This window comes from Anolis sagrei, chromosome 2 (genome assembly GCF_037176765.1).
Source record: "Anolis sagrei isolate rAnoSag1 chromosome 2, rAnoSag1.mat, whole genome shotgun sequence".
Taxonomy (NCBI): Eukaryota; Metazoa; Chordata; class Lepidosauria; order Squamata; family Dactyloidae; genus Anolis; species Anolis sagrei.
This window is the reverse complement of record NC_090022.1, coordinates 136,754,542-136,826,630: the sequence shown is the minus strand read 5'-3', so window position 1 is coordinate 136,826,630 and position 72,089 is coordinate 136,754,542. Positions and strand designations below refer to the sequence as shown.

Genomic DNA, 72,089 nt, shown 5'->3' with positions numbered 1-72,089 from the left:
ACCAAAGATGTACTACTACTCCAATTAATTTTGCTTTGGCCATGGGAATAATGTTACTGGGGAGGGATTGCTCAGCTGCCTATATTTCTAGAAAGCAGCAAACAGCTACTTTTACAGAATGGTCAGTACAGGGATGCACAACTTGTATTCCCAGTTTCTCTGTCAGTTCACATATTTTCCATAGCTTGAGAGAGGATTTGGTGGGCAAAACTTTTCACAACCGCTTTCCTCTGGGCATGGATGTTAGGAAATATGGTTTTTTTTTTTGTCAGCTTTCATTATTCTGGTTTTTCCTAGGCTATGCCTACAGTACAGCCAGTTTAGCATCTTCTCCACATTGACTTGAGAATGATAAACACATTATATTTCAGGCACTCTAGTCTAGACAGTCTTCCATCATACAAAGGTGCATTAGACTTACGACCTCACCATTCGGGTCTAAAATCAGTGATATATGCCGATCTAGCCCTGGTCACCCATGGAGCTAGTTGGCTCTCATCAGATGACATTGTGCCGGCTCGTGGGTGAAGGCGGGCAGAACCGGCGCACTTCTTCCTGTGTTGCCATCTATTTATGGGGAAGCTGCATGCACCATACACACTCATGCTTCTCCCTATATGATTGCCCTCCTGGCGATGCAGGTGCCAGATTTCCCCACACCCTGAGGAAAGGCTAGAAGAGGAGGCTCATGAGTACTTGAAGTTTGCTTGTTACTGCCTTTTACAGTAATACATATCCTCTGAAGATGCCAGCCACAGATGCAGGAAAAATGTCAGGAGAAAATGCATCTAGAACATGGCCATACAGCCACAGAACATACCAATGCACATCTCCTTTTAAAGTTGCATAGGTGAAGCCATGTACCATGGGTCTGCTGTATTTCCTTACACTGGATACACTACATACATCTATGTATGTGTTAATGAAGGAAGTGAAAATTACTCTGCTATTTGGCTGTACATTGGCACACCATCTTGGGTTCTTCTGAATGTCGGGTTGCCTTCTTTTTTCTCTCCATAGAAGAGCTCTGATCCTTATAGGCTGCCTCCATCCTTGCTCCGGCGATTGTACGATGGCCAAGGGATTTCCTATGAGGCACTGCTCAGACTCTCAGGCAAGGAAGAAATTGGTACGTTCCCCCACCTCACCACATTTCTGGCTATCAAGCACTTTCATAACAGTCAGAAAGGTAAAATTGCTGTACAAATACAAAAGCTGCCTATACAAAATTACCTTGTGATGTCTGTGATGGTTCACATTCAGAGTGCACAAAATACGAGGATTTTTTTTTTAATTAAAAGACTGCAGTGCTTTTCATGGAAGCTGGGGCGGGGCTACAAATCATGGGTGAATAAAGAAAAAAATCCAAGCGGGCAGCTTAGTTTGTTTTGTTTATATTTAAATTCAGGAAGAAGCTCAGCATTCCCCCATACATAGACATATGCACAAATACACAAAAATCACAAAAACCCACCCCATTATTTATTTATTTATTTCATATATTTATATCCCGCCCTTCTCCCCACAAGGGGGACTCAGTGCGGCCTCACATGAGCTTCAGAGGATGCTAACAACATAAATACAATAAAAACTACAACTTACAATAAAATAATTTTAAAATATTGCACACATTTACACACTATTTCTTTCTTCTTCTGCACTACTCGCAGTTTCAGCCCTTTCTCAAGCCCATGTCTTCATTTCCTATTTTTCTTTTGCTTCCTGAATCTTTCCTCAGTAATGTCATCCAGTCCCTGCATGCAAATTTCAGCTTCTTCTTGCCATGTCCCTTAGCGACCAAGTCTGACCTTGAATCTCACCAGTACTTTTCTTTCTTTTTCAGCTCCCCAGGCACTTGCTTCTTCCCAGAAACGTAAGTCAGGACACCAGTAGTGCTCTATTACTGGTGGGTTTCATTACAGTGGGATTCTGCATCTTGGCCTTTTTTTGTCCACACTTCAATTAAGGTATCCAAAATACTATCCAAATTAGTGTCAGCCCCTTGAAAAGTTCTTTCAAATGGAATAAACTCCAGAGAGAATTCACAAGTTGCCATGGAGGTGAGGCTTATTTGCAGTTAGCTACTGAATGCAATCAAGTCAATCTTTGGAAAGACTGCTGTTTTAAAGTTATGGGTTGGCTTGCTTAAACTTTCTGTTTTTCCTCATAAAACTGAATTCTGTGCCACCATCTCCAGCCACCCATATCTTTTCTCTGGGGATTCTGTGTTCCAGTTCTCTCTTATAGCACTTGGCATTTACAGCGGTGGTCTCTTTGGGTCAGCAATTTCACAGAACCAGGAAGATTCCCAATGGCACTTCAGTAAGAGTGATGGAAGCAGCTGCAGGGGTGACAGGCATGAGAATTAGGATGCTATGTGGTTAAGATAGACAGGGGACACCATGCAAGGATGAGCTAGTGGGAGGAGTAGGAGCAGAAGTTGTTCTTTTCTGTCCTTGCTATAATGTGCTGATGGAGTAAGAGCAGAGTTGGGAGCCTCTAACTTTCCAGATGTTTTGTATGGCATCCCAGAAATCAGGCCAGCATGTACCAAGGGAGTAGTAAACAGAACATCTGGAGGGCACCAACCCAGAATCAGTGGGCCTGAAACATGTAGGATTATGTATATAGTTGCATGGTTAAATTATTGACCTGTATGAACTGAGTAAACATTTGTTATGCTTTATCTCTGCGGAGACTTGCCCTGTAGAGCAAGGCAACTCAGTCATCTGTTTTAAAGGGGGCAAAATAATGCTCATGAAGATGAGCTGAAGAATCTGTGTTATACTCCAGTTGAACATAGAGTAATCATTTACAGGATGTCTCGGTATGGAAATTAGTGGAAGATAGTGGAAAAGGTGTGGACTAAAGTATTGGCCCCATTTCCATTTCCACCTGCCATGATCTCACTCCAAAAATTTACTGTTTCTTATCTTTAGCCCTTCCCCTGCCTTATCCATACTTCCACAGAATATTGACCTACTAAAAGGATTGTTATAAGGATTTTTGTATTTATGTATATGCCCTCTATGCTCTAAAGCAGGCATGGGTAAACTTCGGCTTTCCAGGTATTTTGGACTTCAACTCCCACAATTCCTAATGGCTGGTAGAATTGTGGGAGCTGAAGTCCAAAACACCAGGAGGGCCGAAGTTTGCCCATGTCTGCTCTAAAGGAAGGGCAAGAAACTCTACAAATGTTTCTGGATATGAACTCTCATCACCCCCTATCATTCTGGTTTGGACTAATAGGAAATGGGAGTCTGACAGTCTCAGGAGAGTTAGAGGTTTAGAACTTCAGAGTGATGTTGATCTTTCAAGGTTGTCAGATTATTAATATATTATAGTGACTACTTCTCCATCCAGAATGTTTCACCTTTTCCAGAAAGACAATATAGGTTGAGTTCTCCTTATCCAAAATGTTTGGGATCAGAATTTTTTGTTTTTGGATTTTTTTTGGGGGGGGGGATTTTGAAATACCCAAATTTGCATATACGTACATAATTTTATATGTAATATTGGTAATACTTTTGTGCATGAATCAAAGTCTGTATATATTAAACCATCAGAAGTCAAAGGTGTTACTATCTCAGCCACACATGGGGACACTTTTGGATTTTGCAGTATTTTAGATTTTGGAATTCTGGATAAGGAACGCTCAACCTGTATAAGATGGTGGTGAGATTAGGTATTATTTAAAGAAACGTATTTGGAATGGTAAGCACCATACTCCAGGATCAGTTGTTTCCACGTCTGCTAATTTTTAATAATAATAATAATAATAATAATAATAATAATAATAATAATAATAATAATAATTTTATTTGTGTTGAAGGCTTTCATGGGTGGAATCATTGGGTTGATACGCGTTTTCGGGCTGTATGCCAATAATCTTATTTCATACCCGTCTCTCCTCATGGTTGCTAAAATACATAATCAAAACACATAATCATTTAAAAACACTTTGTAGAAGTCACATCTACACTGCCATATTATGTGGTTTCAGAATGCATTGAATTGTATTATATGGCAGTGTAGATGGGTCCTGTGTTAGTAAATCCTCTCTTAGCAGACAGGCTGATATACTACAAAACAGACTAAGTAAAAAAGATGGAAAAAATGAAGATTTAGAAAGTTAAAATCTGCCAAATAAAATAGGAAAAGAAAACTGCCAAAATCTTGTGAAAAATGCTTGTGGGCACAGACTACCCTTGGATTTCTCAGCTTTATTTCCAAATGCAAAAATGAGGCAGTAGATGGCAGAGGACTCATGAGGACTGTGCTGCTCAGAGCCAAAGAATGGGACACCCAGCAGTGTATCTGAGACATTTTGTTCTCACGGAATATGACTTGTTATTAAGGACTCTAGGGCTACTGCATTTTTGTAAAGAAAAAAAAAAGAGATTTTCTAGCAGGATTTATATATTGAGACTTTTTGGTAGGCTTTCACAATAGTTTACACATTTGGGGAAGACACGTAACCACCAAAACGGATGGCTAAGAAGGCATTCATTAAAAGCAAGCCATTGTTTGTGTTTCCCTGTGGAATTACTTTAATGTAACAGTTTTTTTCTGTTTGTAGGAGACATGCACGACTTCTTTGTTGGGCTCATGGGGAAACGGACTACAGAGCCTGGTAGGTCTGTTGGGGATTGTGTTGGGAAAGCAAATATAGTTCTCCCATCTCTGATATTCTGTGAGAGATTCTCATCAATATCTTAGAATGACAAAAAGAAACAGGTGTTCTTTATTTCTGATGGCTTATGTGGGATGAAAAATTTGTGTATGCTCCAAGTATGTGGCTCTGTGGAAGGAGAGAAATCAATGTATAATACTAGAAACTTCCTAAACATCTTGGTTTCCTTAGTTGTTGTTTTAAAGCAAATCCCACGCCCTCTCCCTCCCTCCCTCCTCAAGAACAAACCTGTTCTTAGGTAGGATAACCTGAATTATGATCACTTAGTTGGTGGTCTACACCAGGGCTTCTTAGATGTTTTCCACTTGTGACCCCTTTCTGCCCAAGAAATTTTTTATGCACTTCCCAGTATATAGATATATGAAATAGGCATAAAAACAAAATATTTACCATGTTAAATCAGCATTTGCAAGGTTTGCTAAATAGGCAGTTTTCCTTTTTATGAAGCACAGCTGAAGCATTTTCTACAGAGTCCACTATAAACATGACACATTGTTGCTAACCAGTTTATGCAAATGTCTAGAACAGCCATTTTGTGGTGTTCAAAAATCTTTTACAATTGCCATTTTTTTCACAATCGCAACATCGAACCATTTGTGTTCGGGACAGTATAAGAAGCAATGCTCAAGGTGGCTGACAGTTAACATTCAAGATTAATTTTGTGTTAGATCTGATTGCCAGTATGTATGGATGCAGACCCCTATAAGAGCAAAGAAAGGAAAGCATGGCATTTCACCCAGGTTAGGGAGCCTGAGAAAAGCATCAGGAAGGATGGAATACTTGTCATCATACTCATTGTGGTCAAGAGTGGAGCTAGGCTTTCTGCCACATTTTGTTGTGGCATCCCATCCCTGGACCAATGGAAATTTGTCTGTGTCTTGTTCTCACACCCTGTTTTTCTTATGAATTTATTTCCATTTGTCTATGCATTCATTCTCAGAACAAGCATACTAGTTCCTTTAGCTTTCCTTATGTGGCTTCCCAATTATGTGATAATTTAACAACAGGAGAATGGTACCATAACTAAGACATATCCAGGATCTTTGGCTTATGAGGACTACAAAATACTCAGTCTGAACTGGGTGCAAGAGACATTTATTTGGAATTAAAGAAGGACGGTCTAAATATAATTTGAGGGATTTGTTTTCAGCCATAGAAGTATACCAGAATTGAATGGAGCTTGTTGCCTTTTCAGAAGAGTCTTTGCCTTATAACAAGAAGTTTTCTTTGGCTCCGATATATAATTCAGGTTTTTTTTATTTAAAAAAATCATTTTGTTGTTGACTATTGTTAACAGTTGGTAGTCAGAAACTCTTGCCAATGTATCGAAGATCATCTAGAAATCTCTCAGTACTTTGCCATTTGCAGCTATTATGACTGTTACAACTGGAAATGCAATTGGCAGTTATCATAACATATCTGGAGAAAGAAAGAAGGAAAATCTGTCATGTGGGAAATAATCTGTCATGTTAAATATTTCTAGTAGTTGGAAAAATAGGTAAGGACACATGAGCTATAGAAAAATGAACAGATGTAAGGGAAAATCCACTCTGCCATAGAGAGCAGGAATGTTTCTGTTAGAATTCAACTGCCTTTGCCCTCTGATTTTAGATCAACCCATAGAAGACAACAAGGGAAAGCTCACAGATTTTGGAAACATAAAGTATTCAAAAACTGCAGAATGAGGTAAGGGGAGTAGGGTGGTTTCCTAATTATGTTTCTTTTTAAAAGGTTCTCCAACATACTTCACCCATATATAAATTTCTTCATACATGTTTCTCTATGCACAAGCACACTACGAAGTGCCAAACGTAAACACTGCCAAAGTCAAATGTATATCACATACAAACTGTGTTCTCTCTGAAAAGACTGGGGCTGTGCTGAACCTTAGATATTCCCAGCAGCAGTCAAGTACATGTAATCCATGCAATAAATCTCTTATCAATCTACAAGGAATTTACAGAGACTAGGGTCATACATTCTGCAGAGCGGGAGCAAAAGTCATGAACCTGAAAATATTTAGATGTGGGAGATGGTTATTTTTGTATCTAAAGATAGGGGTAAGGCCACTTTTAATGTTTGGCTTTTCAGGATGATTTAAAAAAAAGAAATTGGGAGGCATATATGACTTTAAAAATTACACTAGAATTGGTTACCTTGGTAGCTTTTCTAGGACATCAATCCAAGCAACACTGGATGAAGTGTGAGATTATTTCTGGAAATCCTGCCTGTATGCTATTTTAGTTTATTTATTTATTTTTATTTGGAGTGCTTCTACCCCGCCCTTCTCAACCCCCTAGGGGGGACTCAGGGCGGCTTACAAAAGGCACAATTCAATGCCCAACAATTCACAAAATACAATATACAATTTACAGTTTAATGTCAACAGTTATTACTAGTTAAAACTATCAAATCAATACAATAGCAGCAATAAAATCATCTTGTGGTCAGTGTTCGCCTATTCATAAATCCATAATCCATCCAGCATTGTCATTGTCCTTTCCTACTCTGGTCGTCATTGTAATGTGCTAGAATTCAGAGACATTGCCATGTTAATTGCAAATATCAATATGCAAAGAGATCCTGGAGACTGAAACAATGAAGATGGTTACTAGAAGCTTTCATAGACTTTTGTAGTCTAAATCAGACCATAACACACTTCTCACTTATATAAATAGTGAATAGTTCTAGGGTAATGCTATTCTGTTTTTTATGAGAAAGCATTAGAAACCCATTCCCTAGGTGGGGTTTATAGGTTGACCATAAAATTCACTTTTCAGCCATCTGGAAAGACTCTGGATATCTAGATTAGATTGGTAATGGCCAGCTTAACTCGTGTAGATGGTCTTCAGATGCATATTTATTTCCCATAAATGCAGTGAAAAGGCACTTCACTCCCTTTTTGTCAAGTCTGAACTCTAAGCACCTAGTAGCTGTATGTGATTACACAGTAGTCATCCAATTGTTATAAATTCATTATTTGGTGATTTCAGTCCTTCAGATGAAAGGACAGCAGTACTTGAAACTCTGGAAGAGTGTTTTCTCTCAGAGATAAAATGGGGAATGCAGCAAAATGTTTTGTTCAATCACAACTTCTTTCATCATTACTGGCCATACTGGCTATGGCTGATGGAAGTTTTAAGTTCCAAAACACACGGAGAGCTACATACGTCCTCTCCCTGAAGTAAAGAATAGAGTTTTCCTTCCACATTTTTGGTTTTGACAATTATGTGTTTGATTATTCACTTATTTGATTTAAAACGTTCTTAGAAAATCTAGAACCTGCAGTGTGATTCCATGATCACGTTCATCCAGTTTGGCTAGCGGACCTGGAGATTCTTAGGGGACACCTCCCTAGCAATCTCTAGGTCCTCCAGTGCAATTCTATGGTCAGTGTAAAGTTTCTTTCTGCATTGGCTGTGTTGCTGTAGAGATACGCTTTAACTGAAAGGATAGAATCATAGAATCATAGAATCAAAGAGTTGGAAGAGACCTCATGGGCCATCCAGTCCAACCCCCTGCCAAGAAGCAGGAATATTGCGTTCAAATCACCCCTGACAGATGGCCATCCAGCCTCTGTTTAAAAGCTTCCAAAGAAGGAGCCTCCACCACACTCCGGGGCAGAGAGTTCCACTGCTGAACGGCTCTCACAGTCAGGAAGTTCTTCCTAATGTTCAGATGGAATCTCCTCTCTTGGGATACTCCCAAGACACACTTTTGTTCTTCGATTGCTCTTATTCTATGTATCCACTCGAATATCATATGCACAAAGTTGCATGTCGTTGGCATTCTTTATACAGTAGTACCTGTGAGGCTGAAAACATAATATTTAGAATAGAATCAAAGTTGGAAGATAATGTCCAACCCCATTCCAATGAACTTCATTTTACGCCCATGGTAGGGGATTCAGTGATAAGCCATTCACTAAAAAGACTCTGCGAAAGATACAATTTGGAAAAGGATTCTCTGGCCTGCATCATTGGTATAATAATTTTGTTTTAAAAATTTATACTCAGTGGTAGCCAGCTTGCAGTTCAAAATCAAACAAAGCATGAAACCCAAGCTATACAGTATTCAAATTTCATTTCTGTTCAGGGTCAGAAAGAACCATTTAGCAGCATATTTAAAGCGAATCCGGATGATTTGTGAAAAAGGCAAATGGGCTTCCCATGCTGGCACCTTTTATGTCCCTGCCTACAGACACCTGTTACCCTGGAATTGGCATGGATTATGAAACAAGTGAAACATTCTCTCTATGAATGTGTGTGTGTTGTGTGGGGGAGAGATGTCTGCATTTTATAATATTAGTTTATTGGTTTGATGTGTGCACACAAGTCTCCCAAAAACATGTACATCCCCACAGGAAAAAAAGATAATAAAAAAGATATAAAAATGCTTATGCTGGCACAAAGCTTGGAAGAGTACACAAGTTGCCTTTTGTACTAAAAGCCCCACTATTTTCCCAACAGTATTGCCAAAGCTGTATTGGGTAGGGACGTGGTTCTCCAAGTGTGCTCTGCGGAGCCCTTGGGGTTCCGTGAAGCATACTGAGGGGCTCCGTGCTTTCCCCTTCTTCCTCCAAGCTTTCCCTCCTCTTTCCTTCTTCTCCCCCTGACCATGCCTCCCTTGCCACCAAAAGCATTTTTCCTCACTTTCCTCATCACCCAGATCCTTCCTCCCTCGCCTGGCTTGCTTCCAAAACCCTATTTCTCTTCCACTGCTCAGGGGATTATATTATTGTTTTTCCTGCATGGCAAAAGAGGGTTGGACTGGGTGGCCCCTAAGGTCTTCCACTGAAATACTCTTAAGTTTATGTTGGTCAGAAAGTTTGCCCATGCCTGGTCTATATAGATTATATATAATATAATATAATATAATATAATATAATATAATATAATATAATATATTGATATAAACATAAATATTTCTTGGGGCTCCATGAGAAACCTTCACTTCGAAAAGGGTTCTGCAGCTGAAAAACATAATTAAAGAGATGTCAGTAGATATATTTGTAAATAACTGAGTATGATTTTAACGTATATTTTAAAAGGATGAAGATATTATATTTGGAATTTTCGAATATTGAACTCTTCAAAGAAAAAAATAGCAAGATGATGTATATATACCAGGCACAAATAAGAGAGTGACTACTATTTGCACTAAGGTTCTCAGTCTTAGGGGTGGACAGTCATATGTTAATGTGTATTTGTGTGGAGTGGAGGAAGAGATTGTGCTGCTTCATGTGTTTGTTTGTCATGTTGTCACAGGTGTTGTGGAGTACTAGCTGTATTGAAACTTTTTTTAAAAAAAGAAAGTAAACAACAGTGCATAGTGTGCTCAACATTGGTTTCTCCTGATCTCTTTCATAAAGGTGCCATGCAAGGATGAGGGACAATCCTCATGTCTGTAGGACCTCAAGATATCAACACCAAGCAGACGCCATCCACCAAAGCCCAACATACTCTCGATCAAACCCTTGGATGTGCCATGGAGACCTCACCTTGTCCTGTGCTCCAGCTGCCATGCCCTTTCTCCTTGACTCTGACCTTTATTCCAGCCTCTTCCTCTTTGTAATCTCTAGTGTTCTTTGTTTGGAAATGTTGAGAAGCATCATTCTCACTCCCTTCATGGTGCTTTGCCCCTGTATCCATGTGTGACAAATCTGTAGATTACTCTCCCATGCCTCAAGCAAAATGGCCATACTTGCCTACCCTTCTATGTCAAAGATTCAGAACACCTCAAAATCTTATACAATAACAGGGTTTTTCCTTATGACCTGCCACTGTGTGTCCCTTGTTCTTCATTTGATATTTCACATTTTAGGCACAGCTGCCCGATTCTAATCTGTGGGAGGGATAACGAATACTCCAGAAGACAGGATCAGAATTCAAAATGACCTTAATAGGTTAGAGAGCTGGGCCCAAACTAACAAAATGAATTTCATACAGGCGAAATGTAGGTTGCAACACTTAAGGCAGAAAAAAGAGAAATGCAAAGAGAGAGGATGGGTGACATTTGATCTGACAACAGTACATGTAAAAGAGATCTTGGAGTCTTAGCAGACCGCAAGTTGAACATGAGCCAACAAAGTGATGCAGCAGCTAAAAAAGCCAATGGGATTTTGGGCTGTATTGAAAGGAGCATAGTGTCTAGATCGAGGGAAGTCATGGTGTCTCTCTATTCTGTTTTGATTAGATCTCACCTGAAATACTGTGCCCAATTCTGGGCACCACAGTTTAAAAGAGAAATTGACAAGCTGGAAAATGTCCAGAGGAGGGCGACTAAAATGATTTGAAGTCTGGAGATTGTGCCCTATGAGGAGTGGCTTAAAGAGCTGGGAATATTTAGCATGTAGAAGAAAAGGTTGAGGAGACATGATAGCTATGTTTAAGGATGTCATAAGGAAGAGGGAGCAGGCTTATTTTCTGCTGTTCTGGAGTCTAGGACTCTGAGTAATGGGTTCAAATCATTTCCAAGTATTCCTGGTCTAAGAAAACTATGAAATCCATGGAATGACTGTAAATCAACAGGTTTACTTGAAGCCACATAGTTTCAAGAGGCATTGAAACAAAGGTCCATGCACCACACCCACCTACTTTTAAAGTAAAGTTTTTGCTAAAATGATGTGAGAGGGTTGCCATGTTACTGTTGAATTTCAGCAGCATGGTAGCAAGTTTGGCTACTTCATGTCACCTGCCTGATCTCTTCACATTAGCTAGAATACAGGTGATTTGCCAATTTACTTCTCTTTTTATATTTAACACTTATCATTTTACGTTTTAAATGCAACTCAAAATGTTAAAAATATGATTTTTTTTAAAAAAGAAAGACACTGATATATATAGAATTATCACAGAGGTAAAATAGGAATAATAAGTAGAAATTTTTACAAGAGTAAGTTTTAAAGAAGTAGTAGTAGAACAAGCAAAGAGCATTTAGGCACCTAACTTGATCTGAATCAGTTACATTCAAAGCCTTTCTTACAAAGACATATATTGTTGGGGTCTGGGCAAATCTCCTTGGGTGAATGCTCCAAAACACTGATAAGAGACCTGGTTCTAGTAATCATTCATGAAAGTTTGTTTTAGGGAAATACCATACGTGATGAATGAAATATAAGGATGGCATGTACTAGAGAAAGCCTACGACAATATGTTCAATTTGAAAAGTTCATATAAAAATGTGCCAGAATTTCTGTGTGGGAGAGAAAACAAGTCTCACAAAATGCTACAGAACCAGAACAACACAAAAAGGCTGTGGGGTGTCCTCAGAAAAGCAGTGAAAACAAATGGCAGATGTTCATATTTATTATTAAAATACCATAAATAGATTGTTATAGCAACTAATAGCAGCACAATCCTCCTACTATTTCCTTTTTAATTATTAAGAATTATTAATATCAGAAAACTGTTTCTTTTCTCTCTCTCTCTCCTCTGACTGAATTTAGGCTAAAATACTGGTTTGGCTGCAGGGCTCCTAAAAAGTCTAGTCCTGAGTCACCTGTTTCCTTTGGGAGAGAAGTTTGATCTTGTCTCAGACACTGAACTGAGCTTTAGCAGTAATAAAAACAGAAAGCAATCTCTGAAAAAACTTGGAACTTTATCACACATGGCAGGCAAAACAGAATTGCAATGACTCTTTGGCTCCTCTTGAGATTTTCCCATACCTAGCTTTCGATAGATAAAACCTGTCAGTAGCTCACTATCCTCAATGTATCCATCACCTAGTTTAGTGTGACAAAATTACATCAGAGGGCAGGATTTCTTCCTCCCCCCCCCCCCTCCTTGCTATTCCCAAGTTAGGCACATTCCTCCTATTTTATCTTTGCCCTTTTGTTTTTAATTCTAAAATTGTGCAATTACATTAAAAATAAAAAAAACAAAAAAATTAAATGAACTTCAACGTATGCTGAATAGGGAGTAGTGCACAAGGTGGCATTACAGGAACCCGTGGAAATCTGATTGTGGAATGCAGTGCATATCCATTATTTACGTTAAACTGACTATAGCAGAATAGTGGGTTGACGTCAGTTCAGCAACTGATGGCATTGAGGGTTAAAACTGGCACTTTGAACTGAAAAAAGAAACAAACTCCACAGATTATATCATGCCAGACAGTTCTGGACAGTAACTTGGTAACTAAAGTAAATGCAGCATCCAGCAGAAATATTTTTCAAAAACAGTTCTTGGAAAGGCATATTTTTACAAAGAGCTTCAAAGGATAATCCAACTCCAATGTGTTTTAAAGTTTTAAAGCAAAAGAAGAGAATATTCAGAAGGGTTCCTAAAATTAAGATGTAACTTGTGTTGTTAAAGGATGTCTAAATATATGCTCTTTAGCCCAGTCATAGGAATAATCCAGTCTTCTAAATGATGGGAGTGCTAGCAGCCGTAGAAAATATCGAAGAATGCTAAGTTTTGCAGTTCATCAACATCTAGTGGCTTGTACAATTCACTGCTTTTGCTTACGATTTAAGTTTCCATCTGATCAGAACTTGGAAAAAATCACTTTTCCGAACGACAATTCTCTGAATCATTTATGTATGCATAGAGTATGAAAATGAGCATTTCCAGACGATGGAACACACACACACACACACAGATACAGGTTGAGTATCCCTTATCCAAAATAATTGGGACCAGAAGTTTGTGGGGTTTTTTTCAGATTTAGAATACCTGTATTTGCATACATTGCAAGTACATAGTGAGGTATCTTGGAGATGGAACCCACATGAAATTCACTGATGTGTCGTATATATGCACCACATACATAGTTTAAAGGTAATTTTATACACAATATTATTTTAATAATTGTGCATGAAACCAAATTTGTGCATTTTGAACCATCAAAAAATAAAGTTTTCATTATCTCAGACACCCATGTGGACAGCTTTGGATTTGGAATTCTGGATGCTCAATCTGGATCAAGGTATTTCATTTCAGATATACTAGCAACTACACGCTTTCATTCTTCCAGTAGACACAGAATGGTACTGCTTTACAGCTGGTCTGCAGTCTATTATCTTTATGTAGCCACTAGGCACCCTTACCGGTGTCTGGAACATCGCCAGTGAAACAGACTGACACTTCTGTTACACACACTTCATGACTATTGAAGTGAGGATTAACAGCACCCCTGTCCTATGGATGTCTATTGAGAAGAATAAACACTCCTAGGACAAGGGTCCCCCAAGTTGGTAGTAGAAAATGCCAAGATTAGGACAAGTGAACTAGCAATATATTCTTCAAAGCTGAACAAAATACTATCTATCTACACATCTCCGTCAGGTAGGTAGCCTACACCAGGCTCAGAGCACTAGATTCCTTGTTTGATATTCTGATATGCAACAAGAATGAACAGAGATAGTTGCCTTTTGGAAAACGAGTCAGGCTATTTATTTATCAAACTGACTCTTCTGTCTTCTGACAAGCAGGAACTCTCCAAGAACTGAGATATGTTTACTTGGATGCCATATCTAGTCCTGCTTAGAGACGCTCTGCACTAAACCCTGGATCTTCTGCAGGCCTGGGGTGAAATCTTCAAGGACAGAATTTGGAATGACTTTATGCAGTATTTAGATACCTTTGCAGGTATAGATTCATAGGTGGTGCTCTTCTGCCACAATAAGAAGGCAAGAAGTTGTCTGGATGGGGAGGGACTGCCATCTTGCGAATTTTGTTTTGTACTGCAGCTGGGTGATAGCTGAGGCAGAAGCAAGCAGCAAGGAACACAGACTAGAAAATAGGGGCCCAGCAGAAAAGTGCAGGCCCTGTGACAAAAGTCATGCCTGGCTGTTTAGACCAATGATAGAAGCATTCCTATATGGAACCAGACTGCTTACCATGCTATATACATAGGGTGGAGTTGACTTGAAGGAATAACAACAAGCTATCTAGGACTCGGTAATGCCTCTATCATGCAGCCAGGAACACTGGCCTTCTTTTCAGCTGTTGGACAAAATTTTCCTTATACGTATGCCACCTATGGTGACAAACCTATGCCCACATGTTAAACACATAATTATTAAAAACGACTAATACATTAAAAAAAACTTAACCTGACTACAAGAAAGGTATCATTCAACCTCTCTCAGAGGGCATTTGAAAGCTTGGGAGTAGCCACAGGAAGCTCTCTTCTGTGTTTGCACTGGATATACCTGTGAGAGTAGTAGGACATAGAAAAATGGCATGTCAACAACAGTTCATTTCCTGAATTTCAAAGCTGAAATCCAGAGGCCAGGGGATGTGTCCTTGCAAAACCACAGAGGTGGGACAACCAATAGTTGGTAAGAGACATGAGAGCAATCAACCTCTTCTCTCTCCAAAGTCCCTTCCACTTTTTCTGGCACGAACACTCCCCAAGACCCATGCATACACACCAGTGGAATGAATCTTGCCGGAGAATGCCCTAGATCTCAAATTGTAATCCTAGGGATCAACTCCTGCATGAGAGAATTCTTCCACAGTAATACACTTTTAGTGCCATTTGTAATGGGTCCTTAATAACGGGTGGTAGCTCTCATTTATGCTTATCTGGTATGCAGGAGTTCAAGTTCTTTTTCCCAGGAGCTGGTCCTCCCATTTCTTTTCAATTGCAGACATTTAAGCATGTGCACTATTACCAACTGTGGTAATAACCAACTGTAGTTAACATCTTCTTAGGTGATCCCTCGTTGGCCGAGTAGGATAGTCTTCCAGGATCAGTGTTCTGGTGGGCCCGTAGGTGACTGTGGAGCCCTATTCTTGATCTGCATCTTCTTCCGCAGCGAGGACATCGGTTTCCAGGTGGAAGGTGGTCTCAGTCTCGGTCGGCTTGATGCGCCTTCCTCTTGGCACATTTCTCTCTTTCACCCTCCATTCATGCCTCTTCAAATTCCACAGCCCTGCTGGTCACAGCTGACCTCAAGCTGGAGCGCTCAAGGGCCAGGGCTTCTAGACATGGCAATTTCATGAATAAAAAAATGAAGTAGAAACACACGGGGTGTAGTTTTACAAGGTCTTCGGCCTCATCCAACAAATCATGGTGAAGCCTCACAAAACCACAGGTTTCCTGATTCTATAACATTGAGCTATGGCAGGTCAAAGGGTGTCAAACTGCATTCATTCTGCACGGTAAGAGAAAACACTGTATGCAATGAATGCAGAGAGAACCCAGCACATCCCACAGGAGACAAGGTTTTGAACCCGTTTGGCCAGGGAAACCTACTGCATGCCCTTAGCTGGCCGTAGTCTCTCAGGGTGCATCAACTATGCATAATTAATGTAGTCTAACACTACTTGAAGGCTATGGAGCTATAGGAGCTGTCATAAAGCAGAGAGTGTTGAGGATTGGGACACTGGTAGGGATACCAAGATACTTGTTTATAAAGCTATTGTCCTTCGAACTCTGTTGTAACCTGTAAAATGTGGACCGTCTACAAATGTGAGTCTCAACTTCTGGAACGATTCCATCAGCGGTGCCTCCAAAAAATCCTGCAAATCTCTTGGAAAAACAGGTGGATAAACATTAGCATTCTGGAAGAAGCAAAGACCACCAGCACTGAAGCGACAATCCTCCGGCATCAACTTTGCTGGACTGGCCACATTGTCCGAATGCCCGATCACCTTCTCCCAAAGAAGTTACTTGATTTAATCTAAGAGATTTAAAGATGGGCTTAAATTCAATCTTAAAAACTGTGGCATCAACGCTGAGAACTGGGGAGCCTCAATGTGAAAGAACAATGTGGATCCAGAATAGGTTTCTACAGTAATTTACGGACCCACCGCCAAAGACTCTACTTCTGGAAGATAATGACACTCAGCCATATCTAATAGCCTATGATGAGAATTCCCAGGATTGCATAACATTGAATCATGGCAGTTAAAGGTCCCATCAACATTGCCATATAATCTAGTTTCTGAATCCAAATGATCTGCTTTGGACTATATGGCAGTGTAGACTCATCATCATCATTCATCATTGGCAATCACTCGTGTCCAAGTAGGATGGCCTTCCAAGAGTAGTTTTGCCGTGGGTCTGTAGATGACTGTGGGGGCCTATTCTTGACCTGCGTATTCTTCCACAGTGAGGACATCAGTTTCCAGATGGAAGGTGATCTTGGTCATGGTTGGCTTGATGCAACTTCTTTCTCCCTCTCATTCTCCATTCGTGTCTCTTTGATTTTCCACAGCACTGTTTGGCACAGCTGACCTCCAGTTAGGACGCTCAAGGACCAGGGCTTCCCAGTTCTCGATGCCTATGCCACAGTTTTTAAGGTTGGCTGTAGCCAGGCATGGGTAAACTTTAGCCCTCCAGGTGTTTTTGATTTCAACTCCTACAATTCCTAACAGCCTCCGCCCCTTCCCTTTCCCCCTCAGCATCTTGAGTGGGAAAGGGAAAAGGTAAAGGGAAAAGGAAGGAGCCTCTCATAATCAAGTTCAAAACAGATAACCTGTTTCCAGACACTGGATTATATAGCAGCACAGATCCAGCTAAATAGTTGTTAGCGGGTATCCCTTCTATAGTGCAGATGCCCCTTCATCAGTCTCAGAGGGAGATGGCATCTAGACCAGGCATGGGAAAACTTTCTAACTTGGGGACTACATGCCTGCACTCCCTGCTAGGAGGACTGACTGCCTGGTGATGAAAGGAAGGAAGGGAAGGAGGAAGGAAAGGGAGGAGGGGAAGGATGGAAGGAGAATGAGGGAGAGAGGGAAGGAGGGAGGAAAGAGGGAGGGAAGGAAAGACAAAAGGGAAGGAAGGATGAAACGGTGGAAGGGAAGGATGGAAGGAAGGAAGGGAAGAGAGAAGGAAAAAAAGACAAAAGGGAAGGAAGGAAAAAGAGGGAGGAAAGAGGGAAGAAGTAAGGAAGGCGAAAGAGGGAGGGAAGGGGTAGGGAGGAAGGAAAGAGAGAAGGAAGAAAGACAAAGGGGAAGGAAGGAAAAAGAGGGAGAGAGAGAGGAAAGAGGGAAGGAAGGAGAAAGAAGTAGGGAAGGCAGGTAGGGAGGAAGGAAAGACAAAAGGGAAGGAAAGAAGGACGAAAGAGTGGAAGGGAAGGATGGAAGAAAGGGATGATTGAAAAAGGGAAGGAAAAAGAAAGGGATGAAGAGAAGGATGGAAGGAAGGCAGCAAAGGATAAAGGAAAGAGAGAAGGAAAGAAAGACAAAAGGGAATGTAGGAAGGAGAAAGTGGGAGGAAGGAAGGAAAGAAGGAAGAAAGAAGGGAGGATGCAAGGAAGTAGAAAGAGGGAAGGAAGAGAGTGAGGTAGGGAGGAAGGAAAGAGAGAAGGAAGGAAAGATGAAAGGGTGGAAGGGAAGGAGAAAGAGGGCGGGAAGAAGGAAGGAAAGAGAAGGCAGGAAAGATGAAAGGGAGAAAAGAAGGGAAGGTAGAAAAAGTGGAAGGGAAGGATGGAAGGAAGGAAAGAGAAAGAAGGGAAGACGAAAGGGTGGAAGGGAGAAAGAGGGAGGGAAGGAGGAAGGAAAAGGAGAAGGAAGGAAGGAAGGGATGGTGAGAGAGAGGAGGCCCTGTGAAAGAGCCCTGATTCCGGGCCTGGGTTTGCCCATACCTGCTCCAGCCCCATCTACACCGCCATAACCATGCAATGCAGTTTCCAAGGGCATCCATCCATCCATCCATTCATTCCATGGCGGTGTAGATGAGGCCAGAGGCAATGTCCCTTTGGAGAGACAGCCCGGGCCCTTTCTGTGCAGCCTGCTGCCTTGGCCCCTCCACATGCCCTCCCTCTTTTCGCCCGTCCGGGCTGGGGGCGCGGATGCCCCCGAAGGCAGGCAGGCAGGAAGAGAGAAGGAAGGGGAGGTGGGCGCCGGCGTGGCTGCAGTGCCCCCTCCGGGGCTGGGGGCGGCGCTGGGCCCGGGCGTCTCGGGGCGGATGGAGCCTCTTGGCCGGGGTCGGAGCCGCCGCGCCTCCCCCTTGAGGTCTGGCGGGGAGAGAGAGAGAGAGAGAGAGAGGAGGGAGGGAGGGAAAGAGGCCGGGGAGGGAGGCCTTTGTGTCCGCGAAGGGGAATGTGCCCGGCCCGCCGCCTCCCGGGTAAGGAAGGGCCCCTTCCTTCCCTCTCTCTCCCCCCTCCTCCTGCCAGCACGCCTTCCTTCCTCCCCCTCCTCCTCCTTCCCCTTTCCCTCCACTTTCCCCTCTTCCTCCTGGACTTCCTCTCTTCCCTTTCTTCCTTTCCTCTGCCGCCGGCCCTTGCCTGAAACATGCAGGTACTTGGAGGCTCCTTCCCCCGAAAGTTTGCCTTTCTTTGGGGTGGGGAGGCTGCTACTTCTGGGGATGCTGCCCCTCCCATGGCTGCCTCTCGCTTCCACCTCCTCCCATTCATCTCCCATTCGAAGTAGCAGAGCTGAGAGAAGAGTCAGAGGGGTCTGGAAGGCTGCTCTGCTCCTTACTCTGCCCTATCCCTGTTACTTCTGGAGAAGCTCCCCCCTTTCCTTTTGTTTCCTCTCACTTCCAGCTCCTCCCCTTCAAAACAGTGCCATCACTTTTGTCTACAGCTTGAACTTCATTATAGGGTCACCAGGTCTGGGCAAACTCTGGCCATCCAGGTGTTTTGGACTTCAACTCCCCCCATTCCTAACAGCCGGTAGGCTGTTAGGAATGGTGGGAGTTGAAGTCCAAAACACCTGGAGGGCCAGAGTTTGCCCAGGCTTGGTGTAGACCCATATAAAGGCATGATATGGATCTACAACACTGGCCATATAATGCAATTCAAACTGCATTATATAGAAGTGTAGGTCCAGCCTTGGGTCAGAATCTAGGCCAGAGGTTTCCAAACTGGCTGGATCAACACTGCCTTATATCCCAGGATCCAATCCCAGATTATCTACTTTGAACTGGATTATATGAGTCTTCAGATTGTCTGATAAGCAAATAATCTGGGATCAGATCCTGGCATACCGGTCTGTGTCACAACACATGATTGTGTTTATTGTTATTATTTTGTGTCAAAAGCATTGCATAAATTAGTATAAAACCAATAAAAATAGAATTGAAGGGAGCGCAGGCAGCGAAATATCTTTTGACCAAAACGGGCAACAGCAACGGCATTGTCTGTAGCCTCCAACAATTCTTCCTCTGTACATGAGGCAGGGCATAGTGGACAAGCGTACAGATACAGAGTTGTCTGTTCTGCTCCACAGTCACACAAGGTGTGGGATTCTTTTAAGTAGTGCTCTTTTGCCAGGTTGTCTTTTGATCTGCCCACTCCGCTTCTGAGTCAGTTGAGGGACTTCCAAGTTGCTCATTCTTGGTTTGCCCCTGGAGGAAGACCCTCGCAGGGAGTCATCCAGTTGGGATTTCCTGGTTTAGCTGCCCAGAGGGATACATACCCTTGCTGTTGCTGGGAGGACACCAAGAGGAGTGGAAGTTCTCATAGAGCTTTTCCTTGATTTGAGTCTACTGGGAGGAGGCTGATAGCCATGCAGTGGGTGGCTTTCACAGTGTTCAACCTTATTTCTCTCACAGTTAGCAGCAACTTCCCATCGGACATCGCGTGCGGGGGGGGGGGGGGATGCCTGCTAGCTTGTAGAGTTTATCAACAAGTGTAGGTTTAAGACATCCTGTGATTATTCTGCATGTTTTTTAAAACATGGTTATGTTGCCTGCTGTAGATGTATTGTGCAAACCTAATAAGAAACATTTTGGTTCTGTGTTAAATTAGCAATAAATCAAATCTTTAAATATATATATATCAATGAAAGATTTGCATGAGGTATGTTGTTTCCCCATCCATTTCCTTATTGCAATGTATGCATTTGTCCACATATATCTTACAAAGGGGAGATTTAACCTCCAGTTTGCTCCTAAATTGAGATTGTGTGGCAAAATGTTGCACGTCTAAGAAATGTGTCACCAACATGAAATTATTGGAAATCTGTGGTCTTATTCCTTTAACCCAGTGGTTCTCAACCTGTGGGTCCTCAACTGTTGTGGCCTACATGTCTCAGAAATCCCAGCCAGTTTACAAGCGGTCAGGATTTCTGGGAGTTGAAGGCCAAAACATCAGGGGAATCACAGGTTGAGAACCACTGCTAACCTGTGGTGCATGCTTCCCTCCACAGGGAAAAAGGAACTTTTTTTCAGGGGGGGGGGGAATAACTTTTTTTGATCATGAAAAAATCCCCATTGTGCCATGGCCTTGCAGAAGAAGCCTCCTTTGCAGTTGCATAATTATCCAAGAGGCTTCCATCTCACTATGAATGGGGAAAAGATGCTCCCAGTTCCATTTCTCCCTCCGTCAGGGTGGGCATAAGCGTGCCACTGTTCTTACAGAGCTTCTGCATTATGAACTTCATGCTGACTTTGCCTTCTGCCTCGTGCCTTACTTACAGAACATCAGGCAGCACACATTATTTTAAAATAAGAATAATTACTTCATATCTTAATTCTATTGGTCAGCTCAATAATCCATTAAAAGTGGCTTCGAAGTAAATAAACAAAGATGCAACAGGTTGTACTGGAAAAAAAAAGGGACAGAAAAGACTTCCGTTTCCTGATCTTTTCTTTCTGCTGCCAGTTTAGCTTTCAGAATTTTAGTCTTATCTGTTGGAAGAGCGTCAAAGAAATCCTTGTTTTCACAGATAATATGCATCTTATAAGAAAGTAGAAAGAGCTGACTGGAAAAAAATTAGGGAGCCCCTGGTGACGCAGTGGGTTAAACCCTTGTGCTGGCAGGACTGCTAACCGAAAGGTTGGTAGTTTGAATCCGGGGAGCGAGGTGAGCTCCCATTTGTTAGCTCCAGCTTCTCATGTGGGAACATGAGAGAAGCCCCTCACAGGATGATAAAACATCTGGGCATCCCCTGGGCAATGTCCGTGCAGACGACCAATTCTCTCACATCAGAAGTGACTTGCAATTTCTCAAGTTGCTCCTGATACGAAAAAAAAAAACGGAAAAATAAACACGTGTAAATACATTAGAACCTATACACCCCACTGAAATTATTCAAGGAAACTGAACGGTCTGCCTCTGAGGTATAGATAGCTACAGAACTAATAAATAGAAAATGACTGAGAAGAAATATCTGTTTGTTTAAAGACGAGACTGTTGCTTTTCAGATGTAGTTGAACTTCAACCACATTCCTATTCTGGATAGAATATTGATAGGCCAATACTATCTAAAGGGGCACCTCTGGTTGAAAAATAAGTGAGAATTTATCTTCCTAGTTTCAGATTTGTAGTACGTGTCCCTCGCCTGTATACATACTACCACCACCACACTTGTTTTCAGAAAGCATTTAATCCAAATCCTCTTTGTTTCTTGTTATATAATTCATGTGTTTATTACCGACAGTTGTGTTTACTTTCCATTTACAAACTACAAAGCAGCTTGCAACGTTACCACAGACATTAGTTTTTGGTTTTCTTGATTCAAAAGCTGGAACCATAACTGTAACTGTTTTCTTCTCTCTAGAGCCCCCTGCCCAGTGAGATCCAATGCTTCTGATGCAGGCGAAGAGTGTGCAAGTGTAAGCAAGAAGTGAGTGGGGAAAGCAGCTCTTTAGCTGCTGTCAAAATGGGCATGAGGATCAAGCTGCACAGCACGGACCACCCCAATAACCTGCTGAAGGAACTCAACAAATGGAGGTTGTCAGAAACTATGTGTGACGTGACCATTGTTGTGGGTAGCCGCTCCTTCCCTGCACACAAAGCAGTGCTGGCATGTGCAGCAGGCTATTTCCAGAACCTTTTCCTCAATGCGGGACTGGACGTGGCTCGCACCTACGTGGTGGATTTCATCACTCCAGCCAACTTTGAAAAGATTCTGAGCTTTGTCTATACCTCAGAGCTCTTCACAGATCTGATCAACGTGGGCGTTATTTATGAGGTGGCTGAAAAACTGGGTATGGATGGACTATTGAAGGCCTGCCATTCCACCTTCCCAGACCTGGAAAACTCAGCCGTGACTAAACAGCCCTCTGTCACAGGTGAAAGACGATCAAGTAGTGCATTGACTGATTCAAACCATGCTCTGGGTGAAATCCGAAACAGTGGAGAGCATCTGGGAATAGAGCGAAATAACAGTCTGCATGGTGAAGCAACAGGTGGCCAAAAAGAAGAGGTTGCAAATGATGCGAGTCATAACATACTGCATCCACAGACTCCCAAAACTGAAGAACAAGAAACGCCAGCACAATTCAGTGGTGCCATGAGTATTATGACACAGGCTAGTCTGAGCAGCACCAACATGGCTGTTCAAACAACTGTCAACTCTTGCCAGCAATACAAAGTCCACAGCAACGGGGACTACGGCAAAGGCAACTATTTCTCCTCAGATGTTTCTCTGGATGTTTCCACAGGCAGCAATTCCTGCCCTAGCAATAGTGACCACTCCAAAGACCAGGGTTTTGGACAAATGGATGAGCTCCAATTGGAAGACTTAGGGGAAGAGGAATTGCATTTTGAAGACCCCAGTGAGGAGTTAGGGGCAGCAGAGGAGGTAATTGAACTGAGCGATGATAGTGAGGAAGAGCTCTCTTTTGAGAATGACAACCGGGATAACAAGGCCATGCCTTGTCAAGTGTGCAAGAAAGTCTTAGAGCCCAACATCCAGCTGATTCGCCAGCATGCTAGGGAACATGTCGACCTCCTGACTGGCAACTGCAAAGTGTGTGAGACCCATTTCCAAGACAGGAACTCTAGAGTCACCCATGTCCTGTCTCACATTGGGATATTCCTCTTCTCCTGTGATATGTGCGAAACCAAGTTTTTCACCCAATGGCAGCTCAGCCTCCACCGCCGAGAAGGGGTGTTTGATAGCAATGTTATCATTCATCCCAGTGACCCACTGATAGGGAAGGTCAACTTGTTCAGTGGGGATTTGGCATGTGCTGTCTGTGGGAAACTGCTGGCCAAAGATTTTCATGTGGTTCGGGGTCACATCTTGGACCATGTGAACTTGAAAGGCCAAACATGTGGTGTGTGTGACCAGCGGCACCTCAATCTCTGTAGCCTGATGTGGCACACGCTCTCTCACTTGGGAATCTCTGTTTTTTCTTGTTCTGTTTGTGCCAACAGTTTTGTCGACAGGCTCCTTCTGGAGAAGCACATGGCAGTCCACCAAAGCATGGAGGAAGCCCTCTTCCGGTGTCATTATTGCGGCCAGGCCTTCAAGCTGGAAGCTGCTTACCGCTACCATGTCAGCCAGCACAAGTGTAGCTCCAGCTTGGACCTTGTCCGGCCTAGCTTTGGTGACCGAATGCACCAGCAACCTCTGCAGAAGAGGAAACTGCCAGAGGAGTTCTTAAGTGAGGACATGGCTCTTCAGAATCAGCCGGGGAACAGTAAATACAGCTGCAAGGTGTGTGGGAAGAGGTTTGCTCACACCAGTGAATTCAACTACCACCGGCGGATCCACACTGGGGAGAAGCCCTATCAGTGCAAAGTGTGCCATAAGTTCTTCCGTGGTCGTTCCACCATCAAGTGCCACTTGAAGACACACTCTGGGGCTCTCATGTATCGGTGCACAGTTTGTGGTCACTACAGTTCTACTCTTAACCTCATGAGCAAGCATATAGGTGTCCACAAAGGCAGCCTTCCCCCTGACTTCACCATTGAGCAAACGTTCATGTACATTATCCATTCCAAAGATGCAGAGAAAAACGCAGACAGCTGATAACAGCAGGTATTAGGAAAATAAGCACTACTGCTCATAGTAGTGAAATGTGCTTCGGGTTTTTTAAAATATAAAAATAACATTACTTTTAATGGTCAGGCATCATCAGCATTGTCCTTAATTTCCTTTGCCTTGTTAGAGGGTTTCTGAATCACTGTCCTGTGAAAGCAACAGCACATTAGATGTGTTATTGTCCTAAGAAACCTGTCGTGTTTACCTCCTGCTGGGTCCAATGGTTGTTGTCGTTTTAAGTCTAAATAACAGACTGGTTTTTTTTCCTCTTCATTGCATAGGATTTACCCCTCACGACTTTTCCCTCCTCCACCATTGCTGTTTCCAAGCTGAGATCATTCAAAGATTTATGCTGCTAAGATATATTGATGCTCCACATCAGTGGGGATAACAAGAAAGAAAGTGGAAGCAAAAACATTTTTTCTGCCTGGTTATTTAGAGGATAAAAAGTTGGAATAGCTCACAATGCAGTCCTGAGCATGTTTACTTGTTGCTTCCTTCTAGTAAGATGTTTTTTGGCTGGCTTCTTGTCAGGTAATTTTTTAATATTTTGTAATGCTTGCTCTTCCAGATATTTCAAACTTTAGCACCCAGAAGTCTCAGCCACTATGATAGATGATCAGGGATTCTGGGAACTGAACTTCAAACAACTGGAGGCCCAGAGCCTGAGAACCATTGCTCTAGGGAAGACTGACATTGAATGCACAAGGGAAGGCTAGGCTTGTGTGTGGCAATGTGTTAATCTTTTCTCGCACTGTGTCATATTTAGCCTTTTGCCCTTTATCAGAAAATCAGAAATTGGTTTCATAAAGGACAACAAATAAAAAAGTCTTGGCAGGTGTATGGTACAATAGAGCAGAGTTTTTCCAAATACAAACTTTTTGGATAAAGCTTTGGCCGGAGTATCCTGAGAAAGAATGATTGGCTATTAGCAAAAAAGGAAACACCCCTGGGCATTAAAAATGCACTGAATTTCTTTGTTGACTCACACTGTAGTATCTAAATTCTTGCTTGGGATTCTGCCAGTCACATGTCCAGAAAAATACTGGTGTCCAGTGGTTCATACCTAAGGCTTCTGATTACTATAGCTATGTTGGCAGGACTAAGAATCCTCTCTATGGGTTGCGATTCTGTACACGTTTACGTGATAGTTCGTTATGAATTCCGTGGAATTGAGTTCTCAAAACAGATGGCCCTTGTGATCACTGTCAACTCTATGTTTCTGTGACATGGAGAGGAGTGCATAGTTGTTCTTGAAAATATTTCATTGCCTTAAAGAAATATCTCTAGAAGGAGGAAGAAAAGAAGTAGGGTCTTTCCAGGTGACTTGAAGGGCAGAATAAATCCTCTTATGCATTAGTTTGGAGGGACCAACATATTTTCTCAAAGTAGCACTTTGGAGCAGTGGAATCAGTTTGAATGTACCCTGCCTCATGCAGTACAATTATATCCCTGTCTCCAGGACGGAGTTGTGAAAAATATGGCACCCTCAGATGCCTACTTCTACAGGTCTGCAGCAAAATCTGCAATGGATGGCACTAATTGGCTAATGCCTATTACACCAAGTTGCATGATACCTCAGTCTTTGGAGCAGCTTGCAGCATTCCATTTCTTAGGATGAAACATGGAGATTAACATAAATAAAACAATGGATGTGGTGCTTAATTTGATAAAAAAGAAAGAATTTGGTTTACCTGAAGCAAGAGGAAAAAGGAAAGCAAGTAATTTAAGGGTGGGAAAATTGCATCTCATAGATAGCATCTGATCTCAGATTTATTTTTGTGGTCCCAGGATCCTGAACTCTTAACATAGAATTACCTTCCAAATGCCCTTATCAGGTGTGTGATGAAGACAGTTTCTCCAGTTTTTGGTCAGAATGGTGCAGCTTGAGTCTTTCGTCAACATAAGTCGCTTGAAAACCAACTTTCGGCCCTCTTTTAGACCAGTGGTTCCCAACCTGTGGTCTGTGGACCACCAGTGGCCCGCAAGAACTAAAATATGGTCTGCAGCCTCACTGTTACTACATCGTTGCAATGAGAGTGACTGGTCTCGCAAAGCTCTTATAGTGCCGAGACTTATTAAATATGGTTTTCTGTGGGCAAGCAGATAGTGACTACTGGATAGCATATGTTCTGTATCAGAAACTAGATCTGATGTGGTCTATCCAATACAATTTTCTGAATCAGCACCCTAAAAAACCAAACTGAATTTAAAGTTGACCAAGAACTGATTTGTAACCCTTTTGGTAGTAATGTTGGAGAGTCATCTCTGATCAAGTAGTCCCTGGTCAAAAAAAAGTTGGGAACCACTGTTTTAGGCCTAAAATGGTCCATGATGGCTGAAAATGTAATGGAAATTGTCCTATCCCTTAAATGGGTGTTAGGCATTTGGGGGTAAAATATTTTTGCAGGGGCACAGCCTTCCAAGACATCCCTGGAGAAATCAATACAGCCTGCTATCTTCCAGCAGTTATCCACTAGTGGGCTTATCCATGATTTACCTGGATAGGATGTCTGTCTCTTGTGCTTACTGCTAGGATTGAGAACCCACTGTGTCTTGCTCTTCAGTAATAGTGGTTCCTTCTTTCCTTCTTCAGTGCCTATGGTATCACAAGTGCTGAGAAACATTACCTCTCCCTACTTCTGCTGTAGAACTGTTCAGTAAAGTTCTTGTTATAATGTTCCTAAAAGTTTTCAGAAGTCAAGCACTTCCCTGCTGGAATGCTGTTTCAGTCCTGTAGTGGGAAACACTAACAAAATTACCTCTTTCCCCTTCTCTGAAGGGCAACATGCTGCTTTTTTCTCTTTTGGTATTTGATGGTTACATTCCCCTGAACCCCCTACAGCCCACACATCTCTATCCTTTCTCTTTTCTTTTTAAAATGAAGAACAAATGGGTGTTCTGGCTTGACACCAGTTTTCAGAAGGGAAGGAACTGGGTTTGCCATGAAGAGATTTTGTCTCCAGAGCAGTGAAAACTCAGCATATGTGTAGCTAACAATAAATAGAACCTAGTGACTTGATACTGTAGGATACCCCTCCCCCCCCCCCAATCCCTCCAATTGGAAGGACTGAACAGAAGGAGATCACAGGCTACAGGCATTGGCCTTGTCTAGCGGATTGTTCTTCGTGTCGCAAACAGGTTTTCCCCCCCAAGTGCAGTTCTGTGGGAAATCCATGCAGGAGGGATGGATGTGTGAGATGAATGTTGATATATGTAGCAGCTGACTTGAGCTCCGCTCTTTGGATTAATGTAAACTACCTCAAAGGGAGGATGTTCTGGAGTCTTAAAAGTTACTGCTGTGTACTACTAAGTTCTCAGACTTCCATAAATAAAAACACTGGTGACTGGTATTACAGGAAAGGGGAAATCCATGAAAGCTTGCTCTAGGTCAGTGTCCTCAACCTGTGGGTTCCCAGGTGTTTTGGCCTTCAACTCCCAAAAATCCTAATAGCTGGTAAACTGGCTGGGATTTCTGGGCCAAAACATTTTGAGAACCACTGATCTAGGTCTTAACTAGAGAATGAAAATATTGTAGGGGCCCCTGACTCATCTCTGACTCTGGTTCCAGTAGGGTGACCTTGGGCAGGTTGGTTTTGCTTCTGCTGACAGTACCTACCTCTAAGGATGTTGTGAAGATTATCTATTTTGATGTGTGTTAGTAAGGGGTGGGGGTGGGGAAGCACTTATTTATGTCTCATTTTCATATCCAAGGCTTTTAAGATAGTTTTATTCTGCAGAAGATATTTAGGCACATGTCTTCGCCCTTTTCTTTTCTGTGGCCTCAGGTTGGCAAACACCAAAAAAGACAAAGAAAAGAGGATAAAATAAAACCTTTAGCTAAACTGTGTCAGACAGTGCTATTTCCAGGAATAATTGGCAAAGTTGTTGGTGAGGATTAAGGAGCTGCCTCAGCATTTAACTGCTACAGGTTGAATCTTTCTTAACCAAAATGTTTGCAGCCAGAAGTATTGCGGATTTTATTTCTAGTTTTTCAAATACCCGTATTTCCAAAGATACATAATTTAATATCTTGTAGTTGGTTCCCAAGACTAAATATGAAATAATTTATATTTCATATCCACTGCATACACACAACCCGAAATTAACTGTATACAGTATTTTTAAAAACTGTATGCAGGAAACAATGTTTGTGGACCAGCAACCATCAACCATCCATGTAGACAGTTTTGGATTTTGGAGTATTTCAAACTTAAGAATTCTGGATAAGTGTTACTCAACCTGTACTAAATTTTGTTACTTTTAGAAAATTAATAGTTGGGCTAAGGCTATGCAGATACAGACTTAGGATTGTTTGAACCTAAAGTATAGCAAACTTTGTTGCTGACCAAGAACAGAAGGCTAGTCCCCTTGTTAAGCAAAGTCTGATTATTCAAGGAATTTCACACTACCTCTCTCCTGGAGGGGATGCTATTAAAAGGCAAAGGTAAAGACAAAGGTTTTCCCCTGACATTAAGTCCAGTCGTGTCTGACTCTGGGGGTTGGTGCTCATCCCCATTTCTAAGCCAAAGAGCCAACATTGTCCGTGGACACCTCCAGGGTCATGTGGCCGGCATGACTGAATGGAGCACCGTTACCTTCCTACTGTAGCAGTACCTATTGATCTACCCATATTTGCATGTTTTCAAACTTCTAGGTTGGCAGAAGCTGGGGCTAACAGTGGGAGCTTGCTCCGCTCCTCGGATTTGAACCTGTGACCTTTCAGTCAGCAAGTTCAGCAGCTCAGCGCTTTAACCCACTGCGCCACTGGGAAGAGGGCTCCTATAAGTAGATATTCCTTCAAAGCTCAGCAGACTAGGTCCAGTTTCGGTCCCTGCAATTTGTCATCCAAAGCCCTAATTATTAATGTATTTCCAGCATTGTGTAATGTGCAGAGCTTACCTAAGTAGGATGCAGCCACCATTGGGAATAAAGAAAAAGAAAATTTACTTCTTGTCTAGGAAAAATCCTTGTCTCATGTTCAAGTCAAAGCAGGGCCATAGAGCTCCTTTTCTCTCATTTTTCAGTGCCAAATCTGTCTAGTAATTCACAAGGCAAAAAGTGTCAGCTCCAGAAAATTCTGTTTTGAGAGTGTTCGGCAAAAATGAAGTTTTGAATCCTGAGGCTGTGGTTAGGGCATTTGGGACACAGAAAACTGGGGCATAGTGTCTGATTCTGAACATCTGTCACAAGTGTAGCTCTGGGTGAGTGAAGTTACCTGCCTGCACTTACACACTCCAACTTATCCCTATACTCCAGTGGTTCTCAACCTGTGGGTCCCCAGATGTTTTGGCCTTCAACTCCCAGATATCCTAACAACTGGTAAGCTGGCTGGGATTTCTGAGAGTTGTAGGCCAAAACACCTGGGGATCCACAGGTTGAGAACCACTGCTATACTCCAAAAACAGGAATTAATCTAAAAAACTACCTCACGGGAAACATTGTGAGGTGTACCAAGTGTCCAAAAAGTGCTTTGAAATCCTTAGACTTAGAAAAATAAAGTATTGCGATTAAATGACTTCACTCTGTTTGACATGCTACCATTTGTGAAAAATGTCTCCCCATCATTACCGCCACAGCAGGGGAGGATCAAGCATGGAGCAGGGATTCTACTCCAATGCAGAGCAGTGTCAATTTTTTTAAAAAAAAGTGTTTTGGAGATTAAGACATTATAATTTTTTTTTGCAAACTCCTTGTTTTCTTCCAAAGATCCAGATGTCTTGAAGTGAAACAGAAGAATAAAATACGGCACCATGTCTAACCTTTTGGTTAAGCTAATGAGAGGTACTGACTTCCAGTTTATTTAAGTGTTTCCTATCTATTGGATGTACAGTTTGTATATTTTGTAAAACTTTTCTCCTTCCCCAAAGGAAACAAAAGGTAGATGTCTAAAATGGTTGTACATCAGATTTTTTTATACTCCCATTGTTTGAAACAAAAGTTGTGTTTTTTATTTAGAATAATAAAAGAAAAATTTGAAGTGTTTCGTTGTTGTTCTTGTTCCTCACTGTTTGTAGTAGAAACTAACCAGCTTGCTTTATTGCTGGGCAATATTGGATGATGACGACAAGAGGCAGCTGTCATGCCACACATGGAAGGAATACTCCACTCCTGTAGAGCTGGGTCTGAAGTTCCCTCAATCAGCTAGAAGGCGTATGGGCTTGTTAGAAGGCTGTCTGAATTCGCTATGAGAGTTAGCAAATGCACCTCTCATTACTTCCACAAGTAATGCATATCTATGTATATTGGGAAACTTCTGTGGGAACAATTAAATAACTGGTTAGAAACTCAAGCTCTAAGCGGCCCAGCTTACCTGTGAACATATCTCTCCTTATGAACCATCTAGGAGCTTAAGATCGTCTGGGGAGGCCCTGCTCTTGGTCCTGCCTTCTTCACAGGCGTGACTGGCAGGGATGAGAGATGGGCCTTCTCAGTAGTGGCCCCTCGGCTGTGGAACTCCCTCCCTAGGGATATTAGATCAACCCCCTCCATCTTGACCTTCTGTAAAAATGTGAAAATGTGGCTATTTGAACAAGTCTTTGAAATCTAGTGCAACAGAGAAACACGGAATTATGTGAAATTCAGTATTGGAACAGCTGACGATTTTGGACAGTGAGGATAACAGTGAAGGTAGTGGTTTTATATATTGGTTTTATATGTTCAAGGTCTTTTAAATTCTGTTTTAAATGTAGTTTTAAGTGAATATTATTAAGGCATCAAATAACTGCCTGGTTGTAAGCCACCTTGAATCACCTTTGGGTTCAAGAAAGGCAGGATAGAAATATAGTAAATAATAAAATAAATAATAATAAATATCTCGCCATGCACTTCCTAAAATTGGGGGGGGGGGGAGAGGTGGGGTTGGGTAAATTTATTTTTATGTTTTTTGTCTTAAGAACATATATATCTTTGATTGTTTCTGATTGAACATAGTTTTGACTTGATTTATTCCCTCTTGGTATCTAGTTGGCTGGATAATTTGAAAAATGTGTGCCATATTCAAATGCTCATAGATAAAATATGGTTGTAAGAGTTCAGTGTGCATTTCTTGAACACCTTGCCTTCTTGAGCTTTTTTTTTAAACTGGAAATCCGTCCAAGGATTTTATTATTATTTCTTAGTCCTGATATATATACATGTCCTTGAGCTTTGGATAAACACCCTGTTTCCCCTTTTTTTAAAAAAAAAAAAACAAAAAACCCCCACAGTGATTGATTAACTACATTTCTAGTAATCTCCACCTCAACCTCCTGTTCATATTGTTGGGAGATTAAACTTGGCCTCAATCTATGTTCCATCAGGATGAAGATTAAGTAGGATGTGCCGGGAACATTTGGCTCAGCACTTCTTCCCATGTTCCACCTTGAACTTGAAGAAAGTGCTCTTTCCTTGTTCCAAAGCACATGGTCCAAATCATGACTTATTTTTGTACGTAGAAGACAAAAATATCACAATCAGGCTGAAGTGTTAGCTTTTGTTGAATATGGTTGGTAGAAACAATTTTAGCATGTTTTATTGCCCTTATGTTTCTGATTTATGACAACCCTGAGGCAATCCTTTAATTGGATTTTTGGGGAAAGAGTGTGTGACCTGCCCTGGTCACCCAGTGATTTCTGTGGGTGGGTGGGGAATCAAACCCTGGTCTCCAGAATTGTAGTCCATTGGTCTACCGTTGCAACACACTGGCTCTCTGACACGTGGTCTTCTAAAATCCAATTTGGCTAATACCCGAAACTGGTGGTTTTTTTAAACCCCATTTTCCACAGATTCCACCTTTGTCAAGTGTGGGTTCCCTCTTTTCCCACTTCTACTCTTGTCTGTCTAATGTGAATAATCTGAACTGAAACCATACTGCTTCTATATTCTTTACAACTTCAAGCACAGATAACCAATGCAGAGAAATATTTAATGGGTAGGACTATCTCATTTATTGAAAATCTAGAAAGGACAAGAAGACTTTGTGATGTTCTTTTCTCATGAGTAAAGTGCAACTCAGGAAGAAAAGAATTCAGGAAGGAGAGACATAACATTTTCCAAAAGAGCAAATGCAAAAAGCAAAAGCTGGAAGGTAGGCTGGGACATCTGCAAACAATGCAAATCTTCCAAGTGTATATGAGTCCCTTCAAAGGGGATTCAAACTCTGGCATTTAGGGGTACAGCTGGTTAGCCATGATCTTTCCACACTGGTCCAAATTCACTATCTAATTTATCATATTTCATTGGCTTAAAATAATAGGCCTATATACAAATTGAAACATAAAACCACGGGGAAGGATTGTGTGGAATGTATAATGTTCTCTATAGAAGACATTATTTTCTGCTCAGAAAATCATGGTTTCTGAGCAGGAAACTTAATTTTTTTTTTGCATAAAAGCTCATTTTTCAACAAAACAAAACAAAAAACCGATCTGACTTGAGTTTTCCACACAGAATAAATCCCAAACTGCAAATATTCTTGTTAGTGTTTACTGAGGTTCAGGAAAACAAATTTTAAAATTTATTATCTGAATATTTTTAGATAATAGTCCATGTCTATTCCTTTATCATAGGAGATGTCAGTTTCACCATTCCAGACTGCATCAGCTATATGTTATGAAGTTCTGATCCATGCATGGCCCAGTCTGTTGAGTGAAAGGATAGGGCAGTGTTTCCAGAATAAAATTTCCATTCAAAACTGTACAAACAGGAGAGGCAAGTCACAGAAATGTCCATCTTTGCAACAGTAAAATTTCATGGCAGCAGAAACATTCATTACCATATTTATTGGTGTGGGAGGGCAGGTAAATAGGGAATTTGGAAGAAGGAATTAATAATAAAAACTTATCAGTCACTTTGTCAAATTCATTTTAAGTGACAGAACAGCATTCCCATATTTCACCTTGGGTGACTTCTGGTCCCTAGATGGGAAGACATTGAATTCTGCCAACAATTAGAACATCTCAATGAGGCCAGCCCTCTGTCAGTGGGAGAAATCTTTGAATACACTGGGTTTTGTTACCTGAATGTGGCAATAGAGCATAGAAAGCATTAGTTTGGTGAGATGTTGTCTTTTGTGATGACAATAGAATGCTGGGTGCTGGAGGAACCCTCTTTATCTTTCCGATCCATCTGATCCTTGGGAATATATTTGACCACAGCAGAGATGAGTTTTTCTCGGAAGTTCTTGCTCAGGAAGTTGTACAAGATGGGGTTGACCATGCAGTGGACCATGGTGAAACAGTCTACGATGTCATAGAAGAAGTAGAGGAAATGAAGCCAGTAGCAATGATCGATGATTCCGGCACCTTCAAGTGTAAGTAAAAGCACCAAATGGAATGGCAGCCAGCTGATCAGGAAAACAATTATGTAGGCATAGATGAGGAGGCAGTGTTTCTTTCCTTCTGGTTTGTTAGAGCTTCTGATGTGTTTGGCAGTCAGTATGTTGAAGACAGCCATGACTGAGAAGGGAATGAGGAACCCACCAAAGAAAGTTAGAAGAGTGAGAGCAAGAGCCCAAGTACTGTAGGTCTCAAAGGGAGCCATGAAGGTACAGAATGGATCACTGGTGCCAATTTGCTCCATGTGTACTACCTCTGGTAAAGGAACGATGGCAGCAAAGGCCCAGATGCAACAGCAAGCAATTCGTCGTACAAGATGCTGATGTTTGTGCCAAAAGAGGGAAGATGTTGTCAATGATACATAGCGGTCAATACTGAGACAGGTCAGAAAGTAGATGCTGCTGTACATGTTGGCCAAGTAGAAATAATGGGCAAAGCGGCAGAGGAAATCTCCCCAGTGCCAGGTGTAATCAAGCATTACTTCTAGCATCCAGACTGGTAAGGAAAGAATCACCCCTAAGTCTGCAATAGCCATGTTGAAAATATATAGGTTGACCAAGTTTTTGTAGCTTCGGGTCTGCCAATTGACCCAGATCACTAAGAGGTTCTCTACCAGCCCCACCACAAAGATGATGAGGTAGAGGACAAAGAGGAACACCCGCTTTGTGTTGTCATCCAGCCCTATCTCGCAATGGCTGAAGGAATAGTTGAGCATCTGGAAAAGCTCTGTCAGGTTGTGGTACTCCTCATCCAAATGAGCCTCAGATTCTCCCATTCTGAGTAGGAAGGTTAACTGTAAGAAGAAAGGAAGAAGTTATTTTTCATACATCCAGGTTACATTTTTCCTCCTTGTCAGAATAAATTAATAGGCTGGCCTACATACCATGACATTTTAAGGAAAGAAGGGAAAGATTTTGAATTAAGAACCCAAGAATAATAAAAAAAACCCTTCAGGAATATATCTTAGTGTCAGTGCCGACAAATAAAAGAATACTACAATAAAGACAGTAAAGTAGGATTTGAAGAAAAGATGTTTGCCTGAGACAAAATACAAACAAATGAGAAGAAAACTATTGCAAAAATTTACAGATTACTATTGGGTTGAAGTACAGAGAAAGAACAGATAAAAGATTATATGACTAAATTGGCAAGAAATATGGGAAGGACAATAATGCTTGATGAATGGGAATTAATGTGGAACAAAAAATTGAAATATACCTACACTTATGACTTAAAAAAGAATTGGATGTATCAACTGACCCCAAAGAAAACAGCAAAATTTACTAAAAATTATAACCATAACTGTTGGAAGTGTGAGAAACAGGAAGCAACCTTTCATCATATGTGGTAGTCATGTGAGAAAGCAAGAGGTGTCTGGAAAGAAAATCATGAACTATGCCAAAAAATATTGAAAGAAAAATTCCCTATGCACCCCGAATACTTTTTGTTAGGGATGACAAATATGGACTGGAATATAAATAAAGACCAACTTTTCACATTTGCAACCATGGCAGCGAGGTTGGTGTATACCTGAGTATGGAGACAAAAAGATCAAGAGAAGACTGGATAGAGAAAATGCTAGAGATCATGAGCATGGACAAACTAACACCACTAGTTTCCCAATCACAAGGCAAATATATCAAAACAACAGACTGGTCTCCTTTTATAGAATGGTTGAAGGAAAATAAAATAAAATAATTAATCTAAAAAGAAGAGAATAGATAATAGAAGGTACTATCGCTAGGAAAGCAGAAAGAAGAAGTAAAATAAAGGACTATAATGAACTTTTAAACACCACTATAGAGAAAAATGGAAGTACAAATTCCCTTTCCCAACTCTATTGCTCCCCCTTATCCCCCACTCCTGTCATACCACACTCCAATCTTTTAGATTTACCCTCCCTCCCACTCTTTAATCATTCCCTTCCCCTCTTTCCCCCACAATTTACCTAAATTATTTTACTCCTATTTTATGTAAATTTGCCCATTCTAAAATTATAATTAAAATTCAGCTTCTTTATATCTAGGAATCTCTAGGCAGGCTGTGTCAAACTAACAACAACAACAACAACAACTTTATTCTTACATCCTTCCACCATCTCCCCAATGGGACTTGGGGCAATTTACAGACAGCACAAAGTGCCTAAAAACAAACATAAAAGTGAACACAATATAAATTACAATAAAATAAAACATATGCACATATAAGAACATCAATTTAGACTCAATCAAGCTGTGATCCTCTAACTGCGGTGGTAAATTACTGTGACTTGGTGTTTTGGACTTCAGCACCCAGAATTTCTTGCTATTGGACAAGCTGGCTAGGGATTCTTGGAGTTGGAGATCTAGACATCTAGAGGACCACAAGTTTGACTCTCCTGCTCAAGGTCCTCCAACATAACTCCTATCCCAAAGGTTGGCCATACAGTCATGCTGGAAGACTTAGAGATTCCTAAACAACAAATAATCAAATCCACAAAAGTTAAACCTGCAAATGTGGAGGGCTGACTCTATATGTTGTTGGTTTTTTTACACAGGGCTCTGGTTGGGATGCTGTGGGTCAGTCACAGTTTTTCTTAAGTACACCTGAAAAGCGTGTTTGTTTCCCTTTTGTAAAGTCTACATTCAGCTGGAAGATTCAGGGAGTTGTAGTCCCTCAAAGTAGTATATTTCCAAGCTCAGATTCACCTCGTTCTGACTAAACACTGCAGCAATCAACCTAAGAATGGGACTTCCACTTTTGGTGGGTTCTTCTGTATTCACAAATGCCTCTCTTACACAAACACAAAGCATAAAGAATCAGACACTTTAGACTTGAAGAATTGGTATCTGCCTATTAATTTATCCCTTTTTTGTAATAATTTTAATTATAATGTATTGTCGAAGGCTTTCATGGCTGGAATCACTAGGTTCTTGTGGGTTTTTTTGGGCTATATGGCCATGTTCTAGAGGCATTTCTCCTGACGTTTCGCCTGCATCTATGGCAAGCATCCTCAGAGGTAGTGAGGTCTGTTGCAACTGGGAAAAAAGGGTTTATATATCTGTGGAATGACCAGGGTGAGACAAAAGACTTTTGTCAGTTGGGCAACACAGCCTGCCTAGAGATTCCTAGATATAAAGAAGCTGTTTTTTAAATGCACAGTTTCCCAATTTTCTTGCATTCCTAACCTTGCATTCCTAACCTAGTATGGAGAGCTGAGTGTATTTAGAATTTAATAACAGATTGCCTATAGCAATATCCTGGGCCTATGAATTTGTTTTCGATTCCAGAAGCAAGCTGAGCTTTTGACTTTTGAGCCTGAATCCTCTCTTCATTTTCCATTGAGACATTCCCTATGAATCCAGTGAACACAATACATTGTTTTCTTAGGCTGGTGACAGATTGTATGAAGTAACATGCAGTAACTTGCAACTACTGCTGCCTCAACCATACAAGAATATACCATGGCTATTAGAGGGCAAATGAAAGCGGATCCTAATTCAGACCACAAGTGTATCTAGTCCAGTGCTGCCTGCTCATACTGGATCTGGGATGACTAAGTCCTTTTCTAGCCCAGCCACCTGAGTGACATTCCCTGGACCACATTAGGTACAGAATGCTTAAATGTTGAGCCACAACTCCCTTTGAACTTTCTCAGCACGAATAAACATCCAGAAATACAACTGAAGGGAAGTTGAAAGTTATTTTTATAGCAGTTTTGCAAGTATTTCTTCAACAGGTGTCTTTCCATTCCTGAATTTGGAGACGTTTTCCTTCCAGAAATGGACTCTGGGATTTGAATGAACTAAGATCCTACTAATGTTTCCCACATACTGATTTTAAAAGAATTTACAAGAGGCTGGATTGATCTTAGCAATAGACAATGATATCTGAAAATGTTCCAAATGGTAAATTTTGATTAGGCCAGTGGTTCTTAACCTTCTTAATGCTGTGACGCCTTAATATAGTTCCTCATGTTGCGGTGACCCCAACCATAAAATTATTTTCATTGCTACTTCATACCTGTAATGTTGCTACTGTTATGAATTGTAATGTAAATATCTGATATGCAGGATATATTTTCATTCACTGGAAATTTGGCTCAAATAACCCTTACGCCCAAATCTGAATACTGGTGGGGTGGGGTGTGGGGGATTGATTTTGTCGTTTTGTAGTTGCTATCATTTATAGTTAACCTACAATCAAAGAGTATTCTGAACTCCACCAATGATGGAATTGAACCAAACTTGGCACACAGAACTCCCATTAACAACAGAAAATATTGCAAGGGTTTGGTTGGCATTGACCTGAGTTTTGGACTTGTAGTTCACCTTCATCCAGAGGGCACTGTGGACTCAAACAATGATGGAGCTAGACCAAACTTGGCACAAATACTCAATATGCCCAAATGTGAACTCTGGTGGAGATTGGGAAAAATAGACCTTGACATTTGGGAGTTGTAGTTGCTGGAATTTATAGTTCACCTACAATCAAAGAGTATTCTGAACCCCACCAACAACAGAATTGGGCCAAACTTCCCACACAGAACCCCCATGACCAACAGAAAATACTGTGTTTGCTGATGGTCCTTGGTGACCCCTCTGACATCCCCTCATGACCCCCTCCCAGGGGTACCAAACCCCAGGTTAACAATTGCTGGATTAGGCTGAATGTGAGCTTGGGTGGGTGACTCTTTGGCTTTTAGATTTCACAAAGCTCTCCCTTTAAATGTTGGGCTCAGTGAAGCGATAATTGGATAAATACAGTAGCAATTTATTGCTTCCCCGCCAGTGAGGGAGGAAAGCCATTTCAAGTTTCAATCTCGATTTTAAAGACACTATCCAAGGTGCTGGATCCTATGCTTGAACTTGTTTTAGAACTTTGGATAGCTCTTCAAATTTTCAGACTGAAACTTACCCCATTGATGTGAATACTATGAGCCACGACTGGAAACGTCACACATCCTGCTTTCCCAAATAGTCAAATAAAACTTAGGTGGCAGAAAGACAACTGGTTTTCAAAAAAGTTAAAAGTGGTTTACATGAGGTTTTGCCATATTATTTCAGCTCACTGTGGCCTATGGCTTAAAAGTGTTTTTAGTTTTTCTATAACAACACAAAATACTACCAAGAGGGTTTAACATAAAAATGGGATGAGCATTATGGCTGTTGTTATCTTTACTTAAACTGGAACCCAAGGTAACTTTAATACTATGCATAGCAGTTTGGTGTTAATTGAAGTCAAGTCAACTTTGATTTATGATGACTCTTTGAATGAATGATCTCCAAGTCCTGAGCCCTGCTCAGGTTTTGCAAACTCAGGGTTGTGGCTTCCTTGATTGAATTGCCACTTTTAATGCAATCTTTCTCTTTTCCTAATGCTTGCCACTTAACCAAGTATTACTATTGTCTTCAAATTGCATTCAAGTCTCTTATCCTCTTTCCCATTCCACCACAGCACAAGAACACCTATTGCATAGCTCCACCTTTAGTCAATCAAATTTTGGATGTAAGATGTTGGAATGTCACCTGTTCCTCAGCCCCAGGGCTTAAAGTGGATTCCAAAAAATAAAATGATACCAGTAAAAGTTCATTGCAGTGAACAATAGTAATGAACTTGGCAAACTTTTGAACTAAAATGCAAAACTTCAGCTGGAGAGAAATTGTGCACTTTCGCTACAGCATTTGGACGAAGAAAAAGAAAGTCCTGTATTTTAAACAGAAGGAAATCTGACATCTGTATCAGATATGTTCTTAGAAATATTTCTTTTCCAAATAGATTGCTAGTAACAGGTTTCAAGAACAAAAACCTCCTCAATGGCTGGTGCACTGCTTACCTTTTAGGGGAATGAAAGATGATCCTGATGGTGTAGAGAAGAACCCCTTAGCTTCTGTGGTACTTTCCCTGGTCCGCGGTACAGCCTTTCCAGGAAAATGTGTTATATGCTGGCTGCGTGCCGCTAGGGTGCTTTTCTTTCTCTCCTATCTCCCTCTTCACAGGAAATGAATAACATAGCATGTTACCCTGAAAACATGATTTTGGCTCAAAAGGAGCAGTCTAACATGATCAGATTCCTGGGACTTTCCTTGCCTGACACAGACACATGCACACCAACACTGAGGGTTATCTCTAATGGCTGGGAACCAGAGACGGATATATTAGCCCAACCAGGAAGAGGGGTGGGGACAGGGCAGGAAAATCTTTCGAAGAACTGCAGAGGATGTTAGCTTTCCAGCGGTTAATATCCTTTCCCTTTCGTAACACCAGACTTCCTATCCACAAGGGCAGCCAGTCCACAAAGACAAGTGTGTGCCGTCACGAAGGAAGAAGTGATAGGTGCCAAAGTTCCAGTGATGCCTCAGAATGCACTGGACCTTTCCAAGGTGTCACAAACAGTGACCACTTGGTCTCTAGGGTGGCCCTTGACAAGGTGCTTCCATTCTTTTTTTGCTTTGTCTTTCCTTTTCTGTAGAACAGTGGTTCCCAATCTGTGGTCCATGGACCACCAGTGGTCCACAAGAACAAAAATATGGTCTGCAGCCTCACCATTACTACCATGTGGCAACGAGAGTGACTGGTTTCACAAAACCCTCTTATAGTGCCAAGCCAACAGGAGGTGGGGAGAGACTGACTACCCATGAAAAATTACTACTACCACATCAGCTCTAGATTATTAAATATAGTTTTCTGTGGGCAAGAAGATGGCGACTACTGAATTGAGTATGTTCTGTATCAGAAACTAGAGCTGATGTGATCTACCCAATGCAGTTTTCTGAATCAGCACCCCAAATAACCAAACCAAATCTAAAGTTGATCAAAAACTGATTCTAGTAACCCTTTTGATCCTAATGTTGGAGAGTGGTCTCTGGTCAAACTGGTCCCTTTTCAAGTGGTCCCTGGTCAAATGGTCCATGGTCAAAAAAGGCTGGGAACCACTGCTGTAGAATGAGGTGTTTGGGTATGTTTGAACATGCATTATGATTGCAAAATTATTAAAAATGTTCTGTTCCTGGTTTGAAATTGTTATTTCTGTGTGGTACTTACTTTGAAAGTAGTTGTAATAGTCCAGAAACTTCATTTTAGTGGCTGCCACAAACTGTGTTGAATTGGATGAGACTCTAGGAGATATTCATGAAAATCCATAGCAAAATGTGCTGCAGGATGTCCCACAAAAACAAAATTTCTGAACTTTAAAAAACCTTCCCCATGTTTTTATGATAGAACCAATTAAAAAATGACATTTATAACTCAGGAACAAAATTTGTGTTACATAGTGTTATTTATGTATTTTATGTATTTAGAGTCTATTAAATCATAGAGTTGGGAGGGACCACAAGTGCCATCAAACTCAATTCCCTGCCATGCAGGAACATACAACTAAAGCACTTCTTGAAAATGGCCATCCAATCTACGTTCAAAAACTCTAAGGCAGTCTAAGCCAGTGTCAAAAACTTATAGTTAAAAAGGTTCTTTCTAATGTTGGGATATAAGCTCTTTTCTTGTAATTTGAATAAGGTGATTGATATTCTAATGTACATAGCAGTAGAAAACAAGCTTGCTTCATCTTCACCATGACATCCTTTCAAATTCTCAGTGAAGGTGCCCTTTCTCCCCACAGTTCATTTCCCCAAAAACTACAAAGAGGGTCGAGGGGCCCTGTTGAACAAGATGAATTGTGAGATTCTTACCACTACATTTGATGGAGTCACCTGTCATCAGGGGGTATGTTCTCCCAGCTGAAGTTCCATCCTGTTTCCAATTCATAGTGTCTACAGTGACTAAAATGAAGAACATAAATGATAAAATGTTTGCATAAATCAAATAAAATCAGTTTTCTACACCCATTAATGAATTATGGGTCTACCTCAGTTGGTGAAGCAGGCATTAATAACATGCAAAGAATAAGGGCAAACTCCTACAAAACAAAGAAGAGCAATTCAACCTTGCTTTTATTGTGTTTCTTTCATATATATCATCTTTCCCTCCCTTTTTCCAAGTTGCTCAAAGTGCTGTTGGGGGATAAGCCCCCTTCCCCCAGATGTTATTTTGACTTACATCCCTCAACCAAGGAATCTCTCCAACATGCCAGCTCACCTGCAAAGAATCCAGAAATTCCTATCTGACTGTAATGGAGAACGTTAGGCCCTTCAAAGGTCAAATTACATAAGCTCCGGGAGCCAGCAGAGCTAATGTTAAAGTACTGCAAGCATTCCAAAATACCAGGAAAATTAAATGTTCTCAAGCTTTGTTGTGAAGGTTTTGCCCTCAGAGTCAAAGGTAGATGCTGTTGCTCAAGTGAGAATAGCAGCATGTACCGGACCTCTTCCAAAAAGTCATTAAAATTCATTAGAAAAAGCAGAATAGGAAAAAAAATGGTCATAGGAAAAGGAACAAGTGCAATGTAACAAATAATTGTCTCTGTTCCATCTAAGAACAGGGTTTTCTGGCCCTTAAAGAGATTATATAAGACTAACAACTCTCTTTCACCATGAAAGGGAAATTCTCTTGGACTCATCATTTACCTTTAGGTTGGGTGGGCAGCAATTGCAGAAAGGAAGAACAAAGCCTGAACAGACAGAAGTCTCCTTATGAATGCATGAGCATCCAGTACATTTATATGTCCTTTGCTGGTGCTTTAGCAGAAACTGAGGAAATATGAACCTGACTCGTCCAATTATGCCTTCCACTTTGGCAATATTTGGGGGCTCACTGAATATTTCTAGGGGCAAATAAGGAGGGATCTGAGCTTTGCTGTTCTCTTCTACATAGACATGTAGATGCATAAATATGTATACAGCGAGTCCTTGGTACCTCCTGGGATTTGGTTCCAGGCCATAGTAAAATTGTGTCCTTTATGGCAGAATCAAGCTTTACATATTTGGATTAAAATATTTGGAAGTTTTAGATCAGTGGTCCCTAAATTAAGACCCTTGGGCCCAATCCAGTCTGTTGATGTCTTTATCTTGACCCCCACTGCTACTGTCACACACACAGTGGTGCAGTGGTGGCAGCAAGTGTGTGTGTTGCAGCAGCGAGGACAGGTGTGTGAGATGAGGGCGAGTGAGTATGAGTTGTGGTGGTGGAAGTGTAGTGGTGGTGGGAGCAAATGCATGTGCGGTGATGGGTGTGTGGCATGGTTGATGCACGCATTCATGTATGCATACCCAATACACATGGACGCACACAATTAAAGTCCTCCGTGCTCCCCAAGAGTCTGGGGGACTGTAAGCCAGCCCTTCATGTGAAAAGCTTGAGAACCCCTGCTTTAGATAGTTGAATTGTGAACACAGAAGCCTGGGCAACTTGGAAGGCACTGAACAGATTGTGCTCTAGAACCACAAGATGCAGAGTCAACCTTAAGTAATGAGACCAGTAGTGAAGGTTTTCTCTTTCTCTTCCTTCTCCTTACTTAGTTCTTATCTCAAGGACAGCTCCTGATGTTTAAAACTGTAATAACTGTGGTACTAGCATGCACATGTCTAGTCATAAAGGTCTTGCTGTAGCTGTATGTCTTGAGGACTTAAAAATGTCTGCACTGTAAAGCGGTGTGTGTGTGTGTGTATGTTTGTGTGTGTGTGTAGAAAGTTGAATTGAGCTCTTGGTTAATTTGCATTCAGTTTGTTACTTCTATAATGAAGCCAGCAATTAAACGGAGCCTCCCCCTATCATCCTAAATGGTGAAATAAAGATCAATTCCTGCTCATAGAAGCCTTTTATTCTAAGTGCACATCTTTTACCCAAGCCTTTGGCTGATGGTTCTCCCAAGTTTCAATAAAAGAACAAGGTAGAATTTAAACATTGCTCCTAAACATATTTGGTGGCTTTCATGTCAGTGGATCAATGGGACTGAATTTTTAAGGACTGACCTAAGATACTGAATTCTAGTCCCTAAATTGGTTCAGCACAATGGATAACTCAGATGAAAAGCCAAAACTACTTGATCACCTAGGATAGTTCAGACTTAAACCCAGAATGGATTTGGCACCCCACTAACATCAAAGCCACAGTGTGTCCTCTTTTTTAAAAAACTGCTTGCTGAACAAACAAAGGTAGTTAAAAACAAGACTAATTATGACAAAGTTACAAAATGTTCTGATAAGTTTCAGATAGGTAATCTTGTAAAAGTTTTGCAGGGAAATCATGATGGGTCTTGTGACTGTTATTGTGGAATCAGTTTTAATATGCAATAGCCTACTTTTCTCAGAGTTTTCAGTGATTAAGTGAACAGGGAGATATTTATTTTTGCAAAATACAGAGAAAAATCTACTCCCACTTCAGTAGTGGTTCTCGTCCTTTGGTGCTCCAACTGCTTTGAACTTCAGATCCCAGAATGCCTTACAATTGGCTATGATAGCTGAGAATTCTGAGAGTTGATTTTCAAAAACATGAAAAATCCTAGGTTGTAAACCACTGATCCACAGATAGGGTGTGTGTTTGCATAATATATGGAAGTCCCTATATGTGTGTGTTGACACAACACACACATGCACACATTTTCAAATTGGCTGTCAATTTATGGTGACCTCATGAATTTTATAATGTTTTTCTAGGCCAGGTTGCTCAGAGATTATTTGCTCTCTCCTTCTTCTCAAATATAGTCTACAGTACCTGGTATTCATTGGTGGTCTCTCATCAGGGTTCTAACCAGGTCTATATGTGAACTATTTAAAATGCAAAACAACATAGTAGAGCAATAGATGGGATCTGGTGTGCAAATAGATGTGCATAGATATTTACATATAAACAAGTGCAATTGCATGATCAGTAGATCTAGCCAAAGGAATGCAAGATTAAATTACCATGATTAATGGCAGACACCTTAATAGTGACAGTATTGAACTATCAAATTCCAGACTCTGTATTCCAACTTCACAGTGGCAAAATTGCTGAAAGTTTTTCCAACATTCAGATTTAATGCCTGATATCTCACACCATGTGCACAGCAGGGCTGAAAAACTTCATGAAAAATACACACATGTATGCTTAATTAAAATGGTAGTTACATGTAATTTTAAATATTCAGGGAAGGTTTTTGTTTAAGAAAATGTACAAGTAAGAAAGTCACTGAATGTGCAGTGATTGCATCTTGTGCATCTTGCCTTAAACCAATGAATTCTTTTGTGCCCATGCTTTGGCCATGATTGGATAGGGGCTGAGGGAAAAATGTGGTAGAATACGATTTCAAAGGAGATAAGGAAATAAGGCTTCATCCATCCCTCATATATGTTTTAGGTTAAACATTGTTGTTAATTGCCATCAAGTCCAATTTATGGTGACCCTATCTATGGATGTGAGGCCTTCAGGACATCCTGTCATTCATTTCCCTGATCAGATTTTTTACTCACAGGGTAGCTACAGCTTCATTGGAGTATCTCCATCTGAATAAGGCCTTCAGCTTTTCCTATCACCTTCTTTCTTACCAACCATTAGTGTCTTTTCAAGTGAGTTATGCCTTCTCATGATACAGCCAAAGTAAGACAGTCTCAGTTAAGTCACCTGGGATGATTTACTCTAGGGTCCATTTATTTGTCTTTTTAGCACTCCATGGTCTCTCTAGAACTCTCTCACATTTCAAAGGAACTGATTTTATTCCTATCAGCTTTTTTGTTTTGTTTTTTTTTGCTGTCAAGCTCTTATGAACTATACATGGATATCAGAATTATGTATGGCATGGACAGTCTTGACTTTAGTATTTAATGAACTACCCCCCCCCCCCAATCGTAGTCTTCTTCTGATTTCTTAACTGCAATCTCGATTCCAATTAATGACTGGGTAAAGATATGGAAAACCTTTGTTTATTTATTCCACTGTGACTTCTCTTAGGGAACTATCTGATAACAATGTAGTTTATTGTTTTTCACTGTGGCTAATCATATCTAGAGTTAGCCTCAATTCACATTTACTCTTCATCATCAGCAACTGCTGTATTGCTCTTCAAAGAGAAGGTACCATGTAGTCATTATGAATAACCCTAAATTGTAACCTTTTCTGTTAATTTTGTCTAATCATTATTTTGAAAACATGGCACATACATGACACTCAAGACAGTGGGAAATGAAATTCAGTGGTCAGTAGTGGACCCACTTTTACATGGGAGAGACTCCGCATTTTCTATTCCATTTGAGGCAACAAATTGTCTTTATCTGCCCTCTGGTCCTAGAAGACAAATCTAAGTTATGGGTTAGGAACAGAGAGACTGTTCCTTTGGGACTGAGATATGACTTCTATATCAAAGATGATGGCTCTGCACTTTCTGGAGGGGAAGGGAGTGAGGAGGGGACTTTGGCATGTCTCCAATCAGAGGGCAAAAGGCCACGGTTTAAAACAATTGCTGGAAATCTCCATTTCAGGTCCTGCCAACAATCAGATCGGAAGGAAGGCCTGTCTGGAACAGGGAAATGCAGTAGCAAAGATAAGTCAGGCCTTTGAAACAACAACAAACCAAGTCTGAGGCCAGGTAGCCTTGCCTTACAACAAAACTATCGTCCCATGTTGTAATTCATCTGGCCTATACTCTTAATGATCTTTTGGCCCTCCTAGACGCACATTCTTCATAATGTGTACATATACTGTGCTGCACAGGGCCTGGGATATGTAAAGATGACTGGTTCAGACAAACTAGGGTATCCTTGGTTCTCAGGATTTGATTACCTGAAGCTGGGACACGTGCTCAACACTGGGGAGTTTACAATCTGCAGTGCCAAAATGACTAGTGTAATTGAAGAGTATTAACTGGGAATGGCACTTCTGAATGCTCCCTACATTAAAATAACCAGCTAGTAGAAAACAAATGCATATTCCAGGTATCCTATTATTTTAAGCTAATTTATATATTTGTTTACATCCTGCCCTACAAGTGTACAAGTAAAAACAGTACACACAATGAAAGTACTGAAAATAAAGAAAATGAAAACTGTCCAAACGCAAAGACACTTACAGCAATTCCTCCTCATCCTGGAGAGAAGTAGGGTGGGGTGTCACAGTGCAATTCAACATTGTGGGTTCAGTGCAAATCAGCATATTTATCAATTACTTGGATGACTGAAGAGAAGGCGTGATTATCCAGTTTGCAGATGACACCAAATTGGGAGGGATAGCTAATAGTAATACCATAGAGGACAGGATCAGAATCCAAAATGATCTTCACAGAAACTAACAAACTGAATATCAACAGGGAGAAATGTATGATACTACATTTTGGCAATGAAAATGACATGTACAGTTATGGTATGGCTGATGGATTAAAAGTACTACATGTGAAAGGGATCTAGGAGACTTAGTAGACCACAACATGAGCCAACAATGTGATGCAGCAGCTAAAAAAGCCAATGGAATTTTGAGCTGCATCAAAAGGAATATAGTGTCTAGATTGAGGAAAGTAAAGTTGCATCTCTATTCTGCTTTGTTCAGATCTTATTTGATATTATTTATTTAAAACATTTATATTCTGCCCTTCTCACCCCGAAAGGGACTCGGGGCGGAGCACAGCATATATACAGCAAACATTCAATGCCGGGACATACATTCATTATATGCATACATAAACATTAAAAACATTTGTCTCAACATTAAAATACACCATTTAAAGCCATCCTTGATCATCTGCATCTAATCTAATTGACCTGGTAAGGTTACCTGACCTGAGCACCACAATTCCAGAAGCATCTATTCTACACGTTTACTGCCATGGCTCAATGCTATGGAATCATGGGAATCACAGCTTTAGCCTTCTTCACTAAAGATTGCTGCTGCATCACCAAACTACACATCTTGGGAGTCTATAGGATTGAAGCATGCCAGTTAGTGGTGTCAAATTGCATTAATTCTCCAATGCAGAGCCATCCTATGCTTCTGCATGAATTAATGTTTTGGAAAAATTGTTCAGGCTGGCTGAAATAGGTAGTTCCACCATATATCTTGTCCAGCTGTTGAGACAGAATGACTTGATCTCATGGGATGCAAAGGCCCATCTCACCATTTCTGACAAGTTTATCTTGAGTCCCTAGTCTATATCTTCCTTCATAGATACTTGAGGCTCCTCCTGGGTCTAGAGAACAGAGATCCTGTTCCTCTTTGTTAGCAGTAAAGATAAATAGAAGGCCTTTTCCGTTACGGAAAAGCTACTTGAGAACAGTCCTCTGAGGTCCTGACAGATAGCAGGTTATATAAACTACTTTCAGGAAAAGAGAAAGGAAAAGGTGATCATGAGAGGCTAATGAAGACAGCACCACTTCCCATCTTGTCTTTCATCCACTCTCCCCCCAAATCGGACATTGTCAGCACTTTGATTCCATGTGAAAGCCTTTTAACACTCTTCAGAGAATTGATTTCACATGTAACACGAACAGCAGAGTTATTTTCTTTTTGTTGATATTGAATGCACACAGCTCCAAGTTAGATGGTCCAAGAGTGGATCTCCACTGATCCAAGGGCTGATCTGGAGCAAAAAATGCTCGATTGGCCATAGAATGGTTTGCACCATCACCTCTCCAGCTGCTGCGGAGACAGGTGGGAGCCCTGATCACCCGGTGGATGGCGTGCCTTTGCAATCCACTCCTATTCCTCTTAATGCGGAAGCCAGAGGATGCGGCATGGGTTTTCCTAGTTGTTTTTGGCTTGAGTGATATCAGCTGGTGCCAGAGCAATGAGAGAAAGAGGAGAAAGGAGATGAGAAATCTCCCCCTCCTCTTCAAAATGCTCCAGCTCACTCCAGGCAATGAGAAGTGATATGACCCATATCTTACCTGGCAATAACCAGGGGTAGTGGTGACTTCCATACTATATCCTCAGGCTGTCTGAGTCCAGGGAACATGGGATGACCATGTTGGCTGATTCAGTATTGGAACTCATCCAATAGTTTTAGGTAAAAAGATTTTCCCCTGACATTAAGTCCAGTTGTGTCCGACTCTGGGGATTGGTGCTCGTCTCCATTTCTAAAACAAATAGCTGGCATTGTCCGTAGACCTCCAAGGTCATGTGGTCGGAATGACTGCAAGGAGCGCAGTTACCTTCCCATCAGAGCTGTACCTATTGATCTGCTCACATTTGCATGTTTTCGAACGGCTAGGTTGGCAGAAGCTGGGGCTAACAGCGGGAGCTCACCCCGCTCCATGGATTCGAACCTTCAAACTTTCAGTCAGCAAGTTCAGCAGCTCAGCACTTTAACCCACTTTAACCCATTTTAACCCACTGCACCACTGGGGGCTCCAACAGTTTACATGGGGCCAAAAGTTGCAGTATACACCACATTCTGGGGAAAATGTGGAGATGTCCAGTGAGTAAATGAAAGATAGCAATTTCACACTAACATGTTGTCTACATTACTCTGAACTGTCAGAAGCCCCTTGGATTGCTCTAGTTCCATCCTTTGGAAATTTTAATGTGTCATTCAAGTGCTGTAGTGAAGTAAAGCTAACTACAGAGGTGGCCCTAGATAATTTTCACACAGTATTTTGGCACCCATCCCCCTCAACCAATCTTTGATATATATTTTCTGTTCATCATGGGAGTTCTGTGTGCCATATTTGGTTCAATTCCATCATTGGTGGAGTTCAGAATGCTCTTTAATTTTAGGTGAACTATACATCCCAGTAACTACAACTCACATATGTCAAGGTCTATTTCCCCCCAAAAGCGCCCCTGGGCAAAATCAACTATACTGCAAATGCTTACTTTGCATAATGAGTTGAGCCGTCCTTGGTTAACTAGAACTTTTTAATGTAGAATTTTAATTATCTCACAGGATTACAAAAATCCAGGATTACCCAGGTTGGTGGCATAGTTGTCTAAAATGATATCAAACTACTATAATTTTGCAATATGGATGCTCCTTAAACCACTGCACTAAATATTCCTGGCTTCAGTTTTGTGGAAACTAAGATTTGCAATTGAACCCATGCCCCTCTTCTGCACCCTCTCCCTTTCTTTCATGGTGTTATTCTTGAGGGGAAATCATGCCTTCTTGCACTAAAAAACCCCTATGGATTCAAAGTGTACAGGAGCTACTCACTTTGGATTCCTCCCCCCCCCCCCCCAATTGATAAGCATGCCTGTTTGGGAAGGAAGGGAAAGAGCTGACTGCCTAACTCCTTGTAATGTTTCATTGGTCCCCAGGGCTGTTAAGGTGCTTTTGTCTCCTATGGTCCCCCTTCCTTGGCATTTCATGGGGTTTCCTGCCCCTTCCACCAGCCTATGGAGTCCTTGCCCACTGTGCCCCAAGGATCTTCCTCCTATTGTCTTTGCAGCATGCCTAGGTTTCCCGTATTTTGGTGAGGTTTCTGGAAAAGGGCCAGATTGATGGGCTTCCTCATGACAGGAACAGCATACAGTGACTTTCTTTTGTGATTGCAGCCAGCCCTCTTTCTGTAAAGGAACGTGTAAAGGAGTTCAGCTGTGATACAGTTTAAATTGTCCTGTGCTCAAATCCAGAAGTGTAGGATTTTGCTATCTGGATTCCTAATTCATTTCAGATGCACATAATAATAATAATAATAATAATAATAATAATAATAATAATAATATTTACATCCTGCTTTTCTCCCTAAACGGGACCCAAAGTGGCTCACAACATATTAAAGCAGAACAAATCAAACAACATATATAACAAATAAAACCATCTATAAAATAAAACATAAATAAGAATTTAAAACCATTACTATAGTTGCGGGAACACAATTTGCTCAGCTCACTGCAAGTTAGCCTTCCTGTTACTTCAAGTTAGACTTCTTCATTAAATGCTTGCTTGAACAGGAATGTCTTCATCTGTTTCTAAAAAGACATCAGGGAAGGGGCTGTTTTAATCTCCTTGGGGAGGGAGTTCCAGAGGGTCGGGGCTGCCACTGAGAAGGCCCTCTCTCTCGTCACCTCCAACTGCATTTGTGACAGTGGCGGCAGTGAGAGAAGGGCCTCTCCAGAACATCTTAGTGCTCAAGTGAATTGGTAGGAGAAGATGCAGTCAGATAGGTAAGTTCGACCTGAACCATTTAGAGCTTTAAAGGTCAAAACCAGAACCTTAAATCGGGCCTGGAAACATATTGGCAACCAGTACAGGTGAATGCCAGAAATATAGCTTAATGGTGTAACATTAGACAATGTTGCCCATTTCTGCTACCTTGTCAGCCACCTCTCCACAAAAGTCAACATTGACACTGAAATTCAACACCGCCTGAGCTCTGCGAGTGCAGCATTTCTCTGAATGAAGCACATAGTGTTTGAAGACCGGGACATCCGTAGGGATACCAAGGTGCTTGTTTATAAAGCTATGGTCCTCCCAACCCTGCTATATGCCTGCAAAACATGGACTGTCTACAGACGTCACATGCAACTCCTGGAATGATTCCATCAGTGCTGCCTCCGAAAAATCCTGCAAATCTCTTGGGAAGACAAGCGGACAAATGTCAGTGTGCTGGAAGAATCAAAGACCACCAGCATTGAAGTGATGGTCCTCCGCCATCAATGCCGCTGGACCGACCACGTTGTCCGGATGCCTGACTACCATCTCCCAAAGCAGTTGCTCTACTCCAAACTCAAGAACGGAAAACAAAATATTGGTGGGCAGGAAAAGAGATTTAAAAATGGGCTCAAAGCCAACCTTAAAAACTCCCTTAAAAACTCTGGCATAGACACTGAGAACTGGGAAGCCCATGAGTGCTCCAGCTGGACATCAGCTGTGACAAGCAGTGCTGTAGAATTTGAAGAGGCATGAATGGAGGGTGAAAGAGAGAAATGTGCCAAGAGGAAGGCGCATCAAGCCAACCCCGACCAGGACCGCCTTCCAATGCCCTCACTGTGGGAGAACATGCAGATCAAGAAATGGGCTCCACAGTCATCTACGGACCCACCAACAGAATACTATACAAGGAGGACCATCATCCTCGGACTACGAGGGATCGCCTAAGTAAGTAAGTAAGTCAGTGTAGCAGTGGGGTAGTATGCTTCCTGGATCCAGCACCTGTGAGTAACCTGGCTGTGGATCTTTGGACTAGTTGAAGTTTTTGGGCACTTTTCAGGGGCAACTCCACCCATTATAGTAGTGGTATAAATGGTATGGAACCAAGACATAGACCACCATGGTCAAGTCTGGCTTCTCAAGATACGATAGCAGCTAGCACACGTTTGAATTGTGCAAAGGCCCTCCTGGCCACCACTGAACCTGGGCCCCCAGGCTTAGTGATGAGTCCAGGAGGACCCCCAGACTGCAGACCTGTGTTTTCAGGGGGAGTGTGACCCCCATCCAGCACAGATTGCCTAGTCACATTAGGACTGCAATAAAGATGATAAATATGCAACCCTCTAAATTTTATTGGATTTTGATTCCCGGCATTCCCTATTGGGCTGCAAGTTCATCAGCTAGACAGGTCCATCACCTAGGCACAACAACTTTGGAAAACTATGAGATTTTAAACCCTTGCTTTTAACATGAGTAGAAATTTCATATAGAAATCATCATAGTTTGGCGCAGTGGCGTCAAACTTCTGAACTCCTATGAAAGTGAATAAAGAACTGCTATTTCCCCCCTCTAGGAATCGCTAGGCTAGTGGTGTCAAACATGTGGTCTTCCAGGTGTTTTGGACTTCAGCTCCCAGAATTCCTGACCATTGGACAAGCTGAATAAGACTTCTAGGAGTTGGAGGCCCAAACTTCTGGAGGGTAATATGTTTGACACCCTGGTTTAGTAGTTTATGTGTTGAACTAGGACACTGAGAAACCAATTCCTACTTGACCATCAAGACCCATTGGGTGACTGAGCAAGTCACACTGTTTCAACCTCAGAGAAGGGCAAATTATGCCATGAAAATCTCCATGGTAGCTTCACCTCAGGTTTGTCTTATGCAGAACTGACTAGGGACCTCTTCACACTTGCCAATTTTCAGCGGTGGCAGTGGGTCCTCAGTAGTTCAGTCACAAAGCCTGATGGCTCCCATCACAGCCTGGAGAACTACTTCTGGGGCGGCTCCGTGACTGAACTGGCCCTGGTGGTGGCTGATGGAAGGAAAGATGGGTTGAACTGGATTTAGGAGACTTCCCTCTTGTGATGAAGGTAGGGGGAATCTGCAATGGTCTCATGCCCCTTGTGTGGGCGCCACTGGTATCGCTGTGATCTGCTGCAAGATTGGTTGATTCTGGTGGCATGTGTGACAAGGTAGTAGAAGACACACAACAACAACAATGACAAAAAAAAACAACAAAAATATACCATTCTTTTTTCAGATTGTGGTGAATTACTTCCATTATTAGTGAGTGTGGTCTCATTATTTCAGCAGTCTTTTACTGCAGACCAGATAGGGATGGGCAAACTTCGGCCCTCCAGGTGTTTTGGACTTCAACTCCCACAATTTCTAAGAGCTGGTAAGCTGGCTGGGATTTCTGGGAGTTGAAGCCCAAACATCTGGAGGGTCGAAGTTAGCCCATGCCTGATCCAGAAGCTTGTAATGTTCAATATTAATTTTTATATTTTACTCCCTGGGATATGGGTATCAGGTAGGCACACAGAGTAAACTTGGAATATGAGTTACAGATCATTATAATGGAGTCATCAAAATAGATGCTAATTTTATGATTGTCAAGGTCTGAAAAAGCAAATATTTTGAGATGTGTGTGTGTGTGTGTTGGAATCTAGCTTATTTCCAAAATATTATGCCAGGAGCATGTTGCTTCTTATATCCAGCAGGTGGTGGTAAGATATCACAGGTGTGTCATGCTTGCCGAAGAGTACTCCTCCTTTCTACAACAGGAACACACACACACACGGGGACACACACACACGGACACACAAACATATATAATGGCCTAATGTGCTAAAATAAAATATAATAAACTAAATGAACAACTCTAAATCATGGTCAGTCAAGTAAATCAGAGGGTTTTCTTAGACAAGAAATACAAAGAGGTGGTTTCCACAGTTCCTTCCTCTGATATAGCCCACATAACTCAGTAGTCATTGTTGCTCTCCCTTTCAAATAAAACCAGGACTGACGCGGCTTAACTTCCAAGATCAGACAAACCATTGCACAGAGACAATGGTTTGTTAGCATGCCACATATAAATTTACAGGATAGGATTACACATGTGTGTCTATCACCAACAAAGAATTTGGTGCCTTTAGCATATTTAGGCAGAGATTACTCCTAGGTTAAGGAAGAGCAGGACTATGGCTGCAAGTCTCACATCAAACACCAGAGGGCAGCAGAGGAAAAGGCATTCAATTTAGAGACCTTTTGCCTGGGGAAGTAAAAAAAAAAAGATATGAGAAGGGGGGGGGGGGGGGTGAGAGGAGAGACACATACTTCCAGTATGTATGGACCCTTATTTATTTAGGACATTTATCTCCCGTCCTATTTCAATCTCTGCAGAGGGACTCAGGGCGGCTAACAACAAAAAACTTAGGGATTCATATCCTATGGGTGGTCTTCAAATGATCATCACTGCTCCTTTAATAATAATAATAATAATAATAATAATAATAATAATAAATAGTGGGTTGTTGTAGGTTTTTCCGGGCTATATGGCCATGTTCTGGAGGCAATTTTTCTCCTGACATTTCGCCTGCATTTTTTTCTTCCTAATAATAATAAATAGTTTATTTATAGGTCACCCTATCTCCCCAGGGGGACTCAAGGAGACAGTAATCCTCTTGCATGATTCTTGTACAGTAATTTTTTAAAATTAATTTCTTTAGGAATTGCGCAATTTCAAAATATCACCACTTAGTTGTTGCTATATTTTCCCCCCTTTTAAGACCTACATCTCAAACTTCTGCAATTCTGAGGTTTCTCCCTTTTTAATTAAAAAAAGAAAAGAAAGAAAGCAGAATGGGCAGGGACTACACTCGCCCATGTGATAGCTCAGACCGCAGAGGATTACTGTAGTAATGGACAAAAGCACATTGTGTGTGATGTGATGGGGTGAAAGTATTATCTGTTTTCATTATAAACACAACATAATGAAACACTATGGTAAGAAGATTATTCTCCCAATCCCCCCTCCCCTCTCAATGGGATGAGTTCCTTAAACAGACCTGACTTTGCTGAATGCAAAATACATTTTTATTACCAACAGGAGGAAATCGTTTAACCCTCACTCCATATTGCATCGGGATTGTGGCGCAGCTGGCTGAGTGTCAGCTGCATTAAGATCACTCTGACCAAAAGGTCGTGAGTTCGAAGCCAGACCGGGTTGGAGTGGGTTTCCAACCAATCGTGTGTAGCCTGTTGTCGACCTTTGCAACCCGAAAGACAGTTGCATCTGTCAAGTAGGAAAATAAGGTACCACCTTAAAAAAAGTGTGGGGAGGCTAAATGAACTAAATTATGAGGCCATAAAGAAGACTCCAGCAAAGCATTCCAGCGGGGAAGCATGCGAGAATGCGGAAGTGCTTCATCAGCGTTGCAGATGGACGATTAAAGTGACAGCTCCCCTGGCGGCCAGAAAAAGTTAAATAGCCTCTGTGTATGTCTGTATATGTTGTATGTTAAAATTGGCATTGGATGTTTGCCATATATGGGTACACTGTAATCCGCCCTGAGTCCCCTGCGGGGTGAGAAGGGCGGAATATAAAAGCTACAAACAAACAAACAAACAAACAAACAAATAAATAAATAGATATTGCTGAATTACAACTCCTAGCATTCCTCACCAGAGTCCATCCTGTCTAGAACTAATGGCATTTCATAGAATCATACAGTTGGAATAGACGACAAGATCCATGCAGTTCAACCCCATTCTACCATGCAGGAACAAACTATAAAACCACCCAGAATAGATGGATATTCAGCATCTGCTTAAAAACCTCCAGAGAAGAGGACTGCACCACACTCTGGGGTAGCACAGGTAAAGTTTTCCCCTTGACATTATGTCTAGTCGTGTCCAACTCTGGGGATTGGTGCTCATCTCCATTTCTAAGCCAAAGAGCCAGAGTTGTTCATAGACGCCTCCAAGGTCATGTAGCCAGCATGACTGCATGGAGCACCATTACTTTTCTGCCAAAGCAGCACCTATTGATCTACTCACATTCACATGTTTTCAATCTGCTAGGTTGGCAGAAGCTGGGGGTAACAATGGGAGCTCATCCCATTCGTTGATTCGAACTGCTGGCCTTCTGATCAGCAAGTTCTGCATCTTAGCGGTTTAACCTGTTGTGCACTGCGGCCCCTCTGAGGCAACACATTCCTTTGCAAATTCTGGAGGGCCACAACTTGCCTATCACTTCTTTTTAACTCTTTGGAGACAATGAACAGCCAGTCAGAACTACATACTAGTTGTCAGATGTCAGCACATGTTTGCTAATTCAGACCTTTGTAAATGTATGATCAATGTTACAGCTGTAATTTATTTTTTACCATTTCAGTCTGGCGCTCCCTCCCCCTGACTATGTATATAATCATATAGACATAAATCTTGTATTTTGCAGTCCATCAGTGTATATAAAGATGTAGATCCAAAACTTTTTCTTCCTTCTCACTTGAAACATATTGAAACAGAATTGAACATATTGAATTTTTTTCCAAATTTCAGGCTTGTAATTTGGAAAAAAAAAAAAGGCCTAGAAAATGAATCATTTTTCTGGCCCGCTGCTGCCACCTAATGGCAATGCAGCGCAATGGCACCTTCAGCATTGAATTGTGATCTCATCACACAAGCTCCTAGTATCTACTTTAAATCTGGTTGTTGCTTCCTGCAGAATTCTGGGGTTTGTAGTTTAGGGAAGGGGCCTTTAAACAGCCCATCCAGAGAGGTCCTTGACCTCACTAAATTACAAATCCCAGCATTCTGCAGAAGGCAGCTCGATTTAAAGTGGATAGATGCTTTAGTGTGATGAAGTACTTAGTAACTGGATACATCAAAGCCAATTGGTCTAATGCTGTTTTATGCGACAAAACGGACCCTTAAATTTCAGTGTGCCACCCTAAAGGGGCTGATTATTTTGTTGGGATTAGTGGATCGTGGATTGTGCATGGCACATGGAAGTCGAATCTTAGCTTTCAGGCTTATTTCCTTGGGTCATCTTCTTTTTCCTTAGTGATTGGGTCTCTTTTCTCTCTCTTTGGAGTCTGGGGGCCCTTCCACACAGCCCAGAATATCAAGAAAAAAAATCCCACATTATCTGAGTGTGGACTCAGATAACCCAGTTCAAAGCAGATATTGTGGGATTTCCTGCCTTGATATTCTGGGATATAGGGCTGTGTGGAAGGGCCCTGAAACTGATGGGTGCGAATAGGAGGAAGAAACTGGTCCTACACTTTTGGTACCTTATTGGCAGAAATATAAGAGAGGTTGCTACACATTTGGATCTCTGTGTGTCCATACATGTATGGAAGGCTTTCCTAAGGTTATCTCTTAGGCAATTTATTTGATTCTAACACCTGCTCTCACCTTGATGGCTATGTCCCTTAAGCACTCCCTTTTTGGAGCCTTGAGCATTTTCGTGCTATACAATTAGAGCACTGCAGTTTCACTTCAAGTACCATGGTTTCATCCTGTGGAATTTTGGGATATGTGGTTTAGATTCATTTTGAATTCTCAGGAACAGAGCTTCTATGGCACTTCTGACCAAGCTACAAACCACAGGGAGTTTCCATAAGATGTTGCTATGCCAGAGAAAGTGGCAGTGTGAACCACATTATATAGTTAGACCCATATAATGCAGTTCAATCCAGTTTCAACTGCCTTATGTGGGTCTATATGGAGTGTGTGACCCTCCAAATGTTGTTGGACAGCTATTCTCATCCACCTTAGCAAGCAGTATCAATGGTCAGGTGATGATGGATGTAGGGCCCTTCCACACAGCCATATAACCCAGAATTTCAAGGCAGAATAACCTACAATATTGGCTTTGAACTGGATTATCTGAGTCCACACTGCCATATATCCGAGTTCAAAGCAGATAATGTGGGATTTTCTTCAGCTGTATGGAAGGGGCCCAAGTCTAAAGATATCTGGAGAGCCACCTATTCTCCATCCCTTATTTACCTATCTAAACTTTTACCAATAAGAAAATGGGGTTGTATAGTGAAATATACCCTCCAGATTATCCAATTTGGCAGTGACAGTCCTGATCAATCCTCTGTTGTTCCATTTCCCCCAGAAGTTTTCAAATGTCTTGGATTTTTTACCTCTTCTGCAAACCTTTTCCTTTCATTATTGACTTACTTCAGTTGTTACAATTGTAATTCAAAGTGCAGCAGAAGAGGGGAGAGAAAAGGAGGGAGCAGAATTTTTCCCTGTAGGGTCAGGCAAAAGCAAATGGCTGCAGCCCCAAAATGTTGGAAAGTATGGGGAAAAGGCTGTCCAATCTTAAAAGTCAGAGAAAGGGCTGCAGGATGAAATGCAATTTCCCTCCTGATGCTGCCGTTTCCTTAGCTTTCGTCATGAACAACATAATGAATTATTATTGTAAGACTTTTCAAGATAGTACAAGAGGAGCACTTAAAATGCCAAATGCTATTTTACTCTAGATTGCTCAGCCTTCTATTCAAAAACCTGAACCTAAAATCTAGCAATTTCCTCACATTCCCTTTTAGCTTTGATGAGTGGTGAGTTTAGATCATCAAAGGACTAGTTGGGTTCTTCTGTTCCTAGTCTTTCTCTATCTGACAGGAAACTGGGCAGCTGTTTTCCTGTTAGCACAGGCAGGCAAAGCCGGGCTGAATGTTCTGTACCTGCCCCTAGCATCTTAAAGACGCACGGCTTTGCCAAAGCTTGTAATTTTATTTAATTAAAGGAGTGATACATATTCCAGCAGCCTCCAATTAAAAAGCATGGAAGGGTGGAGGAAAACCTGAAAGGGTGTGTGTGTGTGTCTGAAAGAGAGAGAAAGCGATTGTCACAAGGTCAGATTGACATTTCCCTAAGCTTCCTTAAAATGTGCCCTGCCACCCCATCTACTGCAGGGGGAATCACAGATGTGATATTCATAAGACAAACTGGATATTTATCCCTTCTTATATGGCAAGAGGCAAGCAGCTGGGTGTTCTTATTTGTTCGACAGGTGGCATCACTAACCATATTTGCCCAGTTGGGAGAGAAAGCAGAACCGCGTTTCAATCAAAAACAAACTTTTGTCAATCATCTAGCTTTACTGAATTAACAATGAATATTCTTGTGAGTTATTATGACATTAACCACAATAAGACATTAGTCCTTCAAAGGTTTGACCTTTCCATAATCCCTTATTATTGAATGTGATATGTGAAGCTGATGGAAGTTGTAGGACAAACAATCTGTAAGGCCAAATGTTCCAGATCCATGACATAAACTCTCGGGGACTGCTATCCACTTTGTGAGAATCATGATGTGTTATCTAGTGTTTAAGGTATATATAGGTGATTGCCCATGATACTGGGGGCCTCATCATACTGATTACCTCCCTCTCTATTTTACTTCATTTTGCCACAGAACGGAAGGTGTGTGTGGCGCCTTGTGGTGACCCATGCACCATCCCTCCTTCTCCCATCACATGGGGGCATCAAGAGAAGGCACATTGGTACCTTGTCCCAGCACGCAATCAAATGGGGAAAGAGTGGTGGCGCACATTGCTGCATTGCCTTTCCCCCCATCAGACAGGGGAAAGGGCCAAATATATATATATATATATATATATATATATATATATATAGGTAGATCCGTTGGAGCCACCCAAAATGTAATTCACTGTTGTTGATGAGGAAGTATCCTGCGATGCTTCCTTGCCACTTTGGCCATAATGGGGTCGGGTCACACCAGCTTCATGTGATGGCTCTCAGCAGGCCCGGTACTGAAGAGGAGCAGGGTGCCAAAAACCCTTGTGTGATGAGGTAGATGATACTGTGTATTTGTGTATTTTGTAAATGTTGGGCAAAAGTAGCTCCTCTGGAGTTTATTGAATTGCAGCTCCCATTAGCATCTCCTTACTCAAATATCCAGCAATGTCCGCTGGCTCATACTGTGTTCTTCTCTGTTGTTAACAATGAGTTCAATGTGAAGTGAATTGCAGAAATGCAAATAGTGAGAATTGCCTTTTAAATAGTGGCCCTTCACAAAACCATGGCTGCTGGTAACACAGACATCCATGTACTGTAGTACATGAATCTGCATTCATTTTATTGGAATTATATACAAGGGCATAAGAGGATGTTTCAGCAGTTGTGGCTCCCCATGAAAGCAATACTTCTGAGGCTTGAGAGAAGCTCTGACAACTGGGAATGTGGGGCGGATAGTCTTGGCTGATGCTGCAGACTGTGTTGTGAGCAACTCTAATTTCTTTGCCTATATTAAAGTTTGGGAGAAGGGTGGTGTGACAATGCTATAACAAAACCATGTTGTTTTATGTTGTTTTGGGCTCTCTGTGCCTAATAATGAAAAGGTCTGAAGATAAAGTATTGGGGAGGAGTGGAGGAGCACTCCCAAATACTGCATGTAATTAGACTCTAATAGTGTTTGACAGACAGTACAATTTTAGTGATACTTTTCCTGCAATAGTTTTCTCCAAAGGAGCATGGGAATGGCGAGGGTGCTGAGAATACTGTCAGAGGTCCCATACCCCCTCTTTGTAAAGTCATACTCCCAGAGCACCAGGGAGAGTGGAGGTGGGTCTTGTACATATCTGATTCAATATGGTAGATTTGACCTTATGGCAACAGGGGAAAACTCTCCTGCTTTGCTTCTCTCCTCATCTTTAGTGGCTCCAAGAATACCTTTTTTTTACACTATTCATATGCATTCATAAAATAGTACAAATTACAGGGTATTAGTGAAGTTCCTCTTGCACCCTTGGCTGCCTGCCATTCCCTCCAAATGTCTCAAGTTTGCAGAAAGAGTCCCAATCAATCCTTCCTCATTTGTTCTTAAAATGCCCCAGCGAATCTCTTTCTCCTGTGTTCCCCTTTTGTCCCCTCACTAAAGTCAATCGCTGAGTTCAAAGTGTAAAACCAGTTTGCATTTAGTTTACTCACAGGAGAGGAAAGAAAAGGGGGGTTGGAGTTTTGTTCTTCCCTGCCAAAAGCAAACTGCAGCATCTCCTCCCAGCTTGTGTGCTCTTCCTCATTAATAGCTTTTGCCACCTCTTAACCTCTCTCTGATGTTGCTTGTCCACAGTGTCCAAGTGAAGTCTACAAAATGTTGGAGTTTATGCCTTTGGCTATTCTTCTTTTATGACTGCGAGGAAATGTGTGAATTGACTATGGGGTAGATGGACCTGGAAAGGAGATTTCAATGGGTTTCAAGTATATTTCATGGAGGGCCTGTTCTGCCCTCCATAACTACAGCACTGTTTTCATGGTAGGCATGCAGAAGCTTGAAACAAATATTCAGTTGGCTAGGCTCTTCAACATGAAGTCCAGTACTTATGAGGAAGCAGAGGATAAGAAATAGAAATGATTGTGTTGGGGTAGTAAGGGTGGCCTAAATTTTAGACACAGAAAACTAGAGCAACGAGCAACAATCCCCTGAGAATTTTTTAGAAACCATGCTCCCCGAATGGAAAGGTGTCAGAATGGAAAAGTGGATTTTGGACTCTCATATCCCCTGCCCAGTGAAGCTGAGGAAAGCCTGGGGAGAAGGGCCTTTTTTTGCTGAGCTTTTGAAAAACGTGCTGCCTTCCACAGCACAATTCAGCATTTCTGGCTGGCTTCCAGGCATCTGAGCCATTGGGTGAGGCATCTTTGCTTGAGCAGGCCTGAACAGAGAAAGGAGGGAATCCAATGGGTGATTATGAGTTCTCAAAGTAAGAATAGGGCTTTGTTGCCACAACTGGGTGGTGTCGGTTTCAATAGCAGGAGCACATGAGCAGTGCAGGGGGAAGGGGACAAGAATGAAAGGATTTGGGGGTTTCTCACTAGGTTCGATGATGGAAAGTTCTAATGCAACACAAGGAAAGGGCTACAGGCAAGGCAAGGAGATATCTTAGCAATAAAGAAGTGATTGAAAGGCAGTATTTCTATACTTTCAAATAGCTGGGAGATTTTTCTTCTTTTTCTTCTTTCATGCTCTTGTCCTACATGTGAATCCTGAAGACCTACCTGTTATGGGCTTTAAAAGCACTAGTAAAGGTAAAGGTAAAGGTAAAGGTAAAGGTAAAGGTTTTCCCTGATATTAAGTCTAGTCATGTCCCACTCTGGAGGGTGGTGCTCATCTCCATTTCTAAGCCAAAGAGCCAGAGTTGTTCATAGACGCCTCCAAGGTCATGTAGCCAGCATGACTGCATGGAGCGCTGTTACCTTCCTGCCAGAGTGGTACCTAGTGATCTACTCACATCTGCATCTTTTCAAACTACTAGGTTGGCTAACAGTGGGAGCTCATCCCGCTCCCCGGATTCGAACTACTAACCTTTCGGTCGGCAAGTTCAGCAGCTCAGCAGCTTAACTCGCTGTACCACCAGTGGGCCCATTTATAGGCAGTGGTATATTGTAGGATCAAGGTCTAGGATACTATCTACACCCACATCTTGCAAGCTTATTTTGGTTCTTTGTGATAGAGCTTTGGCCTATTCCGAAAAGTTCTAGAATAGCTTCCAGGTCCATGGTAGCTCGTGGAGCAGCAGCCCTGCAACACACACCACCACTTAAGAAGGGCTGTAATTCTTCACTGATTGTTTTTTTGGTTTAGGTTGTCTTTTTTCCCTTATTAAACTCTTCTACTATTTTGACTCTACCTTGCTTTTGCTTGACCATACCTATCCTAATTTTCAATTATGAAATTTTGAAGGGTATATGGTTGTACTTTGGGATTGACATCTGTTGCCACACAGAGGTTCCATCTATACCGACCATTTAACACAGTTCAAAGTTTGCTTCAAACTCCTGTGGCTAAAAACAAATTTTCCACAAAAGCGTGCAAATGAAAGCCCTTAATACACAGCAGTCCTCTGTGGTTTGTGTCATCACCATCAAAGCCTCAAACTGTTCCCATGATTTCCTATGTTAATTGTCCACACAGTGAAGCCATTTTCTCCAAGACCAGTTTGAAACTAACTTAGTGTAGATGTACCCCAAGTCTAAGGGAAAGTAGATCCAAAGCTGTCAGCATGAGAACAGCTTCTCATAAAATTAAAGTAAAAGGTTTTCTACTGAAGATGGTGTTACCTAAGAACTTGCAATCTGTGGGATGAGTATGCAGGCCTTTGAGTTACATAGAATTCCATGAAATCCCTTCACACAACAGGAAAAATAAACACTGGTCTCCAAATGAAGTATAAGAATCCTAGGATTCTTTCCCAATATTATAATTAATGGTGGACCGGTTTGGCTGATGTTGGAACAACATGCCTGCCTTTTCCAGTCTTGAAAGAGAATTTCGGGCGCATTCTAATTATTGACAAGCTTTAACCCGTGAACTGCTGAGAGCAAAAGGTCCCTCTCTAGTAAGTATAAGGCTGAAAATTACAAAACATGAAAATATATGTTGAGTATCCCAAATTTTGAAATCTGAATGCAATAAAACCCAAAAATTGTCCACATGGGTGGCTGAGATGATGACATTTCCTGGTAGTTCAATGAGTGCAAACTTTGTTTCATGCACAATGTATAAATTTGTCTTCAGGCTATATATGTAAAACATAAATGAACTTCATGTTTGGACTTGGGTCCCATTTCATTGATAACCTATTATGTACCTTATACACAGAACAAATACTCCCAAATTTTAAAAAGTCCAACATCTGAAACACTTCTGGTCTGAAGTATTTTGGACAAGGGATACTCAGCCTATTCAGAAGCCAATAGCAGGGTTTAGTCAGCTCTTTGGCTACAGATACTGAAATGGTGCTGCTGGTGGCAAGGTTCTTTGTGTCCTTTCTTTGGCCTGTGGCAAGGCCCTGTGGCTTGCATTTTCTGATCTTGCTGACAGTGGGCAACAGAGCGGGATCTTTCCAGCAGTGTGAGCAGGGCGGAGGCTCCTGAGTCAGAGCAAAGCTCCTGACTCAGCTTGTCCTTCTTGTGGAGAATGCTTTGGATGGGCAGGTAAAGTGGGAGGGCTATGGCTGCCTGCCAGGCCTTCTGAGTCACAGTGAGATTCCACACAACGCCCAGTGGGCAAGGCTGGCGGTTGCTTTGGAGCCCCAATAACCACCAAACAGCATTCTCCATTAAACCCACAGGGTGTGGCTCAGGTTCTCTATTTGTCAGGCTGCAGCTCAGATCTACCAATCAGTGGATGCCAGATTGCTTTTGGCTTAGAGGACTTTCTCAGGTTGGTGCTGTGCCACATATGCTGAGCCATGTTTGCATTAGGGTTATAGTGTGCTCCACATTTTAGGCCACTGCAACTCCCCCCCCCCCCCAAAATCCAGGACTTGCACTGACATTGTAAACACACTCAAAATTGCCACCTCTAGTGCTTAGTTTCCCAAGCTGCTGCTAGGATGCAATTCAACAAAATCTGGAGAGCAATTTGAGTTTCTCTCCTGGAATAGGGTATGTAGAATAAGCCATATGCAGAAAGCAGAAGCTGTATATTACAGGAAGCCATTAAGATGCAGATTAGAGAGATTTAGGACCTCATCAGATGGGCAAAATTGCCCATCCTACAACAATTCACCCTCACTTCAGGCCTGGAGTCTGCTGGATCCCATCACACAACATTGATCTACTTTTGGCGGGGCTCCATGCCTGAAGCAATGGCAAACTGTTATAAGAGGCAGCACTGGCAACATGGAAAGCTTCCTTTGTTGCATAGAAAACAACAGAAGCCAGACAGCAATGGGATGAGGTAGGGGTGATGTGGGCAATGCAGCCAGATTTCCCATGATCTATGGCAAATCCCTCCACTATTGCCCGGATCAGTGACCTCAATGTGATGAGGTCTCTAGGCCTAAATTATCTTTTATCATGAAGCAAACTGTGTGACCTTGTGCTCATTTGCTCTCTTGAAGTATAATTTAACTCTCTAGCTTGCTGAAAAAAGTAAAATGAGAGACAGTATAATGTATGTTGCCTTCAGCTTTCATAGGAAATGTAATCTCTTGCTGTATCGGCTCTCCTGTAACACAAATAGTTCTGTAATACTCATTCTTTTTGATAGAGAGCTTGGCTGATGTGTGGCAACTGGCTCAGTGTTTTATTGTTTTCACTTAAGATAGGTGCTGAAGTAATAAAAAAACATAAATTAGGGTGTGGGTGGGAAATGCAAGGAAAGGAAACAAAGGAAAAAATTATTCCAGAACTAATGTTGATAAGTTAGAGGTAGGAATCGTGACCATTCAGATATTGTCAAAATATACCTTTTGCCTACCTAGGGTGGGGAATGCTGAGAGTTGCAGTCAAGAGGGCTGCATGATTCCCAGTCCATCTTAGAATCATAGGAATGAAGAGGTGAAAAAGACCACAATTGTCATTCAGTCCAACCCCCATAGGGCATGGTTTTAAAACCTTTTACTATTTTGGCCATGATCCAACTTGCAACTTTCCACCTTAAATTGAGGTGCCCAGAACTGGACACAGCAGTCCAGGTGACATCTGACCAAAGCAGAATAGAGTGGGACTATGACTTCCCTCAATCTAGACACTATAATCCTATTAATGCAGGTGGAGTCTCATTGGTTTTTTAAAAAGTTCCTGCATCACAACCTAAAATAGATCAAGGCTTGGTGCAGAAATAATCTAAAAATCCAACTGTTGTAGATTTGAACAAAGAGGAAATGTCCTTTTCTAGAGGTACTGGCTGTGGAGATTTGAAGAGAGATTTGGACAGAGAGGAAATGTCCTTTTCTAGAGGTACTGGCTGTGGAGAACATACCTGGATAACAACAACAACAACAACACAACAACAACCTTTATATCCCACCTTTCTCCCTTACAAAGGGACCCCCTTATATGTCAGTGAAAGCTGTCCCTTGCCTATGTATGCCATTTTGAATGACCTGGAATCTCCAGGCCTGTTTACCTAGGTTTCCATAGTGATATGGAATATATACAACCCAGCTGGTTGAGAAGCTAGGCGTTTTCCACCGGGCCATGCTCAGAGGCATTTTCACATAATGAGAACTGTTTGTTCCCAGACTAATGGGACGAGGGAATACCTCTTTACAAGGAGCTCTACTGATACCCTGGCACTGACACATCAAAGCAGACTCCCTGTGTATCACATCCAAATAAGGAAGTAGGCTCTGTGAACACTCTTCGATTGGTGAGGACAATGGCCAAACTTCTGGCCTGTTGTGAGAGCTGTGGCAGCGTCTGGGTGTGGCATGAACCTCTCTCGCTAGTTCCCACTCTCCTGATCTGAGGAGACGCTAGCTTAGGCATCCACCCAGTCCACACCCAGCAGTAAATCTCTTTGAAAGAAAACACCGTGGAAGGAATTCACATCCCGCCCCTGGTTTGTCCCGCCTGCAAAAAGTCTCATTGCACCTTGCAAGGTTTTTTTTGGTCAACAAAAAATAACTTTGATGCTCCCCCTTCCTTTAAAAATACTATTTTGCCTACCACCAGGAGGAGTAGCCAATAGATTGGTATTCTTTTCTCTACCAACTAAATCCAACGTTAGTTTATTAATCATAGAAGCATGGAGTTAGAAGGGATTCCCTTTGGTTTTCTAGCCCAACCCACTACTCTCTGACAGGGCAGATTTGGGAGCTTGTGAAGATGTTCTCAGTGGCCTGGCTGGGAAATAAAACCCTGCCAATTTATATTCCCACACTTCTGGATGGTATCACTTTTTGCCCGCTTGGCTGCATGTATAGTAATGGGTTGGCATTTAGATTAGCTGGAGGGCAAAGTCCAGGAGATAATGGGCCCAGCCGCTTGCAGATAATCTTCACATGTAGTATCCATGTGTACTACGGGTATCCGACCGAGAACCTTTTCTCTCTCCCCGTTTCTCTCTCTTTAATCTTCACATGTAGTATCCATGTGTGCTACGGGTATCCGACCGAGAACCTTTTCTCTCTCCCCGTTTCTCTCTCTTGTTTTATGGCATTGGAATAAATCACAAACATACAAATAGTTATTCCCACGGAATCGTATTGTGAGGATGCTTTTTTTTTTTAGAACTTCAGTGTAATTTCAACACTGGCCAGTGCTAACGGGCAAGAATATTGCTGCATGGCAGGGAGGCATAAGTGCTAGACTGAATCTTGAGCCATATGAGGTAGGGGAAATGCTGGTGTTGATAAGTGATGTCTATAGAATAATCGTATAGTTAGAAGAGACTATATGGGTCATTCGAGTCCAATCACTTTCTGCTATGCAGGAATATATAATCCAAGCACTATATATAAGAGCATTGTGAAAGAGACCCTTGCTTCAGAATGAGTCCTGTTGAACCCAGTGGGATTGAAACTCATAGTACAGCAGAAAATTAAAATTAGGTCTACTCTCTTGCAGTTCCTTGGTAATATGCTGCTGGAAAAATGTGCATTGGGATAATGTGCTGTTCTTGTGTTAGCCTTTCTCCCACACATGGCAGCCCCTGCATTCCCCGTGCGCATTGTCCACTTCTTATGGGAGGGGATTGATTGCGTATTATCTTCATCTACACTTCTTTGAGGAAATATGTAAATCTGTCTCTCAGCAACTCTATTTTCATGATGGCTATGGTGGAGGGAGTAGCCTTTTTAGAAATTGGCAATTGTTCAGAGACTTCAGAGTCTAGAACAGGTGTAGGCCATGTGTGAACCTCTAGAACAGTGGTTCTCAACCTGTGGGTCCCCAGATGTTTTGGCCTTCAACTCCCAGAAATCCTAATAGCTGGTAAACTGGCTGGGATTCCTGGGAGCTATGGGCCAAAACACTTGGGGACCCATAGGTTGAGAACCACCGCTCTAGAATTTGTTGGACTTTAGTTTTCCCAGCAGCCCAGCCAGTATAGCATATGGTGGAAATGACAGCAAAATAGTAGGCCTGTTTGATCAAGAAAAAATTTGTTTCTAAATTCGATTCTTAATTGGGGTGTTTTTTTGTTTCGATATTAAAAATATTTACAAAACTTACCAAAAAAATGTTTTGTTATTTACGAATTTTCGTTATTATTTACAAAACATTTTAGAAAAAAAATTTTTCTTGATCAAACAGGCTAAGTGTGAATGTTGCAGTAATGGTATTGGTCACCAATGGCTTTCTCCCACCCTGGACATTCCATAGTATTAGAGAGATGATATATAACTCACCATTAGTTTCCAACAGACCTCTGAGGATGCCTGCCATAGATGTGGGCAAAATGTCAGGAGAGAATGCTTCTGGAACATGGTATACAGCCCTGAAAAGTCACACAAGCCGGATGGCGCGCGGAGGCCGCTTGTGAGCGCGCGCGCGCCATCCAATGGGCTCCGGTTCCTGCGCCCCCCCTCCTCCTCCTCCTCCTCCTCCTCCTCCCAGGAGGAGGAGGAGGGGGGCGCAGGAACCGGAGCCGGATGGCGCGCGGAGGCCGCTTGGATGGCGCGTGCGCTCACAAGCGGCCTCCGCGCGCCATCCGGCTCCGGTTCCTGCGCCCTCCCTCCTCCTCCTCCTGGGAGGAGGAGGAGGAGGAGGAGGAGGAGGAGGAGGGGGGGCGCAGGAACCGGAGCCGGATGGCGCGCGGAGGCCGCTTGTGAGCGCACGCGCCATCCAATGGGCTCTGGCTTCTGCGCCCCCTCCTCCTCCTCCTCCTCCTCCTCCTCCCAGATGGGAGGAGGAGGAGGAGGAGGAGGAGGAGGAGGAGGGGGGCGCAGGAGCCAGAGCCCATTGGATGGCGCGCGCGCGCTCACAAGCGGCCTCCGCGCGCCATCCGGCTTCTGCCACGGTGCACTGCTGGGGTGCTTGGGAGCGCCGGATTGGCTCCCAGGCACCACTGCAGCACCACTCAGCAGCAGCCTCCATGCCATTAACGAGCGGAGCTTCAGCTCGTAAAATACATGGGGCTGCTGCTTCGATATTTTTAAACCCTTCCGGGTTTAAAAATATTGTTTTGATATCGCTTCGGATATGAAAAAAAAAACGATTTTAATACGAAATAACGAATTAACGAAACGAAACCTACAGGCCTACAAAATAGAGTCTAATATCTTGAAGAGCACATTTTTCCCATCTAGGCAAGTTAGGAAAACTTAAACTAAATGCCACAACGAGTTCTCTTTAAGGAAAGCATCCTCACATAAAATCAAGAGCTTTAGAACTGACACATATTTCTAACTCAAAGAATACACCCTGAAGCAACCAGCTTCAGTCCTATCTCAGGTGTCAACGTGTCCACCATGGTGCCTGTGTCTTTAAAAGAAATGTCATTTTAGGATTTTGCATGCCATGAAGAGCTTTGGTTGCTTATTTCTGCACATTCAGTTCATGCTAAAGACACAAGAAGAGGTCATGTAGGGTTCATCCCACCCCAGAGAGTATGCTTTCTAACTCAAGGATCCATGTTCATAGTCTCATTTTCAAAGAATACTCACAGATTGATATATCGATGTGAAATGCAGAGATCTAATCATCTGTTGTATTAGGTTCATCCAAGACTACTGAAACCAACAGGCAGAAGTACCTGTATGCTTGTGTGTGTACCTTCAAGTTGTCTACACCACCCAAGTACTAACCAGGGCTAACCCTGATTAGCTTCAAAGATCAAATGGAGGAGGGGTCTGGGTCCTTTATAGGTATTTTGTAGGGGTGTGCAATTTGCTCATGGATCAAATATGTTGTAAGTACAAATGGTTAAATTTGTACTTATAACATGATATTTGATGTGAGGGCATGGGCTACATCAAAAACGTAGGTATCAAAACTTACCCAATCCTTTTTCGTTTGAATTTTGTAAATTTCAGAAGCTTCCCAAGTCAATTTAATTTTCCGTGCAAGGAAGCAAAGCAAAGCCAAATAGGCTGCCTTTTCTCTTTAGATTAATGGTCTCTCGCCATTAGGAGAGGGAAGCAGAAGGGAGAAAGCAGAGTTTGCTGGGAAAGAGACTGAGAAAGCACAGAACTCTGGGAATGTAGTTTGGGAAGGTGAGGAGCCCTATGCCAGAAAATCCAAAGGCCCTGACCTAAACTACATTTCCCAGAATTCTGCTCAGAGCTATTTTCCCTCTGTTGCAGCAGCCAGCCAGAGTTCAAATAAATTGTTGAATCTACAAAGGGAAGGACTGACTGATACTTCTACAGGGTGAGGCAGCATAACTTCCTTTTTTCAAAACTTAATAAAATCCATTGTATGAATCAGAATTTTTTTTATATAATGTAGGCGCATACTTAAAGTTTAGTTTTACATAGTTTTGAAGATCAAATTAGGTAGGTGACGTCCTCCATTCTCCATTCTCCATACACTGAGTAAACCGATTTCTGGCGTTTGTCATTACTCCTGCCAGCATAACAGGCGTTATGTTGGCAATTTCTTCCTGGATGTTGGTCTTCAAATCTTGGAGGGTCCTTGGACGGTTCACATAAACATGGGATTTCAAAAAACCCCATAGAAAAAAATCACAAGGGGCCAAATCTGGAGGGCGGGTCGGCCAGTCCAAATCCGCTCGAAAAGTAGGCCTCAACGGCAAAAGCACGCTCCTCACTGTTCCAATGCATGATGGCGACTGAACTGGGCCAGGACAAAACTTTATACTCCCGCCTCTCGAACGAGACCACTAGCGCTCCGCTACGTCTCCAACCGACTGAATGGAGCACATTTTAAAAAAGGAAGTTATGCTGCCTCACCCTGTAGTAAGTAAATCTCTGTGCTGGGCTGGGAAGAAATCCCTAAATGGAAGCTCTATTGGTTAATATGAAGGACCAATAAATCAATTGGTTCAATACTTGTATTCATGGTAGGATTACAGTTGTGCTTAGGTCTTACATAGTCAGAAATATTTTTAATATACCATACTTAGTATTGTACTTTTAGTGTAAAAAACCTATCCCCCCCCCCCCCCCAAAGGTAGATACAAAACTTTGCTTCTTTGGTTTTTATTGAGAACTAAATTTTCTTATTTGGAGAAAGTTAAGTGCAATAGGTTAAATGTCAGTCAGATTAATCTTATACTTTTGTTCAAGAATCCTTTTTTTTTACCCTTGCAGGAAGGTTGTAGGTAGATTGGCCAGGATGCAGCAGAGAACATATGTTTCCTGCATAATTGTGGAGAAGATGGAAGTTCAGCGATTGCATTTTGTATATGTTTTACATATGGAAGGTGCTGGCATGGGTTCACTGCCTGGCATCTCAAATGAAATCTATGTGACACCCCAAAACCCTGCTCTTAGCAGGTCTCCATGGTAAAACAATAATCTGACTAGATGTCTAGCAACTTTCTGTGTTTTCTTGTATCTGTTTCCAGAAATCTTGCACTGGGTCAAAAAGCCCTTTCTTGTCCTTAGCAGGATCTGTTTCACTTCTTTTTCCTTGCAAGTTGCAATGTGGTATTTGATATGCCCTCCCACCCCTTTTTTGATTGAAGCTCCTGCAGTTCTCACTCCGGTTCAGTTTTGGCTACTGTCAGGTAGCTGAGAGGTGTGGTTGCGGCACTGATTCAAAAGCAAGAACTGGCTTGACCTGGATTGCAATTAAAACTCATTCCTGACACACCTCAAACTTGTCTCTTCATATTTTCACACACACACCCCTTGGAGCCTTCCTGCCTCTCTAAGTCCATTTGCTGGCAGCTCAACAAGAGCTCTTTTGTACTACCCTTGGTTTATTTTTAAGCACAAGACTGTACTTGGAAAACCATTGTTATTACTAATTCACTCTTTACATTTCAGCCAAAGTGGGGTTTCTCTTAATATCTTTATTTTCTGGCTTTAGTGCTGTTAATATATAATCAAAAAATCTCACACATTTTTAAGAAAGCCCCTTAATCCTTAAAGCAAGGAAATTGTATCTCACATGGCTTGGGTTGCTACTTAAACTGTCCCTGCTCCTTTACCTATTACAAGTGCACCGTGTACAAATATTGTAGGTTACAGACTGGGAAAAGTTTTATCTGCCAGTTTCTGAAAAATAAAAGTAAGCCGCTGTTAAAAGCACAAGATCAGGGTAGTCAGATGAGCACTTTATATGCCGTGATTCAAGGATAGAAGCAGGAAACAGATAAAAACGTACTGGGTTCAGAGCCAAGCACTTAACCAAAGAACCACACTAAAGGCCCTAGAGAAAACATATTAATCAAATGTGCAAAGGTTTTTTTTTAATTGTGTCAGAAGCGACTTGAGAACATACTACAAGTAGCTTCTGGTGTGAGAGAATTGGCCGTATACAGAGATGTTGCCCAGGGGACGCTCGGATGTGTTACCATCCTTCTCTCATGTCACCGCAAGCTAGAGCTGTCAGATGAGAGCACACCCTGCTCTCTGGATTCGAACCAGCAACCTTCAGGTCAGCAACCCAACCTTCAGGTCAGCAGTCCAGCTGGTGCAAGGGTTTAACCCATTGTGCTACCGTGACTCTATATTGGCAAAAGTGAAACTTGAAAATGTGAAGGGGGGGACTGTATTCGAGACATAAAATGCATGGTAAAGCTATCAAATGTAAGTACATCAATGGCCAGTAGGGGGAGCTCAAGCCCATGTAACCTTTATCAAAGGGGGAAGGAAACTCCTATGCTACGGGCCCTTTAAACATTA

At 41.8% G+C, this 72,089-nt stretch overlaps 3 protein-coding genes across 6 annotated transcripts in view; 2 read left to right on the top strand and 1 right to left on the bottom strand.

Annotated features, from left to right (window-relative positions):
- Nucleotides 1–12,589, top strand: part of TAC3 (tachykinin precursor 3) — a 23,690-nt gene extending 11,101 nt beyond the window's left edge. The window contains exons 3-7 of one of the 3 annotated variants that reach the window (XM_067463878.1): nt 1,021–1,114; nt 1,844–1,873; nt 4,580–4,633; nt 6,305–6,379; nt 10,065–12,589. In XM_067463878.1, coding sequence (XP_067319979.1) covers nt 1,021–1,114; nt 1,844–1,873; nt 4,580–4,633; nt 6,305–6,378 — 252 coding nt within the window. In that variant the 3' untranslated portion in view covers nt 6,379; nt 10,065–12,589. Of the gene's footprint in view, nt 1–1,020; nt 1,130–1,843; nt 1,874–4,579; nt 4,634–6,304; nt 6,380–10,064 lie in introns of all 3 variants that reach the window. The other 2 variants (XM_060764184.2, XM_060764185.2) reach the window with 2 other exon arrangements.
- Nucleotides 12,590–18,555: 5,966 nt separating this feature from the next.
- On the top strand, nt 18,556–29,708 carry ZBTB39 (zinc finger and BTB domain containing 39). 2 transcript variants are annotated; one of them, XM_060764186.2, is made up of 2 exons: nt 18,556–18,718; nt 22,099–29,708. In XM_060764186.2, the coding sequence occupies exon 2, from the start codon at nt 22,201–22,203 to the stop codon at nt 24,298–24,300; it is 2,100 nt and encodes a 699-aa protein (XP_060620169.2). In that variant the 5' UTR covers nt 18,556–18,718; nt 22,099–22,200; the 3' UTR covers nt 24,301–29,708. The 2 variants fall into 2 exon arrangements, with proteins under 2 accessions (XP_060620169.2, XP_067319978.1); XM_067463877.1 differs by lacking the exon at nt 18,556–18,718 and adding an exon at nt 18,820–18,891.
- A 2,515-nt stretch (nt 29,709–32,223) lies between these two features.
- On the bottom strand, nt 32,224–39,800 carry GPR182 (G protein-coupled receptor 182). The gene is made up of 2 exons (XM_060764187.2): nt 39,445–39,800; nt 32,224–34,422 (listed from the first exon to the last, which is right to left on the bottom strand). The coding sequence occupies exon 2, from the start codon at nt 34,402–34,404 to the stop codon at nt 33,340–33,342; it is 1,065 nt and encodes a 354-aa protein (XP_060620170.1). The 5' UTR covers nt 34,405–34,422; nt 39,445–39,800; the 3' UTR covers nt 32,224–33,339.
- Between the last annotated feature and the right edge of the window lie 32,289 nt (nt 39,801–72,089).

Bases quoted from the DNA above. Each gene is read 5' to 3' on its own strand.
- ZBTB39 (XM_060764186.2), top strand. From the start codon at position 22,201: ATGGGCATGAGGATCAAGCTGCACAGCACGGACCACCCCAATAACCTG.
- GPR182 (XM_060764187.2), bottom strand. From the start codon at position 34,404: ATGGGAGAATCTGAGGCTCATTTGGATGAGGAGTACCACAACCTGACA.